Raw genomic sequence first — 72,089 nt, forward strand, 5'->3', positions numbered from 1 at the left:
CGAACAACGGCAAGTTTCTTTGCAAGAGTCTACTTATCACTCAGCTTATGAGTACCGTACAGACAACTCCTATGAAAAAGTTCGTGAAACGCAAACCACACCTGGTTGAGTGTAAGAGAAGGCCTTACGGCCTTAACTCTGCCAGGTTAAATAAAGCCATTATTATTATTATTATTATTATTATTATTATTATTATGCCACATGTCCCGCCATCATCTGTCACACTTGTCGCTTTGTGAAATAGAGACCTGTTATTGCATCAATAATTATAGGTGGCTTTGTATCAATAATACAAAGAAATATTCTTAATATTACTACTGCAGATATTTAGAGGTGATGAACCACAAAGTCTCTGGCACCCCACCTTAGCCTATTGTAAGAGACATAAATGTGTAATAAGAGAAGAATGTGGAAGTTGATGACGAATAGCTGAAGGGATGGAAAGTAAAATAACACACACTTTCACTGACTTAACTTTTTTTTTTAATCTGTAACATCGTTCATATATAGTATTTTTTACAGTTTCATTTATATATTGTATTAATGTCGGTCATATAAAGAATCTATTTTGTTTCACTGCATTTACATTGTTTTATGCACTTGTAACCATTGATCACACATTCTGTGCATTATAAATCACTGCACAACAAAGTTATTACAAGTAGGATTTATAATCCTCGTTTTGAATTTCCTAAACTAAACATGAATCAATTATAATTAATTTTACTTAAAAAATTTGTAATTCTAAAAAGAAAAGCGATCTGTTATTAACATAGTACTCATCCTTTACATCAGCATGTGTGGAATGGAATAAAGAATTGACATCTGTTTCCTTCGAATCAAGAAGTCTGCACTGGATCACTCCAGATTTTAATGGAATTCCAAATTATGTTGTCTTTTAACAAATGTCTCACATAATATTCCACAAATTATTTACATTACTGATATTAAAAAAAAAACTCTATTTGAAGATGTGAGAAACTATCTTCATTGTAATGTGAATGACTGCAATTAAAAAGTAACAAGTTGAGCTTCCTGGAAAATGTTCACCTAGTAAAAAGCAAATGAATTTATCGCGTATTTTAAACAAGTTCATGTTTCATTTGTGATGAAAGTTGCATAAACCGAAGTATATATTATGTCTGTGATAGTTTTTATTTCGGCTGAGTACTCTTTTCATTATGATAGTTCATGAAGTTAAAATACAAAACACTGTTGGAAATATCCAAATATACACGGAAAAAACGTATATAGCAGAGAATTTGAAAGATTTAGTGCTTAACATCTTGATAAAATTTTCACTGAAGAATGTATAAATTTAAATAATCATTGGTCCTCACAGTATTGCGGAAAAAGAAACAAATGAAAGTTTCCAGATATTAATGTAAGTTACTGTATCTAGTGACACAAGAAATTCCTATGTATTATCTGACCATTCTGTTTGTACTACAAAGTGTGCCGCTGTTATGTCACCTGTGCAGTACGATCACTCTCTTATTCTAGTCACCGAGTATGTAATTTTCTCTCACACAGAGTAACAACAGAAGATCTGCAGCGCCACTGTTTAAGTTCCACATACAAAATGGTCACCTAGCTACAAAGCTTGGAATATCAACATAATGTCAAGGACAAGTTTATTTCAAGTTTAGGGGAAGAATTCTTAATCACGGGCAACATTTATGACTATGTGTCACCTTCTAATTTACTGATATGATGTTATGTATATCAGTTTGTGGGAATAATTTATAAACTGTTCCAAATTCAGTTTTACATAATGGATTCAATGTATTTACAGATAAAAGGATATTTCAGAAAATCTGTGCATTGTTATCATCATTCAATTATATTATAGTTGCAATGTAAGTTTTTAATTACCAATAACATACTTTGGACTAATTGAAAAGGGAAAGCTTCATAAAAATAAACTCCAAGGATATGCTATAAAATTACGCAAGGAACAAGAGACCTTGTTCGAAATTCATAGAAAAAAAACTTGACAAGAGAAAGCAAAGGAATGAGATTATGAACTTGTGTATTAAAATAGAAAATCATATAAGCCACAGTTTGGCGTAGGTAATATGATTTTTTTTACAAGTGTTATTTTCTCCGTTACTTTTGGAAAATGTTTTATATGCAGTCCTGTCTTCTGAGAAACTCTTTAACTATTAAAAATAAAAAAATTAAAAATAAATAAAATCTGACACATTTCCATTTTCTCCCAGATATTTGGATATTTGCTCTCTTGTTTGCCTGGCAGTGTTTCACAATCATCACTTGCATCTACCACTTTCCTCCTTTCTTTTTCTTCTTCTGTTGAACTTTACGTTGTTGTTGCCTTGGGCCAGTAGTTTCTGGTTGAATTGGGCTGTTAAGATTAGGAGAGGCTTTTGACTGTTGGCTCGGCATCTTCGTAATATCACTGGAATTGTAAATGTCATAATGTCACATCTTTAAATTAACTTCAAGAAGGCAATAATTGAAGTTTGGCTCAAAAATTTTTTTATTAAAAGATATCTCCCCATATATACTCCATGAAGGCATTTGAGGGGTATAGAGGTATATCTCTAAGCTTTCTTGACCTCCTTGGCATTAGAATGAGGTGAGTGGTCGGCACTACACTCGACCACCTTTTATCTCCAAGAAAGATCTGGTAATGAATATTATATAGGAGACTGAGTGAACCTTGAGGCTGGTCTGGAAGTTTTGGCAACGAAAAAGTTTCATCAGCACTTGGGATTGAACCTGGAACCTTCCAGTCCACAGCCAACTGGGCTACCCAGCTGCTTTCTTATTAAAAACGACTTTAAAGTAACCATAATTAGTTCCTAAAGAATCATTACTGCAGTGTAACTTGATATTTCCTAATGAAAGCTGAAAATTCCACCTTCCTCGTGTGTGTGTGTGTGTGTGTATAGACTGATTTACTAATTATAATACTAGTTTCTTGGGAATACCAAATTCAATAAGAATATCATATAAAACTTCTCTCTTAACTGAGTCATACGCCTTTTTGAAATCTATGAATAACTGATGTACTGTACCCTTATACTCCCATTTTTTCTCCAATATCTGTCAAATACAACAAATCTGATCAATAGTCGATTACGCCTAAAACCACACTGATGATCCCCAATAATTTCATCTACATATGGAGTTAATCTTCTCAAAAGGATATTCGACAAAATTTTGTACGACATCAACAAAAGTGATATTCCTCGAAAGTTACTACAGTTAGTCTTGTCCCCTTCTTAAAAATAGGTACGATTATGGACGTCTTCCATTGTTCTGGTACAATTTCCTTTTCCCAAATTGCCAGTACAAGTTTATAAATTATTATTATTATTATTATTATTATTATTATTATTATTATTATTTCAGTACGTAGAATTGTTATTTTACCCTCTTTGGTGATATCTGGTATTAGTTGGCAACACTGAAGAGACAGCCAAATTAGTCTTTTAGGAACTACTCTTACGTGATCCTCTCTAGATAGTCTGGAAAATTATGTGATGTTCGAACATCAATGTTTCGATTTTAATACAGTTTAAGATTTATTCTTACAATCATTAATGAACAAACACTTACTATTGGTCACTAGCACCAGTGGCAGCTCCCTGAGTGCCCTTGCCAATATCCTTGTTACGACGATCCTTTTTCTTACGATAGCCTGTCCGCTCATGTCTTGGAAGCCAGCGTTCTGGATCAGGTGTTGCATTGGGATCGTAATTCTTAGGTAACTTTCCCTTTCGCTTACGTTTCGCCTTCTTTTTCTGGAGTAATTCATCTCCTGGAGTTCTGCAAAAATATCATGTGCCAAAAATGGTAATACTTAAAAGCAATTTATCTGTGCTTTGTTGCAGCATCTGCACCACTGAAAATATCTTTCTTTATTACATCACATTTATTCATATAACTTGTTCTTTTATCTGAATTCAGAGTTCTTTCACTAAACACTACTATATCAATACAGAACATTATGTAGATTGTAAATACATAAATTCTAATTTAAAGTGCGATAAATTGAATCCCTCATAAATATCTCACCCAGGCTTTGAGCCAGGAGAAGGCTCCACCTTGGCTGCTGTCTTCTTGATAACTTTCGTCCCCATCATCCAGTTTGAAGTTTCTAAAGCATCCACATCTGTACTATGAGTGAAGTCTAATTGTGGCAGCTGTTTACTAAGAGCCTGAGCTTTCGTTGGCTCAAACTAAGGAAATGAAAAGAAATATATGATTACAATCATACCATATACTATGAGTAAAATAAGTCTTTGAACTTTCATAAATTTCAGTTCTCTCACGCCCCTTCCTTCATCATTCACCACTACTGTGAATTCATTAAAAGTAGTTTCATATTAATGAAATGTCATTTGCAGTACAGAAATATAAATCATCTTCCTCTTCTGCCACCATCAAGATCACAATGTCTTTCTTTCTTTTGAAACTTGATAATTATCTTACAACTGAGTCTCAAAGTGATCGTCAGTGTGAACCTCTCTTAAGAGCTATAAACTAACAATATAGTGAGCTAAATTAACATTCATCTTGGTTTTCTGAATTCTGATCTAAAATTAAAACATATATGTATACAATATTTTTAACATTTTCAGTTACGTTACCTAGGGATATTGACTGCAAATGTTCTAACTTTTCATCTATATTTAAAATTACTGGCGAAACTAATAATAATAAAAAAAATCGAGTAAGAAAATAACTGATTCTTTTTAGTGTATTTTTGGCCGAAATTTTCTAATATAAATTATTCTAAAGTTTTCTGCTGCTGTGAAAGTCTTGCTGACCTGAGCATATGCTACGACTAACTGTGCCAAAGTCTTTTTGTCACCAGGATTGATTCTCAGCAATTCCTCTAAGCTCTTGGCAGCGACAGCTGGTTCACCTCCTCGCAGATGGAAGTCTGCTGCTTGGCGCCACAGTGTGCTCAAGTCTCCTGTGCTCTCCTGTCAATATAATAATTTATTTCCAAAATTACACTTTTGTTGGAAGATGAATCTTTTGATGAGAAGTTCTGCATTTCTTTCCAACATCTGTGTCACATACTAAATAACAATTTGCATTATACAGTTTCAGCCACTTGAGTGGTGATACCCTTACAATTCATATCAATTTACCCAATTAAATAGTGATACAATCAGCAACTGAAACAAAACGAAATGGAGGGACAGAGAACATATATAGTGTTTTTTTTTTACTATCTCATTATATGAAGCACAAAGAGAAATTATTAGGCCTATGTAAAGTAAAAGTAAGGGTAGCACTATATATGCTATAAAGGTGCTTAGGGGCCATGGAGGTAAAGCTCCATGTTTTTTTTTATCTCTGCACCACATGTGATGCTGTTAAAAATTGCTTTTGAGATTTTCACAGAAATATGTTCTCCCCCAGCATGCTTGTACAGCAATTCCAGGACCTGTGTATATAAGGGGACATCATCCTATTGTCCATACATTTGTAACAAAAAGGAATGAAAATTGATTTATGTACCTTGTTCTTGCGATACCAATCAACAGCATCTTTAAGAACTTTTGAGGCACCATCTCGGCTTCCATCAGCTAAGTAAAGGGTTACTAAAGCACTGACAATTCCAGGTTTGAATGTTGCTTCACCCAAATTTTGCAAAATTCGACATGATTCTTTCCTGTCACCCTGCAAATAGAACATTAATTAAAATATTGAATTGTTACATTTAAATAAGTACGAATGGATTCATATTTAACTTATTGTTTATTTTTGTACATTACAAAAAAGAACCTATTAGACAAGTTACTATATAAATCGTGACTTAGAAATTGTCGAGACTTCATACTATAAATGCAATAACTTCTATGATCACTGGCAACATGACAACCCAAGCTTATTTGTAACATTTTCTGATGCGAAACATAACATTTTTTTTTTTTTATTGTTTAGAATTCTATCTGACATCAAGTAAAATGCATACCTCAGCTAAGAGAAGTTGCACAGCTGCAAGTTTCATTGCCAGTTTTTTATCCTGATCATGCTTTGACTCTTTATCCAAGATTATAGCTGCCTCTTTAGCTTTTCCATCCTTAGCTAGCTGAATAGCTCTGATGAGAGCAGCTTCGGCTGCCATATCTGGATATGTAGACACCAATTTCTCACACATCTGTTGACACTGTTCTCCCTGGTTGGTGTACAGTGCAAGCAGGCAATGATTTAAGGCAATGTTTTTGCGCTGTCGTGATGTCAGTTTATGTTCCAGTCCTTCCAGGGTGGCACTTTTCATCTTCTTCTTGGAATCAAACACATTTTGATCCTTGTTAATTGCAACCATGTTATTGCTTGCTATGGCTACCAGACCAATGTCATCAGGTTTCTGTTTCAGAGCTGCAGTATAAATTGATTGTGCTTCTTTCTCTCGACCTTGCATTTGTAGGCAATATGCTAACTGGACTCTGTGAGACAAAATACGTAATTTATACTCATTATATTTTACAAGACACATTATTATACATATTTTAAAGACAACTGTTGTTTAGTCAACTGTCCGAAGACAGGTCTGGATCTCACAAGTGACATCAACAAGGCATCACTCATGAGGCAACTAGGCCAAGAGATAATGGGGTAGGGTGGCCAGTTCCTTTCCCCTCCATTGCATACATCACTGACTAGTTACATATTACACTAATCAGACTTCAGATATATACAAACACTATTATTCTTCCTCTGACACATATTGTCAAGTGAGCTGTACTGCCTGATGATAGATGTACATGTCAGCCAGAATCTCAACCAGAGATATTTAAAGTCAATATAGTCAGGCAATGATTGCGTTATTTTTCTCACAGGTGTGGAATACCAAGAAAACGAAACTTACAGATTAATGGAATAGAGTATGCACAGTGAATTTAACATAAAAAATTATCTTCGTACACAATCCACTCTATATTGACATTAATTTGGAGTGATTTATTAAAGGATGCAGTCAAGACTAATTTAGAAAAATGTTAAACGAATTATCCTTGCACCAAAAAAATGGATGTTCTCTGAACCAAATGATCCTATTTTAATTATTTGCATGTAATAACAATTAAGAAACATGTTAAAGGAATTATCCTTGCAGGCAATGAGTGCTCTCTGGACCAAAATGATCGCATTTTAATTATTTAAATACAATTTCAATTAAGTAACATATTAAATGATTTATCCTTCTATCAAACACGGATGTTCCCGGGACCAAATGTCCTATTTTAATTATGTAATTGCTTTATACTTATTTCTAACAAGTGCAGCGAAGCACATATCTTTCAAAATATTGTTGTTCATGTCCGAATGTGCAGTAGTATGTATGTTATACCTACTGGAAATAACAATCTGTTAATATTTTAAATAAGCTTCTCTCAAAATATTATTCTTAAAGTCCAAAAATGACTTATTGCGAGATTATACTGTATTCTGTACATAAAACAAAAATGACATAATTAATATACATACAACATTATTTTAGATATATTATTTTATTTTAACCTGACATAAAGGAATTTTACTACATAAATAATATATCCGTAGTATTTTGTTTATGCTGTCTCAAATAAAGTTACCATACAATTATACTGAAATATGTTGTTCTTTTCTAATGCCAGGCGTTTGACAATAAAGTCATTTGACCTCTTGCACTCCAATATTTTTCAAAGATATTATCATGGCCAGCCACTGAAGCACAGATTTTGAGGTGTTCCGAATCCATTTCTTGGTTTGAGTTGCACAATGGGCAGTTAGGGGACTGATATATTCCAATTCTATGCAGGTGTTTGGCCAAACAATCATGGCCTGTTGCCAATCTAAATGCAGCTACAGACGATTTTCGTGGTAAATCGGGAATTAACTGTGGATTTTGATGCAGAGAGTTCCATTTTTCCCCTTGGGATTGTGTTATCAAATTTAAACAAAATTTGATAACACAATCCCAAGGGGAAAAATGGAACTCTCTGCATCAAAATCCACAGTTAATTCCCGATTTACCACGAAAATCGTCTGTAGCTGCATTTAGATTGGCAACAGGCCATGATTGTTTGGCCAAACACCTGCATAGAATTGGAATATATCAGTCCCCTAACTGCCCATTGTGCAACTCACACCAAGAAATGGATTCGGAACACCTCAAAATCTGTGCTTCAGTGGCTAGTCATGATACTATCTTTGAAAAATATTGGAGTGCAAGAGGTCAAATGACTTTATTGTCAAACGCCTGGCATTAGAAAACAACAACATCAACAACAACAGAGTAATACGTAGATTTAGTAACAGGTCTGTAAGTAGCAGTGCTGCCCTTCTTTGTTAAAGCATCCACATTCTCGTTTCCCAGGATTCCACAATGGGATGGTATCCATTGGAATACAATTATTTTATTGAGTGATATTAATTGAGAGAGCATTTTAGTTATTTCTGCTGTTTGAGATGAAAGTGTGTGTTTAGAGACTATTGATAGAATAGCTGCTTTGGAGTCTGACAATATAACTGCATTTTTAAATTTATTGATGTGGCATAGAAGATTCCTGAGACATTCACTTATTGCAATGATTTCTCCATCAAAACTTGTTGTTCCATACCCAAGAGATCTATAAAGTGAGAAGGGACAGCACGTAACACCTGCACCGGCACCTTGTTCTCTGGAGATCAAGGATCCGTCAGTGTATAAATGAAGCCAGTTTTGTGGAGGGTACCTAATATTAATTGTCTCTAAAGACAATTGTTTTAGTATTAAATAAAATAACATTAAATTAAAATTACGTAAATGAGGGATGATCTCTTGATTGAATGTGTCATATGGCATGAATATACAATATAATATGGCATAAAACACATTTTTGTTTAATATTTAAGAATTCAAAATCAAACATAATAGGCAGCAAACATGAAAGCATTCATAACACGTAAATTCAAATTTACTACATAGCTCTCTGTAGTGTAGTGGTAAGGTGAAAGACTTTGGTGTAGAGGAACCCAGGTTCGAACTGGAGATCAACTCATTTTTTTTTTTTATTTTTATAATTTGTTTACATTATTTTAGATACGTTGTTTTATTGTAACCCGACATAAAGTGGGTTTTTACTACATAAATAATATATCCGTAGTATTTTATTTATGCTGTCTCAAACAAAGTTACCATACAATTATGTGAATATACGTACGTAAGCTCACTGACAATAACAGTGTATTCATTCTAAAATATATGTCTTTCAAAATATAGTTGTTCATGTCCGAATATGTGTTATTGCTAAATTATATTTGTATTATCAGTAGTATGTATGTTAAGCCTACTGGAAATAACAATCTTTTAATTTTTAAAATAAACTTTTCTCAAATATTATTCTTCAAGTCCAAAAATGTTTTAATTCCGAGATTATACTGTATTCTGTACATAAAATAAAAATGACATACTGGTAATTAATATATAGTATTATGTACGAGTATTTGTACGTCATTTTTCAAGTCACATTTAAGAAACCGGTATGACATAAGCAGGCGTAAAGTGGACAAGGGGTACAAAATTCTCCAATTCTATTATATATTTTTTTTATTTACATATTGATTCTTTGATACGACCGATAAGAGGTAAATTTTAACTCACCATGATATCCCAAGGGGTTCAGACTGGGAACAAGAGAATTCCCTATTTATCGTAAACTGTCTTTAAACGTCAAGCAAAAGCACACACAGACAGGCAATTATATTAAATTTGTGTCAGCACAGCTTTAGATCAATGTAGAACATTGAGTCTATGCTAAATAGATGTAAAGGGACCGAGAGGATGTTTTTATTTAGCAAAACTACAAGACAAAGTTAATTAAAAACAAAAACAGTAAGGTACATGATGACATCTTTTCTTTTCGGTGCTTGATCTTCAGCTGTTTTAAATTGTGTTAATTTTGGCAGGTGTTTTGGCTAAGAAGGTTTTCATGTAAGTGACTCGATGTAAAGATTCATCTTTAGGGACAAGGAAAGCTTAGTAAAGACAGTAATCCGTTTTGTTTTTCTATAGTTGAGTTACTGAGATCTCTTTAAGTCTGAAGCAAAAAAGGAAAACCCAGGCAACGCCGTGTGTTTTTAGCTAGTTATTTATCTAATGATAGCAGTTGGATCTACGGTCACATAGATGCTTGCTATGATGTGCATGTGTGGAGAATATGAAATGCTTTATACTATACACTTCTAAATTCAATGCCTATAACATAATTTAACGTCTGTATCATTTTTATACATATTTATTTAAGTTACATAGTATTTGACAAGCAATACTGAAATATTACTACTGAAATAATATTAAAACAAAAGAATAGGATGCAAAAACTATTAAATATATTAAACAATATTGAAGAAGTTAAATATTGAAACATGAAATTAAGCTAAATTAATTAACCTCCATATGAGCTATGCTCATGTTCAGGGGTTCAATATTGCATTATAAATAGGCAGAAGGAAGAAAAAAATAAGCAATACATTTAAATAACAAAAAGAAAATAGTACTGATACTTTTGGCTTACTTTTTCTACCAGTTATATATTTAAAGTTAGAATGCAGAGAGAGAGAAGAGAGAGAGAGAACAAATTCCACTCAGACATTCGTCCAGTATCCAAAATGTGATGAAAAACATACTTAATTATTCCCAATTCATCTTCAATTTCTTCCTCTCCTGTGCCATCTTCTTCTAACGATTCTCGGCAGAGTTTTTCACTGACTTTCAACTTCCTTTCAGCTTCTGAGTATTGGTTACGTCCTATTAGTTTGCACGAACTATTATAAGATAGTTCGTATGTGTGTTCCCTCAACTGTGGAATGTCTCGATTCTATAACATAATATGCAATACAGTATACAGTGTAATTATCAGTTTAAACTGCATCATAACAATTAATATATAAGTTTAGAAACACTGAAGTAAAAAAATAGAGAGATAAAAATAATTCTACAGAAATTGTCACACACTTGCTTTACCAAATTTCAACTGTAAAGGAAAAATTGTCTGGACTAAAAGAGAAATGAGAAAATAAGCAATAAATTAAAAAGCACACTCTATACATACAGATCCTTCTAGACAGAGATTTGCAACAACAGCAGCCAGATTTGTTTCTCTTTCATCCTCATAGTCATCAGTGCTGTTCTTTATAATATCTCGATATACATCAAAACATTCTTCATACCTGAAATAAATAAAAGTAATTTTAATTTATGCACTAGACTGAATAGAATTCATATGTATGGACTGCAAAGACTTAAATATAAATTACGTTGATATTGCTAAGCAGTGCATAGGTGCACTGTGTAAAAGTATTAAATAATATGAGAGAAACATTACCTCTCCAGTCGATACAGAATTTGAGCTTTCAGTTCTTTCAGCTTCAATGACAAAGATGTAGTAGAATTCAATGTCTTAAGAGCTTCTTGTGGTTGATTTAATCTATATTGGCAATACGCCTTTTCGAAAATCAATTCACTGTAAAATATAGTCAAATTATTAGTAACAGCAATATTAATTGACAATATATCAACTAAATAGAGAGTTCTAATTTTCAGATTTTCAGGTCAAATTCTTTCACCAAATCATAAATGAATTATTGTTGTACAGACACACACTATTATTTAATTTATATGACCAGGGCTAGAAAGAAGCACTCGTCTGCTGGTCTGTGATGAGTGAAAATTTTTGCTTGACAAGTGAAAAAAGTCTGCTCTTTTTTTTTATGGTGCTTCTGCAATTCGACCATGCTGATTAGTGAAATTTTTGCCTGACTGGTGAGCTACCATAAAAATTTTAAAGTTCTGCATCTGGCTATATTTTGCATCATGCTTGTGAGAATTTATTATTCAAATCGTAAATGTGACAAAAATGTTGATCCTTTATCAAGATTTTAATATGATGCCAGTGTTTTCTGCTTAGTGCACCTTTTCTTTACCTCCAGAACATAAAGGCAATGACGTCAGCAGAGCGTTTAGAATAGAAAGTGTGGTAACTCGGCAAGGGTCTAATGGGACTTTTAAACCCCCTAGTGTCGCCACGGCAATTGAGCGAAACATTGGCGTGGTGATCATTCTAAGATTGCAGTTTTCCTCTTAATACTATGGACAGAGGAGGTAGAACTCGTTCTGCTATGGAATTAAGAAGATATTTCTTGTGGTGTTGGGGTGATTTTTATTGTGCCGTTTATGTGAGCGAGTAGTAATAAGCCTAATTGTTTTGTTCCTGACGTAAATCCAATTATACTGTATAATCTGTAAGGAAGAGACGTTTCTTTTATCCAGCCATAGACTAGACTATTTTTCAGAAATGGTGTAGAGCAATTCCACGAACACAGAAAACTGTATGCTCGTTCTTATATCTGTAATATCCATTTTTCTGCGGTTTTGATTGCGATTTTTTTTTAAATCATGATTTATTTAACAACGCTCGCAACTGCAGAGGTTATATCAGCTTCGCCGGTGTGTCGGAAATTTGTCCCACAGGAGTTTTTTTATATGCCAGTTAATCTACTGACATGAGCCTGTCGCATTTAAACACACTTAAATGCCATCGATCTCGGCCGGGATCGAACTCGCAACCTCGAGCATAGAAAGCCAGCGTTATACCAACTGTGCTACCGAGGGCGACTTTTGATTGTAAGAGCTGATAAATTTATTATTGCCAGTAAAGATGTAGGACTTCCACGCAAGAACTGGCGACCAAAACCATATGCCATAACACATATTTTCCCAAATTTGCCTCGATATCTTAAAAAAAGAAAAGAAGAGAAAATATCCAACAAAGAGGACATCAATCCTTTCTCATAACAATGTACCCTTACCAAATACCATCTGGCTATGACCAATTCCGTTGATGATAAATAAGCCAGCAGTTGATACAGCATCGTTAAATATCCAAGTAAAAAATAATTGGACGTGACACGTGAAAATCAGAAGAAGACCTTAGCTAATCATGCGATTGTATGCATTTATGTGCCATTACTCACATCTGAATGCCCAAAATTATGTCTAGTTACATTGACCGTAATTCCTTCCAGTGAATGAACTCCAGACCAGCATTTCAGCTTTTTAGTGTGAGTATTTCAAAATCGATACCGGTACATTTTTTAGAGTCATAAACTATGGTGGGTTCGAGGAAAGTGAAAATACAAAAGAATTCAAAGGTGAATGAACGACCTTGCAGATAAGCTGAACTCAAAGACTCCCTTGTCTGCCCTGTACAAAGGATTCTAGTATTACACGATTTTAGAAAATATATGACACGTAATTGACAATATTATTTAGAGTGACAATTCAGAGCACTAGCGAAATATATTAATTCTTGTGGGATAGCAGATTTAAATATATTCTGACAGAAAAAAATTAACTAGTATCCTCTAGAGCGACATTTTGGAATTAGAAAATGATTATCTTGTGATGATTACCATAGACTTTCTACATCTGAACATTTTTCAATCTATGTGCCGGTTAAAAAATGTGTTATATTAAAGTGCTAATTGTGAACTCCTAATTGAATCCAAGCACCTAGCTTCTACTTCATTAAATATGCATGTTTAATTATTAATTATTTTATTTTTAATAATAGCACTTTAGTCGTAATTAACGTAAAAGTTATTTCGGCAACAAAAGTACAGTACAGGCCTATAATTCTACTTTGCATCTAGGCTTGAACTTAATCTGGTTTACAATTTTATTACATTTGTTTATTACGTTTCCACATCATAAGAGATTTCTAATCGAGCATATGAGAAAGTAATAGATCTCATGGAAAAGTCGTTAATTTAATATTCTCAAATAAGTAGCATACAACTACTTAATACAGTGCTACCAAATTGTTTTAATTTTACAAAACACAAAATAACCTAGGTATTTCAAAAGATCAAAACTTACATTAGCATACAATATATAATATCGAAGCTTAATTTATGAGTCTTATTGCACGTAATAAACCAGATACAACTGCAACTAATGACTAAATAGTAGATAAAAACTATTGGTGAAAATAAAGTGTCTCCTTTATTATATTACATTCTTCCTTGTGTATAAAAACTATAATTTCATGTCAATGCGTACTTTATAATGCCATAAAAGATGTTAAGTTTTGCGATGCTGTACTTTTTCTTGCATATTTCTGGCTGAAGCCGGCACAATGTTCCATTTTTAGGTTAATTATTATAATTACTATTCAGGGTTGTGTTATATAACTCACAATTTGTTAATGTAGTAATATTACATTTTTAAAGAGGTAAAATATTGTAACTAAGTACTCTACAATACATTCTTATCTAATTGGTTATTTTTAAAAACCTTTTGCATTCACTTGAATAGTGATCCTGAAACTGGGCACGGAAAACAGGGCTAGCGCCACTCGGCGACGAACAACTGAACTAGAGGAAGTAACGTCACTTTCTCTTCTACCCGCTCTGACGTCAGTATGAATTGGTTCCTGGGTACCTATAGGTAAATGAAGGAGCTTTAGGTGGAGGAGGGGTGGAGGTAGAGTTCCATGCTTTCTTTACCTTGGCACTAGAATTAGGTAATGTGGTTAACACCATGCTCAGAGAGCCTTTTACTCCTGGGAAAGAGCTAATACTCAGTTTTATAGGAGGCTGAGTGTTCTGGAAATTTAACAACGAGAAAAATTCCGTCACCATCTGGTATTGAACCCAGGACCTTCCAGTTCATAGCCAGTTACTCTACCAACTGATCTACCCAGCCATATTATATTAATTCTGTGAACTTGATTCAAATTTTTGTTGTGTATTTTACTGCTTTTGGAAACGTGCAACAAAGACGCATGTACATTATCATGGTACTGATACTGTATTCTGGAGGTGTTCTCATTTCATCTCACTAAAACATGAGGGTTAAATTCACATAAATTGTAAGAACAGTACCGTCATTTCGTAGCACTTATACTTAAACTGTTTTGCCACAAATTTCGTCTATGGTAAAATACTAATTTTTACTCTATTTAGCCTATATTGTATTTTTTGGTCCAGAGAAAACACTCGTCTAAAAAAAATCAATCAATCTTCTTAATGTATCCAGCTGTTTGCTGACAACATAAAGTCCACTATAGTTCACTGTAGTATATTCAATTTTTGTTTTTCATGAGAACTGAGGGGTATTTTGGTGTTCATTATAGATGCCTGTTGCTAGTAGCCAGAGTTGGAGTGTAGTCAATATATACTGCAGGGCTGTGTCTTCTGCAACTGGTACTGACAGAGCCTTCTTTAGTTACAAGCCGGGGCATGGGTAGATTTGGCAACGCAGCGTGGAGGCGGGAGATTTTAGAGTGATATTGTGTTTGCTCATTGCTTTCATTATACGTAACGCGTATTTTTTCAATATTACTTCATTCACAAAGGTAAGATCAAGATTCAGAGTAGTGATGTAAATTATTACGGGTTCGGAAATAGTGTTTTATTGCAATCAATTAGCTATACTTCAGAATACGGCGTAAGTAGGCTACTTACATACAAAGGCTGCCACTTAAAATAATTACAAAAAAAAAAAAAAAAAAACATGTTTTTATTGATAGTACGAAGGTAAATAAATAAATAAATAAAAAAGATATTCCTTGCACCGAAAATAATAAAATCAATAATGCAATAAAGACGTAAGTTCCTACGCAGTATTCTTAAGTTCCATTCAGTTAACAAATTTGTGGCTAGCAAATTGACAATGTTTTGCGACTTAATGGTGTTTCATCTGTGAAAGGTTTAGGATATATTTTTAATATTATCTTATGCGATTATCTATCATGTTTTTCTACAAATATTTCAGATGCCTAGAAAGTGCTGTGTGCCTATGTGTCGTAGCAACTACAATACCAAAATTGATGGTTATGTCACTACATTTAGATTTCCTGTTGATCCTGAACAAAGGCAGAAGTGGGTTAGAAATATAAAGAGAGGCAATTGGGAACCCCAGAAAGATTCTGTAGTATGCATAAAACATTTTTCAAATGACAGTTTTTCTAAAGGTGATACATTGTGTGATTCCAAAGGAAATGTTCTTTTTGTACCTCCTAAGCCCAATGAGCTTCATTCGGATGCCTGCCCTACAATATTTCCAGGATTTCCTAAGTATTTAACAAAAAATATTTGTCGGAGAAAAGATCCAGAAGAAAGGAAACTGCTTTCTGATTGTAGAGAAAAAAGGAAAAAGATTAAATTGGAGGAATTGACTCATGAAAAGGATCAAATACGTAGTTTTTGAAGATTTAAAAACCGACATAGATAACAGGATTGACACTTCTCTTTGGCAGATAAGTAAGAACTTAAACTGTGTTTGTATATTTAAATTGGATTTTCAAAACTTACCACATGTCAGTCATCTTGTGAAAATTGACAATGCACTACATGTGACTACTTATGCAATGGGGAACAAAATACCTTCTTCCCAAAATAATTTTGTTCCAAAAGATGGAGTTTTAAGTAAATGGTCTCAACTGACTCAGTCTTTACAGAATTTCTCAGAAAAAAATGTGAATGATATAAATATTGAAACTATTCAACACAATGTCCTTGAAGCAATTGACAGAGTCATCAGATATTATGAGTCGAGTGATTGTGTTTCCAAACTTGTGTTTCTTAAGGAACAGTTTGAGTTGACCACAAGGCAAAAAAGTACGTATTCTAACACCACTTTAATCTTGGCATTCATGCTGAACTGTCAGTCAGCAGCAGCATACAATTCCTTAAGAGAGAGTGAAACATTGACTCTGCCTCATCCTAGGCACCTTCAAAAACTTGCTTCTAACTTACATATATCACCAAATTCAGAAAAAGAAAATCAAAATTTCCTTAAGGTGATGACAAAAAAACTTAGAGATACTGAGAAATATGTAATTCTAACTCTTGATGAGATATATATAAACCCATCTCTTGAATACAAAAATGGAAAGTTAGTTGGACAAGCAACAAATGATGCAACAGACGAAGCACGAACGATACAAGCTTTCATGGTTCATTCAGCCTTCGGGTCATTCAAAGAAGTTATATCTTTAACACCTGTAAAATCACTTACAGGTGATTATTTAACGAACTTAACATTAAAGGTCTTGCATCTGGTACAAAATGCAGGGTTAATAGTTATCTGCATTATATGTGATAACAACAGAGTCAACAAGAACATGTTCAAATCTCTTTGCAATAAACTGAATGCTGAGAATTCTTATTCTATCCCTAATCCAAAGTATGAATACTTAAAAATATTTCTCATGTTTGATCCTGTCCATACTTTCAAAAATATAAGGAACAACTGGTTGATTCAGGTAGACAGTGAGAAAACTTTCTTCTGCCCAGATTTTTTGGACAGTGATGTTATTATGAAAGCATGCTTTAGTGACATAAGAGCCCTTTATGCCAATCACAGTCTTGCAAGCAATTTGCTTTGCACAGCATTTAAATTAAATTATAAATCAGTCTATCCTAACAACTTGGACAGACAAAAAGAGGCACTTGTTGAGAATGTGTTTCATGACACTACCATAGCAGCTTTAAAAACAAGTGCACTGGACAGTAATGACACCACTACTTTCTTAGAGATAATTACTAAATGGTGGCACATTGTAAATGTTAAAAGTAAAACCAAAGGCTCATGCAAGCGTGACAAAGATCAAATGCCCTTCACTGATTTAGATGATGAACGAATTCACTTCTTACAACTCTTTTGTTACTGGCTAAGAAAGTGGGAAAATTTAAATCTCTCCTATGGTTTTCTAACACGTGATACTTCACAGCCACTCTTACAGACAACAACTGTCTTAGTATATGTTATAGAATTTGTATTAGAAAATGTGAAACCAGACTACTTGTTACTAGGCAAGTTCCAAACCGACAACTTAGAAAGAAGATTTGGTCATTACCGACAGCTCAGTGGTTGTAGTTACAATGTTTCTGCACTTCAGGTGCTAGAAAATGAGAAAAAAATTAGGATAAAAAGTGTTTTGAACATACATTCATCTAGACATGGAAAAGTTGAACTTGACTGTAGCATTCTCAATGAAAATGACTCAGATTCTATACAATCTGATAACATTTCTGATACTGAAGCCCTTAAATTTGAATCACTGTTGTCAATGAACATATATGAAGGTTCTTTTGATATGTCAGCTGTGATATACATTTCTGGCTACACAATTAGAAAATTATCAAGTAAAATATCATGTGAAATATGTCTGAATTTCTTAAAGAGCAGTGTTTCAAATGATCCATATTTTGAAGATCTTCAGCGAGGAGGATTAGTTATACCTTCAGAAACTGTTATGAATGTGTGTATAACAGTGACAGGTATATTTACTTTGTTGATATCAGAGCAATATAAAGAAGAGTTTTTGAAGTGTGCAAATCATAAAGCAATTATTATATATTTAACTAAAGTTGCCATGGAAAGAGATGAAAATCAACAGTTTTGGTTTGAACCTGGCCACTGTCACCATAACGTTAATGTTCTGAATTATTTGTTGTCAACTTTTTCTAATATAATCTTAAATAACTACAGGAAACAAGTTAAAAATGTAAACTATGCAAAAAAAACAACAAAAAATTACAAACAAAGGAAACTATCGACATATAACAAGATATAAGGATGCAAATACAGTTAGGCCAATGAGTATAGGCCTAAAGGTCTACGAAAAAGTGCAGAAACATATCTTTAATATATGTAACATAACACATTATTATCTACTAAATATGTGCCAATTAGCCTAAACTGAGGGAACTTTAATCTTGTAAATGCGAAGTGAAAAGAAAACACTTTTATAACTAATTACAAAGAAAAATAAACAAGATTTGGAAATCAACACAGTTATATACATCTACAAACTACAAATGGTTGTGACAAACAGCAGGTATTGTGAGTCTTCAACAGAACTACTGAACTTCTGGTGGGAACAGAAAATAGGTATTTGCAGCTGAGCGACTTCATTGATACACAGCAGGCGAGATCCTACAACTCTCCCTTGAACAACATTTCTGCCGGACTACAAACCACAAGTAAGACTATAAAAATGCAGTTTATAGAATATTTAATGTCTACAAGAATGGTCAATCACTTTCTGTCATTATTAATAACAGTAAAAATTGTCAAAGACTGCAGCCATATTATTTTCATTTACTGTCTTGTTTTTATCGCCAGCCACTTATAATTAAAAAAAAAAATAAAAACATACTTGTTTTTTTATTGATGGTACAAGGGAAAATAAATAAATACTTAAAGAAATGTTACTTGTACCAAATTAAATAAAATAATGACGTACTTTCGTAATACCCTATTCCAATCAACCATTATGTGGCTAGTAAATTGACAATGTTTTGCCGCTTAATGTTGTTTCACCTCTGACATGAAAGGTGTAGGATATCATATGCATTTTAATTTCATGTGATTATGTCGTGCTTTTCTTAAATATTTCAGATGTCCAGGAAGCCAGTTTTAGTTTGAACCTGGCTAGTCACCATAACAATACTGTTATCTTAAATTATTTGTTATATACTTTTTAAAATATAATTTTAAATAAATATAACTACAGAAAACAAGCTAAGAATGTGAATTATGCAAATAGGCCTAAAATAAAATGTAAACAGAAGAAACTATTGACATTCCTATTATAATAAAAGTATGAGGATGTAAATACAGGGTGAATGTAGAGTATCCAATGCCCACTGAATGAATATTTCACTTTTATCACTGCCAATGTTGCGCTATAATCATATATGCAAGGTAGGCTATAACAAAAACCTAAACTAACCAAACCTAACCTGTCAAATAAGCAACAAGTTATACTAAATATGTGTAAAATTGGCCTATGTCTCTATAGTGGGCGGGACATAAGTAACATTGACCAAACCAACAAAGTGATTATATGCATCTACAAATTATAGATAGTTCTGACATATAGCAGGCATTCCGAATCTTCAACAAAACTGCAACATGTATGGGATCACAAAACAGCTGTTTACAATGACTTTGAAAACCAACGGCGTAACTTTATTGATATAGCAGGCGAGACCCAACAATTTGACTAGAATTCTGATACACACAAACCACAAATAAGAATATAAAAATGTGGTTATACAATATTAATAGAATAGTCAATTACTTTGTCATCCATAACCGTAAAAATTCCCAAAGACTGCAACCATTTTATTTTCATTTATTGTCTTGTTTTTTATCACAAACACGCATTTAGTTTATAATAGGGTACATCAACAATTAACGTTTGGTATGACCGTAAACATAATTCCATCGACACACACACTTATATTGTAACATTAATTTACAATGAAAATCGGCATTAGCACAAACACGTGTACTGTACGGACAGCCTCTGGGTGACAGTTAATTATAGTGTTGCCGACGTATGGCCCTGGCTTGTAACTAAAGAAGGCTCTGGTACTGATGATTTTAATTTACTTCTTTTGTGGTTTATGGATGGACAGTATAGAAGAATGTGTTCCAGATCTTCATCATGATTATTACACCACAGACAAGTAGGAGTATCAGAAAAGTGAAATCGGTGTCCTGTTCTGGCTCTTGTTAAAAATGTTTGAACATGTCTGGGCAAGTTTTTGTACATTTCCAGGTCATTTGGTTTCTTTTATACAGACTGTAAAATTTTTCCTTTGTCAGAAGAGACCCAATTGTTGATCCATAGGTTTCAATCAATCTTCTTAATGTATCCAGCTGTTTTCTGACAACATAAAGTCCACTATAGTCCACTGTAGTCTATTCAGTTGTTGTTTTTCACGAGAAATGAGGGGTATTTTGATCGGTGTTCATTATAGATGCCTGTTGCTAGTAGCCAGAGTTGGGGTGTAGTCAATATATACTGCAGGGCTGTGTCTTCTGCAACCGGTATTGATGAGTTTAATTTACTTCTTTTGTGGTTTATGGATGGACAATATAGAAGAATGTGTTCCAGATCTTCATCATGATTATTACACCACAGACAAGTAGAATTATCAGAAATGTGAAATCGGTGTAGGTACAATTGAGTGACAATGTGACCTGTTCTGGCTCTTGTTAAAAATGTTTGAACATGTCTGGGCAAGTTTTTGTACATTTTCAGAATGAAGTGAGACTTTACTGAAGCAAAGGCACTGGATAGAGATATCACTTGAAGAGGTCTTGGTTGCAAATATGTTGCCTGTTTTGCAATATTATCGACTTTCTCACTTCCAGGTATACTACAATGACTAGGTATCCAATGAAATATTATTTCCTTTTGGAGTGTTTTTAGTTTACTTAGTTGTTTCTGAATTGAATAATTCTATGTACATATAGGTTTGGTACATATTTGATTATATTAAATATAGCCCCCTTGGAGTTGGTAAGTATACAAATAGATTTTTCAGAAATTTGAGTAACACAATAGTTAGCAATTCAGTGTCAAGACTGGAGGAGGATGAACATGTTATGAAGTACTTTCTTGATATTTTGGAATACAATACCCTGCTCCTGATGTCCCATCATTAGGGTTTAGAGATCCATCTGTATAAATTTGAAGGTGATCCTTATATGTGCTGCAGAGTAGTTCCATAGCATCTAACTTAAGAATGTATGGAGGATCATTTTGAAATGATTTCCTGGAATTTGTATGCTATGTTCTGGAATAACCCATTTCCATGGAGGAATTTCGTTCACAACTGGAGTTTTAGCAATGAATGTGTCTGTGATATAGATTGGTATTTCTTCTTTGTTTATTTTGTAAAAATTACACAGGATATTATCTGACAGTTTCAAGAACAACTGAGATCTGGATGATGCTTGCAATTTTAAATGTATTTTTAGATCCTTTTGTAATGCATAGTGTCTGGTTGAATATTACATTCAATTTCTAGGGCAGCAGTTGATGTGGTTTTTGGTACTCCTAGGCATAATCTTAAGGCTGAGTTTTGAAAAACAGAAATTTTTTGTAGACGAGTTGTTGATGCTCCTCCCTATATTCCACATACATAGGTCAATTTTGATCTATATAAGTATTATAAAACAGATATAACTCTTAATGATTCATTTGGATCGTTGTTCATAGCCCATATTGTAACATCATCTGCATAGATATTTTTTTTTTACCTCAGGTGGCACATCGTCAGATTAAGTAATGTAACATTATATTAAATAAATTTGGGCTTAAAACAGAACCTTGGATAAAGATAAATGATTATTTACTGAAGTCTGAATTGTTCTTTCATTAAGAAAAGAATGTAGAAATCTTAACATTCTGCCTTTGATACCAAGTTTTATAGATTGTAATAAAATGGATCTGTGAGGAGTATTATCAAAAGCGACTTCAAAGTCTATCATTACAGCTAATGTGGTCTTCTTTTCTGCGAAACCTTTATAAATTTCTTGAGCAAAATATAATAGAGCTTCAGTTGTGCCACGTGATGGTCTAAAGCCAAACTGATATGGGCTTAAAAGATTGAAAGTTTCAAGTCTCCAGATTAATCTTCTGTGAACAATGCGTTCCAGTAATTTAGAAATGCAGGATGTTAAAGATATCGGTCTATATTATTTTTGGGTCCAATGGTTTGAGAATAGAATTATAATTGCATCTTTCCAAATTTTAGGATAAAAGCCTGTTTTCCAAATATTATTGAAGAGATGGAGAATTTCTTGCCTAATTTTATCAGAGGAATTTAATAACATGTTGTTATGGATTTCATCTTCTCCTGTAGCAGAATTGTGTAGCTCTGATATTGCTAAGTTTATTTCTTCAGTGGTGAAAGCATTGTCTGTTATATCATTATGATGAAAAATGAGTTGAAAATTACTTGTAAGATATTGTTCTTCTTTGTTCATATATTTAGGCCATGCTGAATTATTAGTCAGCCTTTGGGGATAGTGTGAATTTAAGAGTTCTGCCTTTTTAGCATTTTCTATTATTATTGTTTGATTGCTATCTTTAAAAGGTGCCTTTTATGGCTTTAAATCTTTTCCATACAGTTGTAGGCAGTATTTGGGTTTAAGGGGCAAACAAATTGCTGCCAGCGTGTTCTTTTGGCTTCAAGAATCCTTCTTCTGAGATTTGTTCTTGCTTTATTTTATTTTATTTTGTCATCAACTGCCTTCGCTTTCATCCATTGTCACTGAGCAGATTGCTGTTGTTTTCTCATGTAAGTTAATCATTATTCCACCAGATGTTCATAGGTCTACAAGATTGTTCAAGCAAATCAAGCTTTCAGGTATAACTCCCTGTAAAGTTGATTTGAATAATTTCGGAGAAAAATTGTTCCAGGGTCGGGTATCGAACCTGGGACCTTTGGTTAAATGTACCAACGCTCTACCAACTGAGCTACCCGAGAACTCTACCAGACACCAATCCAACTTTTCCCTCTATATCCACAGACCTCAAAGTGGGCTGACAACCGTCAAGCAACCAATATTGAGTGCACACTAACGCTGTGTGACTTAAATTGTGGTTTTCTGTTAACGAACAGTGACGTGTATTATGCAAATCAAGCTTTCAGGTATAACTCCCTTTAAAGTTGATTTGAATAATTTCGAGAAAAAAAATTGTTCCGGGACTGGGTATCGAACCCGGGACCTTTGGTTAAACGTACCAACACTCTACCAACTGAGCTACCTGGGAACTCTACCAGACACCGATCCAATATTTCCCTCTATATCCACAGATATCAAAGTGGGCTGACAACCGTCAAGCAACCAACATTGAGTGCACACTAACTTTGTGACTTAAAGTGGTTTTCTGTTAACGAACAGTGACGTGTATTATGCAAATCATGCCGACGCAAATTTCATACCCAAAATAAGGGTCGAAAGTTGTGTGAAAGTAGGGATTGGTGGAGAGATGCGGGTATCAGGAATCACTCTGTTGATGCGGAAGGGGTTTTGAGACAATGTTGTTTCATCATTAAAATTGTTAAATCTTGTAGTTTCATTATTGAACTTACACCAGTTTGCGGACTTTATTTTCCATTTTGTTTTAGGTAGCATGTTATCTGGCGAGTTATTTGTAGAGAATGAAAATGTAATATAAACAGGGAGATGATCACTTGACAGATCTTCACTAACAATTCAGTTTTTGAATAATCACATATGTTAGATGAGCAGAAAGAGAGATCTAGAGTACTTGTAGACCCTGTACTTGCACACTGATATGTTGCTGTTTTGTTATCATTAAGTAAAATGATGTCATTATTCAGTAACCATTTGTAGATTATGTTTCCATATTGATTTGAAGGTCCATTATTCCATATGTGATGTTTACTGTTAAAGTCACCAACTATGATGAACTTGTGATCAGATGGGATCAATTGTTCTATATTATCCATTACTAGGTTTAGGCCTGGAGATATATATACATTGACAAGTGAAAATGAAATATTTTTAAGTAATAATTTTGTCCTAATGTATTCAATTTGGCCTTTAAATTGTTGTTTAAATTCAATTACATGAATGGAAACAGACTAAAAATTTTGTACTCAGCAAATTTGTAAAATTTTAAAATATTTCAATCTGAAAAGATTCTTGTATCCATATTACAGAAGGCTTTTCGTCTTGAACTTCTTGCTTTAATAAATCCATTTTGTTTCTTAAAGACCTAGAATTCCATTGTAAAATTTTTTAGAGTGTCTATCTTTTTCGTTAATGTTGCCTTTTCGTTTTAATTCTTTAAATGTACTACCCAATGAGACATGCAATTTATTCTTTTTAGTCTCATTTTTTATATTGCAGAGAATGGATTTTGCTTCTGCATTGAACTGACACCATACTTCAATCCTTCCGGTATTATATTTGCCTCTTTGTCTCGTTATATGGTTCTTTTCAATATTAAACTTGGCTCTGATTGACTGGACGGTGTGACTTTTGGTGTTTCAAATAAGTAGGCTTACTTTAGTACGATTCTTGGCATTTCTCAGTGCAGTTCCTACCAGGGGATCCGATTGAGAGACTATTTTACCTCCGGAGAATTTTACACTGAGGGACTCCATATATCATGAGCTTTAGATAGTGAAAAATATAGTGGGACTGCATTGGTGTTAATGCAGCTTCTGTACGTACCTCTTTGTTACTTGTTAGCTTAAACAGTAAGTTTAAGCCCCCTCATCACTACAAGGTGAGTACCCATGAGGGGGACTTGTCTTAAAAAAGAAAAGTGTATATTTCTTTACTACAGCGTTACCACATTAAGGTACAAATGTATTACATTTTTGGGTCCTAGACGAGTCATAGACATATTAAAGAAAAAAAAATTGTATGCCGACGCAAATTTCATACCCAAAATAAGGGTCGAAAGTTGTGTGAAAGTAGGGGTTGGTGGAGAGATGCGGGTATCAGGAATCACTCTGTCGATGCGGAAGGGGTAGGTGGTGGTGATGGAAAGCACATACGCTACATCTCATTTCCTTACTGATCACAGAAAAAAGCGAGTTTTTGTGAGGTCGAATCAGTGACAGGATAGGTTAGATTTTTTTCTATGCCTTACATATACTCACTATTGTATAAGATTGTGCCTCTTCTTCCAAGGCATTCCAAAAGCCTAAACTAACCTAATCTAACACGGATCAGACCTTACGAAAACTAGCTTTTTCTCTGTGAATCAGTAAGGAAATGCACGGAAATAAGACGCATATGCTTCCCTTCCCTGCCCCCTACCCCTTCTATCTCGCTCGAGCAGCTCATCTGCCCATACCTATCCATCAGCCAGCACTTTCAGAGCAACTTTCCACCCTTATTTTCGGTGTGAAATTGACATCGGCACTCAATGTTTTGGTGAAACGAACGTTGAGGGGCTTCCGCCGATTGTAGCAAGACTTCTGGCTTCTGTTGCATTCAAATAATTATAAAATACGATAATTTGGTCCAGGGAGCATCCGTTTTTGGTGCAAAGATAATTCGTTTGGCGTGTTTCTTAATTGAAATTAACCTAAGTGGGTCGGTGTCTATTCCAAAATCGGCGGAAGTCCCTCAACGCTCGTATATGATACGTATGGCTCGACTACAACCCAAGAATGTAAATACATTTGTACCTTAACGTGGTAACAATATAGTAAAGAACTACCTGAAAGTGTTTTCGTAAAAGACGAGTATTTTCCCTGGACCAAAAATACAACACAAATGATGGTACTGTACTTATCATTTACCCGAGCACATATTAGTGGTAGCGTGTGATCGTGTTGCATTATATTTTACCTTCTTCCGGCGTTTATTTCCACAAATATTGCGAGTTAAAGGTTAAGTTAGATAAGAGGATAGCTAAGAGACAGGAGGTCAAGAATTGTGACAATATTAGTGTGCGTTAGATTAGGGGATAGCTAAATGGCAGAGGCAGAGGGTTGTGACATAAATACCGCTATTGTCTCGGCACATCTAGCTACAGTTGGTGCCGCTACAAACAAACATCTAGCTATGTTATTACTTACGAAGATAATTTTGGTTGGTTTAAAATTGACTTCAACCCGTCGTGGAATCTTGACAGTTGTATAAAACAAACCACTTTACAGTGGAATGCCTTTTCTTCATCAGGAAACTGCTGAAGAACTGGAAAATAAAGTTATTTGTTTATCATTCATTCATACTTTTATGCCCAAAGGCAGATCTTCCACTGCAAACCCAACATTCTCCAATTTTCTCTATTTTTCTACTTTCCTTTTAGTCTCCGCATACGATCCATATATCTCAATGTTCTATATCATCTGATATCTTCTGCTCCCATATCATTAACACGTAGCCAAAGTAGCATGCACGATCATTCTGAACATATGGCACATTCTAAATAATCATACTTTACTTCATATTTATATTATTATTCTGCATATAATATTATAGATAACTTACTTTTATTTGCTGTTTTTAAAGCTCTTTCATATTCTCCATTCTGGCCAAAACGATTTAATTCAACATACAAAGCGCTCAAATTACTCTCCCTTGTGGCAGCCATCTTAGCTTCAATGCCATCTGGTGCTATTTTTAAACAAATCTGAAATTGTGATTGAATCCAGCAAATTGAGATCAGTGTCGCCAATCCAGCGATTTATCTGCTAGATCTGGTGCTTCTCACTGTTAAATTAGCGAGTAAAATTTATGAAATGTGTATTGCTGATAATGAATTTTAACACTCACAGCAGTAAAATAATGTAATTACACATTGACAATTTAGGGACTTCTGCACTTTCACATGAGAATGCGGATGCTTTAGCAAAGAAGGGCAGCACTGCTACTTACAGACCTGTTACTAAATCTACGTATTACTCTGTGAAAAGATTTATTAAATCTACATACTTAGACTTCAACAAACAAAATTTGATAACACAATCCCAAGGGAAAAAATGGAACTCTCTGCATCAAAATCCACAGTTAATTCCCGATTTACCACGAAAATCGTCTGTAGCTGCATTTAGATTGGCAACAGGCCACGATTGTTTAGCCAAACACCTGCATAGAATTGGAATATATCCATTGTGCAACTCAAACCAAGAAATGAATTCGGAACATCTCAAAATCTGTGCTTCAGTGGCTGGTCATGATAATATCTTTGAAAAATATTGGAGTGCAAGAGGTCAAATGACTTTATTGTCACATGCCTGGCATTAGAAAACAACTTTCACAGCGGATTTTTAAGAATCGAGTTGGCGACACTGGAAAGGTATGATATGATTGGTTGTTACTCAATAACAGACGACATCCGCGATTTTCGATACTTGAAATATGTGCGTTAACTGAGAGATTTGTGCTTGCAGTTTGGTATTTGTTGCCTTTGGTTGAGTGTTGAGATCGTTTAAAAATGCAGGAATCAATCTTCGATGTATTTGGAAGAGGAAGACAACATCAATCTCAATTATCGACCGTTAAGCCGTCCTCTACAGGACGTCTTAAGATTCATAAAGGTATTTTAGCCGTTTAAATTAATTGTATTTATTTTGATTTTGCTACATTATTTCATTTTGGTTAATATATAATAAGATATTGAGGCAAGGATCATGTTAATGTTTTATGTCATGGCAAGTTTATTATATTAATACGAGTAGTTTCATTCACAAAAATATCTATAGCTGTATGAAACATGATCAAGAAAAAGTGGACTCTTTAGATTGGAAATTTTTACAAGATAGGCCTACTCGTTTCAAATTCCGTATACAAATCGCCTACAGTAGATGCTTTGCAAAGGATTCGAAACTGGAAAATGTTAAAACCCTGCATTCTTCTTCCATGCAACTGAAGTTCTTTAAATCATTTTTTTTTTTTCGTTGTTATTTATATTCGCTTTAACATCTTTGGTCATATCGCGAGTTAATCTTCCGAAGGCCTGTGTACTATTATTAAGACTGGTTCTATTGTTGTGAACTAGATGGCGACTGTATATGTATTACTAATTTGTTATGAATATGATTTCGGTGATGAATGAGACTGGTGATATGCAGGGATGTTGTAGCCCGAATTTCCTGGAATTTGCCTTACGGTTGAGGGAAAACCCTGAAAAACCTCAACCAGGAAATTCAACCCGACCGGAAATCGAACCCGGGCCCTCTGCGTAAGAGACCAGCATGCTGACCCCTACACCACAGAGGGGGATCTAAGTCATCTTCCTCAGCTAAGTTGCAAACATAATCCATGTTTTGAAATTCTTTATCACGCTTGTAACTACAATCAGGGATTCGTTTTTTCCTTGTAAGCTTGTTCAGTTTTTCGGTGATAACACAAAGAAATGAGAGCTTCAGTAACAATTGCTGGTCTCCTAACTCGCCATAAATTCTCTCCTGGATTTTAAAACCTAAGAATTTCCTTAAAAATACAACGCGGCTTAATCACCGTACATATTTGGGAAAGTATGACTTGAGACTTTCCCGGCGTTTGATGTAGAATAACTCTTCTCGGGTTCTCAGCCAGGTGAGGTGGAGATTTGCTTCCAAGCTTTCGACGACTAGCTCTGCCAACTTCTTCAGGGAATGAAGTGATCTCCATCTCACTTGGCTGAGAACCCGAGAAGAGTTATTCTATATTTGGGAAAGTCAATGAAAGAATTAGTGTTGGTGGAGGTCAGGGAAAGTCTCAAAAAGTCATGGAAAGTCGCGGAAATGAGAAAGGTTCCCAATGATGAGAATCTGAGGGGTATTCCAGCTTGTCGTAACACAAGTTGTCTTAGGATTTTCTTACAGGATTTATAGGGTGACATTCTATATAATATGATTACAGTACGGTCTCAATAATTATAGAAGAATACTTTTTATTATATCTCTTGAACCAGTTTTCCTGATTATAATATATATTTTTTTGCTCCGTAGTTTTAATAATCTATGTTAGATAAATAATAAAATAAAATAAGACTGTTGTTATCTGAGTAACACTATGTATAAATAGTTATCTTAAAGGAACACACATACGAGGGCGTGCTGAAAAGTAATACCTCCTAATTTTTTTATGTGAACAGTTTTATAGTTATTTGAGTGAAGCAAAACTGGTAACTTGCTACAACCTTACTGTTCATACCTGTAGTTTTATTTTTCCACATTATCGTCCTGGCGATGAATACACTTCTCCCAACGGTGACCAGTTTCTTGATACCGGTCGGCCTAGATGGCACAGTTGATATAGGCCTAGCGGTGGCCTTCTATGCCCGAGGTTGAGGGTTCGATCCCAGGCCAGGTCGATGGCATTTAAGTGTGCTTCAATGCGACAGGCTCATGTCAGTAGATTTACTAGCATGTTAAAGAACTCCTGCAGGACAAAATTCTGGCACACTGGCGACGCTGATATAACCTCGACAGTTGTGAGTGTCATTAAAATAAAACATAACATTTCTTGATACCGTCACTGTAGAATGTTTCATTGATGATGAAACTACAGCCTCACTTCTGTCTGCACTGCATCATTAGAATCAAAGAGATGTCCTATCAGGTGTTCTTTAAGTTTTGGGAACAGATGAAAATTTGATGGCGCCAGGTTGGGACTATATGGAGGATGATCAACAATAGCAAAACTAAGATGCTGAATATGTTCTGTTGTCATTTGTCACTGGACGAGCGTTGTCATGCTGTAGGAGAGGCTGCTCCATATCTGGACGAACCCTTTGAATTCGTGCTTTCAATTTTTTTTTAGGGTTTCACAATACCTTACAGAATTAATGGTAATGCCTTTAGGTATGAATTTCATATGCACCACACCTTGAATATCCCAAAAGACTGTAAGCATGAGTTTGCCTGGTGATAGCACCGTTTTGTACTTTTTGGGTGCAGGTGATCCTTTGTGGCGGAACAGCATTGATGACTTCTTGTTTTCGGGATCGAAGTGGTGTACCCAGCTTTCGTCACCTTGATAATGTTCTTTAAGAATTCATCGCCTTTTTGTTTGTAGCGCAGAAGCAATCGTTGGCAAGTGTCCAATCTCTTCTGTTTCTTGTGAGGAAGGAGCATTCGAGGTACCAATCATGTGCAAATTTTCTGGAATCCCAGTTCTGCAGTTATCGCCTGCACACACTCCCTTGATATGCCACACTGGATTGGCAGGTGTTCATGCGTTATGCGATGATTCACTGTAATGAGTTCATTGACATGATTCCGATGAGTGTCATCAGTTGCAATACGTGGTCTTTCACTGCGTCCTTTGTCATACAAGTTGAGAGTTGCACCAGGTTCGTTACGAGCACGAGCAGACCAACGTCGCACAGTACTGATGTCGACACATTGATCATGATAAATAGCCTTCAATCTCCGATGAATGTCTATCGGGGGCACATTTTCTGCTGTTAGAAACTCGATCACAGCACGCTGTTTCAGATGCACTGACAAAGTGCTGGTACACGCTGCCATATTTCAGGCTATAACTCAGAGCTCTCTACTGGCAGAGATAAGAAACTTGCATCACTGAAAGCAGGAAGTTCACTGAATACAATGTACTCTCACGAATATTTTTAACTATATTCACAGGAGAAAAAGAAAAGCAGGTATTACTTTTCAGTATACCCTCATAGATATATTAAATTATGCGCCATGGTGAGCGTATTGTAGCTGTCAAAATCGAGCTCCTTACGACATCTTCTCAAGATAAGTTGACTTTAGTAGCAATGGGTGGAGATAGTGATGTTATTGGTGGCTTGCCTGCTGTGTGACAATGCTAGTCTTGGCTGGTGTGTGTTTGGTTGCTGTAAAAACTCCATCAGTGGTAAGAGTATATCCTTCCATAAATTTCCTAATAGAGAGAAATGTCTATTTCGATTCAAGCAGTGAGAAAAAAAATTAACTGTGTATAATTTGTTCGACAATTATCGACTCCTATCTTCGATTGTAACAGACAAATTCTTGGAAGATATGAAGGACATTAATAATTATTTTGATACGAGGGAAACTAAAATTATTTCATAGCCTTGCACTCAAATAAAAACCTAAAAAAAAGTGATTTTGCTTATGATTGGATGGTCACAAGTACCATTTTATCTATTTTGAATTTCAACAATAACATACAGAGAGAAGAAAATGACAAAAAGTTAAAGCTATCTAAACCTTTAAAAAATAGGTAGGAGTGCATATTTACAGTGACAAAACTCATAAATGGCAAGGGAAATTCTCAGAAGTATTAAGCTTGAACTTGCGAGGGAGTGCTGAGTGCATTATTAGCCACATAAACGTCAATAGTGTAATTTAAAATTTAGACACTCTAAATATGGCTAGACACACACAGATGGTGCAAGAGAAACTACTCAAAGATCTTATGACTCGTGTGAAACCTGGGTTTTTGAAGTCCTGAATGGACCAAATTTATTGTTAGTTGTTGTAAAAATAGTTGGAAAACCTGATTTTGATCAAAGAAGTAGACATAGGATTTGGAACAAAGTGTTTGCTTGCTCGAATGGGAAACGCCATAAATGAGTGACAAAAAGTGGAGGTTCTTAATGAGTGCTGCTGTGTGTTAACTGATTATGATTAAAAAACTCAAAGATGTCCTTCAAAATACAAGCTGTGAGAGGTTTCTCTTCTTTGGATCCATACATCATTCAGCATTCATCTCAATTTGGACAGACAAGACATTTGTTTCATTTTAGAGGACCTTCACAGTGCCAACTTCATAAACGATGTTGTGCAGAATGTGCTAAGAAGGCGTAGGTTGTATATCTTTTTGCAATCTTAAGAAGACTCAGCTTCAAGATTCTGAATTTGTGAGCAGTGTAGTGAAACAGGTTTTGACTTAGTCTTTGACAATTTCCTGATCAGATATGCCAACTTTAACCATCTTTGAGAAGTAATAAAGATTTCCTTTGTGCTGTCCCACAGCAATGCAACTGTTGAAGGGGGCTTTTCAGTCAACAAATCATTATTGATTGCAAACTTGCATGAAAAAACAGTAATTGCGCAGTGGCAAATCCTTGTTGAAATTCAAGAGTCAGGTGGAATGGAAAAATGAACATTAATAAGATGATGATGGATTATGTGAGAGGTGTGCGAAAACATTACAAAGACTACTTGGACAAGGAAAAAAAAGGGAGAAAAGTGAAGAGATGAGTAAGCAGGCAAAGCAGAGAAAGTTAGATTTTGAAGTGAAACAACTAGAAAAGCAAAGGGGGATCTTAATGACAAAGAGTGAAGAAAAGGAATTAATTGACAAAAGTTAATAGAACTGAAAAAGAGGAAAGACTCGCTTTTATAAAATAACTGAACTGTTGTGGCTTACTTGTATGTTATTAATTTTTATAGTATTATTAATGCTGTATCAATTTTTAATCACTATATTACATATTATTTATTTTTATATGAGTACCCTTATATCTTTTTCAACATTAACTGTGATCATAAATAGTTGATAGATTGTAGTGTATCTATTAGCTATGTAGTATTATTAATTTAGCTTGTTTTAACATGTATTTTGCTTATAATTATCGATTTTGAAATAAAAAATAAAGAAATATGGTAAATTCACAGGAGGACAACACAAGAAAGTAGACGGTTGTTTCAAGTTAATTCACATTTTTTGTAGTTTCTGGGGAAATTGCATAGTTAGGAAGTAAATGGTCGGTTTTGCTTGGGATTATTAATACAAGTTTACTTTATTTTCCTTAAAATTTGGGCTAAGGTCTGCCTAAGTGGAGGAGGCCGAAAACCTGTAATATTACTGCACAGTTTAAATGAAATTTTTGTCAGGGAACTTCATGAACTGTCTGAATTTAGTAGGCCTTCAAGTAGTAATTAATCATTTCTACACAAATGCGTCTTCCAGTACAGGTAACTTTTCTAATGATGAACACTGATATGAATACTCTACCTGTTTTTGAACAGCTTCGAGGTCTTTCTAAATGCATTTCACATAGTTTCACAAAATGCATCACTTCAAATAGGCTCACGATTGAAATACTGCTAATCATATTTAGTTTCCCATCATTTTTGATACTTGATTTCGTTTCCAACTATTATATTTATTGACTTGCCATAACAACACTAGAAGAAGATGGGTAAGGTCCTTTTCACACTGGGACTCCAATGACTATCACCGGTGATTGCAGTGAACATTCGTGGGTGACAGCTATTAATGCAAACTGATTAGTTAGTAGCTTCTAATAAAACAATTTGTGATTAGTTAGTGAAATGGATTCGAGCAAGGACCTTTTGTTGTTACTGCTATTGAACAGGAAGAGAATGAAGAAAAAACGTTCATTACCCAGACTAGAGATGGGAACGACATATCTGTTTTTACGAAATCCCGATATTTTTGTTTCGATACAGTAATATCGATATTGAAATTTTGATTCAATATGTCGTAGAATGCATAGGTTTTTCTCATAAATTTATCGTTTTTATTCTCATTATCAACAACAAAATACACACTAGACAACTCTGATAATTCCCTGAGAGATAATGCTAATGAAGGTGGACAGTTGCATAACGGTGCAACCTTGAAATATCCAATCCAGTCAATGCCTTACTCTGATTGGCTGGACTGGAATTGGAATTCAGACTGTTTAATGTACAGTACCAAATTCAAAATCCAATGTGTGCGAACGTGAGATTGAAATGGGATGTTTATGTACTAGTTGTTCTCCAAGGCAGGAGCAACAGCCACTCTGAAAAAGAACAGTCTGACCTCAAAACAGCTTTCAAAACTTTTATTTTTATTTCTAAAATGGAAAGAGAAACAAGGATTTAATACCTTTTTGACATTTGTTTATGGCTAGGATTTCTATGCACAACCTAGTACTGACATTGTTTTTTTATTATATCTTTTAGTGCATAAAAATTCTATCCCTATCATAATCACCATTGATGTTTGGAATATTGGAATGTAACAATAACTTGCAATGGAACAAACTATAGAAGAATTGTATCAAATCAACTGTGAAGTTTGTTAAAACTTGTAATATTGTAAATACTGTTTACTTATAGTATTTAAAAATGATTACATTTTACGTAGAAAAGAGCATGATATCGTATTTGTATCCTGGACTGAATCCTATATAAAATTAGAATAATTAAATCATGTTCCGCTATCAAATATGACCCATATAGAGTTCACTTAACTCTTTTCCATTGTATCATTTAAGCTCACCTTATCTACATCATAATTTTAATTTAGTTTAGGAACTATGTAATATGGTATTGAAAATGTATTGTTTACCATTACACTTTTACATTTGACTGATATGATGTTAATTTCAATAAAATATTAAAATTTAAGTAAGCTTATTGTAATAAATGTAAACCTGAAAATATAAATGCGTTGTACCTATTAATTTGCTTACGGAATAGTGATATATTGATAATCGTTTCGATATATTTTCTGCAATATATATCGATTATCGAAATTAGGGTTGAAATATATTGCAATATCAATATATCGGTATTTAAATTATTTCCTCCATCCCTAACCCAGACATTCATTGCCACATGATCGGTTTGAGAAATGTTGTGTTTTATTTAACGACGCTTGCAACTGCTGAGGTTATATCAGCATCGCTGGTGTACCGGAATTTTGTTCCACAGGAGTTCTTTTACATGCCAGTAGATTTACTGACATGAGTCTGTCACATTTAAGCACACTTAAATACCATCGACCTGGCCCAGGATCGAACTCGCAACCTGGGCATAGAAGGCCAGCACTGTAGGCTACCAACTGCGCCAATCAGGCTGCCTGATTGGCTGGAGAAAGGCTTGTTTTACACTCAGTATGGCGACTAGAGACAAGATGACAGGAAATTTTTTTCAGTACTTCCGAATGTCAAAAACTTCATTTGATGAACTACTAGAAAAATGTGAAAGGGGAAATCACAGGAATGAACACTATACTAAGGAAAGCTATCCCATCAGATGAAAAACTTTCTCTTACTTTAAGATACTGTAATATTATTTTCTTTTATTTTGAGGATATTTGACAGATTTTAACTGGTAGTAGTATATTATATAATTTAAAATATTATAAAAATGTCACTAATAAGTTCGTTGTTTTTCATGTGCTGTTGGAAAATATAACAAAGATTACTAGAAATGTTATGTGAACATTCGTGGTTCCTACATGTCAATATTTCATTTAAGTTTCTTTATCTATCATTATATTTGTGATGTGTATACTCATAGTTCAATGATAATGTTATGTATTGTTAAATGTAACTTTCCATTGTAAATTAGTATGGTAAGAATTACAAACCATATTGCCACATATCGTTACTTAGCATCAAATGAAATGGAATTTAGAATTCTTTACAGTGGAAAAGAAAATATGCAACTGAGGTACCAATTTTGTTTCTTTCATCTATCCTTTTCTCATTGAAATCAAGCACAAACTTAGGCCTAGCTATAATTTCTTGCCAAGCATTCGTTTTCATCACTTTATTGCTATAGTCATCGCTTTTCACGTCCCAAATAGTAGGTCGACTTTCTACTTCACTTATAAAATCTTCTGTGTTAATCAAATCTAAACTCATGGCTGGATTATGACTAGTTTCACTGTGCTCGAGCACTGAGTGAGTGTTTTGTTGGCAATCTGCAAGCTTGTCTTGTGATCGGTGTCCCAGTGTGAACACTCCAATTCAAAGAAATGTATGTCGAGCAATGACTGGTCTGGACACAGTGACCTTATCCGTCACATGTGAAGAGGGTCACTGTTGCGTCACTGTGACTGGGTCAGACACTGCAGTGTCCTGGTATGAATGCTCCAATTGAAACGAATGTATCTCTGTAGTGACAGTCACTGGTGTCCTAATGTGAAAAGGCTCCAACACATATGAAATTACTGGTTCATAGATTTCACTTTCACTTAAAGCCAATTAAGAATTACCTTCATTAACTTAACTTTCCGTTGACTACTCAATACATCTTGTTTGTTTTTTTTTTTTTTTTAATAAAAGTAAATGATGTCTACTGTTTTGCCATCGTACATTGAAATATTTATATTTCCTGTATACATACTATAACTATTTCAATAAACAAAATTATTATATTTGCTAAACAAAACTAACACTGGAAACTACGCCAATAAAAATACAGCATGTATGATTTCTTAACTGTAATGAAAATTGAAGTAGTTAAAATTTCAACTGATCAAGATCGGCCAGTAGACCACCAATGTTTAAGGAAACAATTACTTGAAAATTAACATAACAGAATTTATTTTAGTTAGTCGTATCAAATTGAAATATAATATTGTATAAATTCTTTGGTTCAAATTTCAACGAATCAAGATTGGCTGGCAGGCCAACAACCATCAATGAAAGAACTTCCTGATTATCTATGTAATAGAATTTATTTTAGTTACTGAAAGATCATATCAGATAGAAATATATTGTATAGATTATATTTTTAGTTTAAAAATGTCTGAAATCTCTGGGGCAGAGGAGAAATTCTTTGTAACCTATCCTACCCATTCATCTTGTCATATGAGCTGTTTTCGTGTGCTGTTCATTTCAATCTTACTGTAAGGTGGAATTTACATTATATTTCTGTACATGAAACTCTACTCATACACAAATTGCCATTAATTGTTGTTTGCTATTAATTTAGATAATTAATGCTTTACAATCCACACTTCACGCAATTAAACGTTTCTCACTGATTTCCTGTTTATTGCTTGTTTTATGTGAACTCATGTTTGATATAACAGAGTTCCTGATTGTAAGCTATGAAGATGATGTTTATTTAATGGATTTTCGTTTTAGTCTTAATTTGTATCTGAGAAATCAGTTCTATCTCTTACATGCCTATCTTTCACCAATTGAATTCTCTCTTTATTTTTAAGATTTTGACAAAACCTGTTAGCATTTTTGTGTATTTTTTTCCCATTCTAGTTTATTGATATTGAAATAAAGCTTCTATAATATGATTGGAATTATCAGTGGTTAGATTAATTTAGTCGTAAAGAATTTACTGATAAAGTTTATTATACACAATCTTGTTAACCATAATTCTATATGTCTGTTGATATTGTTTACAACATTTGTAATGAACTGTTACATTATGTTATAGTAGCTGTGAGCAAACAGATTCTAATATATGCATTCATTTGTTTGTTTGCAGATAATGTGCAACTGAAAACCTCAAATTTGCAGGAATTAAAATCCACCATAAAACCTCTAAGAGATGTTGGAAATAAAATACATTCAACAGCAAAAATGCAGGAGTCGAGGAAATTTGAATCTATTCTTGATCAAGAAAATCTGAAAACCCCATTAATTAAAACTCAAGAAAATCTAAAACCCTCATTAACTAAAACTCCCTTTCAGAGTGTAAAGAAACGAATTTATTCATCACCGATACAAACTCCAGACATAAAGCAAACTATCAGGTCACCATTGTCTGATATAAAAGTGAAACCTCAGGTGTTAAAACAGCCGATACCTGAATTACACATATCACCCTCACATGTAACAGAAAATTATTCCCTGTCTTCTTTAATTTATAAAGGTGAGAATTACATTGATGGCACTGAAATAAATTCACCTTGGCTGGAACCAGATAAACTTGTTTGCTCTGAAAATGATGGTAAGTATTTTGATACATCATTAATGATTTGTTGTTGTTAGTCAACTGTTCGAAGACAGGTCTGAACCTCATAAGTGACACAAATAAGGTATCACTCATGAGGCAACTAGGCCAGGAGATAAGGGGTAGGGTGGCTACTCTCTTTCCTCTCCATTGCATAGATCGCTGACTAGTTACATATTACACTAATCAGACTTAATGATTTATATTTTTGTTTAGTCAACTGTTGGAAGACAGGTCTGAACCTCACAAGTGATACCAAGAAGGCACCACTTACGGGGCAACTAGCCAGGAGATAATGGAGTAGGGTGGCCAGTTTCTTTCCCCCTCCATTGCATACATATTACACTAGTCAGACTTCAGATATATACAAACAATTGTTCTTTCTCTGACACATATCGTCAAGTGAGATGTACTGCCTGATAATAGATTATTATATTATAGATATTTACTGTATATGTTTTGCATAATATTGCCAATATATTATTTTGTTACTGTCACGAAAATTAGGGAAAATATTATTGTCACAGGGAAAGATTCACTTCTGATATTTCTAGTAAAGCTCTTGGAAATTAAGGAGGAAGTGCGATAATGCCACTAACAGCATTCTCCCCTTACCCCAATAGCAGTCAGTCAGCTGGTGGGTGGATGGACTGGCAGAGTTTTTGTGCTTGTAGTGATAATCACGGAAGGAAAGTTAGGGAATATATGTAAACATTGGTAAATTTCTTTAATATCAAGATAGACATGGGCAAGATTTCAGTTTTTGCTTGAGAGGAGGAAAGATTTTTTTAGGGAAGACTTTGTAGGGTATATTGGTGATCCACTCCCTGAAATTTACTATCTTCCATACTACCGTAAACTGAGTTAAACTTGACCATTAAAAAAAGGGATTTAATATGAATGTCATTGTTTCTAAGCTACATGAAATTTGTTTCTTGTAGTTGGCTATGCTGTTAAATTGTAAAAATTAGTCCATCTAAGTTTTCAGATTTCATTTTCCTAATTCTATTGCAGGCTGAGTCTAAATATTTCCTTTTCCACGGGTGAGTCCATGTAGGAACATTTTAATTAAAACAAATTGGAAATTAGTGCAGAAAACTACAAGTAAAATCCACTTCTAATTCTAATTGAGCACATTTTATTTGATTTCTGCGTGTCTTTTTAGGAGTTTATAGTAGTAGCTCGAACATATTGTGACTTTTAATTCAAACAACAATGTGGTTTTTATTTCTATCTTTAATCACACCCGTCAACATTGGGTCTTCCACTGAACACTGCAACACAGTAGTCGTTATTGCACTCCACAGAACGACAATGACTATTCACGTTTATTATTGAGAAGAACAACAATATACTCCTAATTTCAGCTAATGTTCACAAAGCACAATTTACAAAATGAAACTGTCAGTTCTCAATTCACAGTTCGTTCGCCATGGCTAGTTCTTCTAGCTCTCTCACTCAAGTTCACGGTATGTCGAACCAAGACTTCCAGATAACAGTCCACTGCGCTTCGAACTCGCGACTTCCAGACGTGTTGCCCTCACCTGGACGTTGCCACAGTTGCGATCCTCCTCACGTCGAACCCTGGTCTCAAGGCTGGCTTCCTTCCTCACTCACTGATTGACTGGCTGTTCTAAAACTGGCTAGACCGACTCAAAGGCTGCTCGCTTTTATTTGTTAGATTACACTTTCTCGAATGTGCTACTTCACATAGCTTCTACAGCAATCGGCTCGCATGGCTCTGCGAAACTTCTAGGGTCCTCCCTTGCTTTGCGCCACACCGCACCTTCCCTTGCACTAGATGCGTGCTCAACTTCCTTCGCTGTGCCCAGCGCCTGCCGAGCTCGCCCTCCTTCTGCCAGACACGCACTCGACTCCCGACACGGCCAGGTCTTCCAACATGGCGCCACAATATTGTCTCCAAACAAAAAAAATTTTCAGTTCCCATCTAGGATGATATGCCATTGTCACAAACAATTTTCTGAATTAGTTCCAACAAATCTCGTCTTTTATTTCTGAAGCATTTTTAAAATGGAATATTTTAATATTGAAGGTACAGTTCTCACATTTTTGCTTTCAGTAGTATTACTCAATTACTATTGTTTTTTTTAAATCTTGAAGTCTGGGGCTAGACTATTGGCGTATGTTATCCATCTTTCCTAAATTACGTTTCTGAATAGATACAATGAAACAGGAAACAAGATTCAGATTCGTGTTCCTCTTTCTTCTTCCTCAACTCTTTTCCAATTTTGATAACAGTGGACCAATTTATTTTTAAGGCTGCTACTGTTCTATCTACAACCTTGTTCACATTCTCAAGAGGACCTTTATTTTATTTTTCCTGCTCGAAATATTCTCGTACTGAATGCACATTTCACATGCTTGTCCCCGAATTGGGTCATCCCTCCCCAGACATTGTTATGGTAAGAATATGTAGGCCTATACATTAGAACTAGCTAGAATGAAACTTAGTAATTTATGAAATTTAAACCGCAACTAAACCGAAACCATACAAAATTGACTCAAATTATACACTTAACGTACTCTGACAATATGATGAGGGCTGAGAGTAGGATCCATATGGCAGTGCCATGTAGGCCTATTCTTGTGTGGCACAAGAAAAAAGTGACATATCAAGTTCCCATTGGCTGAAGGATTCAGAGTGGATGATACTTAACAAATACACGTTATGGAGCTGTCAGTAGTTGCTTCTTGGCTTGCGGCCACAATAGTTTATGTAGCAGTAAATTCATTAGATAAAATCTGCAGAACACTTATGGAATGAGTTCATCAGTGGCATATTTAAAATTTCTTTCGAAAATAAGTTTGAAGTACAGTAAGCCTATATGTTTCTTATTCTATCTAGGTAATTTGCAGTGTAAGTTTATTTTATTCTCTTTCAACAGTAGTGACATAATGAGATTTATTTATTGATACATGCAACATTCAAGTAAATTGCATAAAATAATTTAATAGTTTCGTAATTACTTATTAATAAATTATTACTTTGCAAGTTATAATTTATTGCACTATGTCATTCTTTTGACCCACGCTGTGGTGTCATCGTCTAAGGCATCCTGCCTAGGACTCACGTTACGGAATGTGCGCTGGTTCGAGTCCTCGTGGGAGAAGAAATTTTCTCATTAAATTTCAGCTAGTATATGGGACTGGTGCCCACCCAGCATCGTGAAGCACTTGGGGAGCTATGATAGGTAGCGAAATCCAGCTGCGAATGCCAGCTATAATGGCTGGGGGGATCATCATGCTAACCACATGATATCTCCATTCTGGTTGGATGATCGTCCACCTGTGGGCGTGAGGCCAGCAGCCGGCTGGTCGGTCTAGGCCCTTCATGGGCTGTAGCGCCACGGATTATTTATTATTATATTATGTCATTCTTTTATACGTATATCAATGTAGACATGAAGCAAAATAGATACATTAATACTTTGAGTGCAATGACAGTATTAGCATTTTTAAATTGGTATTTGAGTAAAACTCCATAAATGGAAACAAACCGCCTTTTCTGTTCCCAAAACAGCCATTGTAATTATCTACAGGAGTAGATACTGGTAGCAAAGACGAATGTTTCTAATATTAGGAATTAGTGCCAATGTACTTTTAGATTGCAAAAATAAACTGACAAACTATGGGAGATTGTATGGGACATCAAAAAAACTGTTATTTTTAATGTCATATTCTTGTGAGGCTTTATGGAGTGATAGACTTGGAGTGAGCTAACTGACATAATTGGTACATACTACATAGCAAACCACAACAGCCGAACAGTACAGAGTGTTTATCAACAACAATATCCCAGTTGACGTACACTGTATCATTCGACGTTTGCTGCTGTGTATTAATGTCTGTGTGAGACCAGGTCATTTAACTGATTACCTGGACAGGGGCGAAGTCGCACAGTGGAACTCTGTACTTTGAAGAAAGTGTCCTGCGACATTTGGAGCGAAATCCCTCCATTAGCACTCATGCAATTGTGAGTAACATGGGAACAAGTCACGAATGTTAGGAATGTCCTTTGTGAGTAGCTGTTGCATCCATTTAACAGGCAGCACGTGCACAACCTGAAACTGGATGATAATCCACTCAGAGAGCACAAATTTCGAAGTGGTATCTGGAGCAGTGTCAAATACATCTTACATTTTTATCCTCTGTGCTGTTTACATGAAGCATCGTTCAGGTGTGATGGAGTCAACATACACAATTCACATGTTCGGAATGAATTTAGTCATGCCACGCTCACGCACGCACATTAAGATCGATTCTAATTGTATGTGTGGGCAGGTGTAGTTGATGAATGTCTCATTGGGCGTATTTCCTATCTAGCCAGTTAAATGGTGACCATAACTACAATTTTCTCGTGACAGCATTCCCAAAACTGTTGGAAGATGTACCACTCGCTTCAAGACAACACATGTGGTTCCAGCATGATAGGGCACCGGTACATTTTACTCAGTGTGCATGAGTACTTGAATCAACAATTTTCTGGAAAGTGGATTGACAGAGGTGGTCCAGTACCATGGCCTCCCCAGTCTTCTGATTTGATTCCTCTCTGGAGAGAGATGTGTGATCTTGTTTATGCAACCACAGTTGAATCAGAAGAAGATCTGTTGCCCAGATAATTGCAACAGCAGGAAACACGAAAATTCTGCAGTCTTTCACTGCATTAGACAGTCTGTCCTGTCGACATAACCTTTGTGTGCAGATCGATGGTTGCATTTTTGAACCTCTTTTGAAGTGATTGTGGTGTGCAAATGTTTTGTAAGACTCGAGAAAATGAAGGATGATAAATGGTTTGCCTTACATTAATATCTGGTGTTCTCGCAAAACAGTGCCTCAAAGAAAAATATGATATTAGAAAAAAATTGTTTATTTTGGTGTCCCGTGCAACTTCCCATAGTTTGTTGGTTAAACTTTTTTCATCCTGCACACACACACACACACACACACACACACACACACACACACACACACACACACACACACACACACACACACACACACACACACACACACACACACTCGCACGCACGCACACACACACACACATATATATATATATATATATATAAGCATATAAGAAATTAATATTGACTAGCATAGAATTAATTTTCCATTTTCATGAAAGAATATTCAACTGATTGAAACGGAGATTTAGAAAAGATTTTAGAAGTTAAAACGTGGGTGTTGTTAGTTTATACATACCAGTGAGAGACATTGTGAAGTAATTACAAAGAAAAGTTGTGAACTGAATATGCTAACTGAACAATTAAGTAATGAGTGAATTTTATTGAGCTGATAGTATACTATATGTAATAGCACTTCCATGATTGGTGGGAAAGGGCAAATGGGTGGGAACGGTTCAGCTTTGGATGGACCCTAGTCTATATAAACAGTGTTTCTCAGTTCTGTTTTTCCTCGTAATTATAGTAGTCCCGTTTTCATTATGGACAAGCGACATTCGTTTGTGAGTTGCCAATCTTTAGTTGTATTATTGACTTGTAAAAATAATAACTACTGTAGCCACCTGACCCCACTTAAAACTTGCGCGGCATTGTCACATCTAGTTTTTCTGCATGGTGTCTAAATCTTGAAATATTCTAATTATTATTGCTACCATTAACTAATATCTGGCAACAACGAGGCACTCCAGGTAAGGTGGCAAAGAGTTAAATGGCAGTTAAGACGTGGCACGGTTCTGATTTCAAAGACTTGAACAACAATAGTAACACGATAACGAAAATCTTTTACATGCTGCTTGTCCATAATGAAAACGAGACTACTATACAAGACTTTGGAAAAGGACACCCGATAATTTGCACTTTTACTTTTGTAATTATTGTCTATATATAAAATGACTTGCTTCACAAAATTCAATTTGCAAACAGAATAGCCTTTTTTCTTCAATGTTGTATGAATGTTACTATAATATTTGACTAATAAATATTTACGAAATTAGACATTAGCATTAAATTATAAATTTGTGCACCATATCATTTGTGACTTTCCATTTTTTTATAGATGATTATGAAGATATTTTACCTACGAAGCTTCGGCCAACAAATGATGATATAAACAGAATGGTTTCTTTCTGGACATTGTGTAAGAATCCAGCAGACAATAAATTTAGTTCAGATCTGCCGCTTGAGATTGTAGAAGAACCAGGTAGAGTTTTGTGGTTTATATGAAGAACACTACATTTAGGTTCTTAGTTTTTGGTCCCTGACTGTCAGGACAGAGTAAAAAAGGTAGCATGTGAAACAAGTGGAATTGGTTAGAGAGAAAAAGCGTAGTAACTTGGCTGTAAAATGATCAACATTTAGTTTTTTTAAATCTGTCTGATTCCTCTGATGAATTAATTGATAAAATTATTAGTTCAATTTTCATGTCGTCATTATTACAATTGGTATATACTATTGTGTTGATCATGATGTATGTGTATTTCTCTGTAATATCATTACTCCAACTTCATAACTTGATTCCTTGGCACATTCTTTTTATCTCAGTCAAAGCTATTTGCTTTCTGACATGATGTGTAATTCTCCATTTCTCCTTGTAAACGTAAACACCTGTCGTCAGTTACAAGAATTGGGAATCAAACTGTTCATGGATTACAGTTACGTAATCTTGAGTGTTTTTAGTACTTAATTAAATTGATTACCAGTAGTGTACAGTCCTGAAATCAGAAAATTATTATTATTCATTACAGTAATAATGTACTTACTTATGGCTTTTAAGGAACCCAGAGGTTCATTGCCACCCTCACATAAGCCCGCCATCTGTCCCTATCCTGAGCAAGATTAATTCAGTCCCTACCATTATATTCCATCTCCCTCAAATCCATTTTAATATTATCCTCCCATCTAAGTCTCGGCCTCCCCAAAGATCCTTTTCCCTCCAGTCTCCCAACTAACACTCTGTATTCATTTCTGGATTCGCCCATACATGCTACATGCCCTGCCCATCTCAAACGTCGGGATTTAATGTTCATAATTACGTCAGGTGAAGAACACGATGCGTGTAGTTCTGCTTTGTGTAACTTTCTCCACTTTCCTGTAACTTCATCTCTCTTAGCCCCAAATATTTTCCTAAGAACCTTATTCTCAAATATTCTTAATCTCTGTTCCTCTCTCAAAGTGAGAGTTCAAGTTTCACAACCATACAGAACAACCGGTAATATAACTGTTTTATAAATTCTAACTTTCAGATTTTTTAACAGCAGACTAGATGACAAAAGCTTCTCATCCGAATAATAACAGGCATTTCCAATATTTTATTTTGTGTTTAATTTCCTCCCGAGTGTCATTTATATTTGTTACTATTGTTCCAAGATATTTGAATTTTTTTACCTCTTCAAAGAATAAATCTCCATTTCGTACTATGTTCTGGTCATGAGATATAATCATATACTTTGTCTTTTCGGGATTTACTTCCAAACCTATCCCTTTACTTACATCAAGTAAAATTCCCGTGTTTGTGAATTTTCTGCTAACATATTCACGGCATCCGCACAGACAAGCAGCTGATGTAACCTGTTCAATTCCAAATCCTCTCTGTTATCCTGGACTTTCCTAATGGCATATTTTAGAGCTAAGTTAAAAAGTAAAGGTGATAGTGCATCTCCTTCGTTTAGCCCACAGTGAATTGGAAAAGCATCTGACAGAAACATTTTTCCCCATTCTAGTTTATTGAAATTAGAATAAAGCTTCTATAACATGGCTGGAATTATCTGTGCTTAGATAAACTTAGTCATAAAGAATTTACTGCCAAACAACCTTATTAACAATAATAAGCCACTGGCGTGATCAGTCGGTTAAGGCACTTGCCTGCCGGTCTGAAGTTGCTCTCGGGTGTGGGTTCGATTCCCGCTTGGGCTGATTACCTGGTTGAGTTTTTTCCGAGTTTTTCCCCAACCGTAAGGTAAATTCCAGGTAATCTATGGCGAATCCTTGCCTCATCTTGCCAAATACCATCTTGCTATCATCAATCTCATAGACAGTAAATAACCTAGTAGTTGATACAGTGTCGTTAAATAACCAACTTAAAAAAAAAACAATATTGTGTGGATATTAATATTGTTTACAGTATGTGAAATGAAGTGTTACATTATAAAAAAATACAACATTATGATATAGCTTTGAGAAAACTGCATCTAATATATGCATTTATTTGTTTGTGTTTGCAGATAATGTGCAACTGAAAACGTTAAATTTGCAGGAATCAAAATCTTCAGTAAAACCTCTAAGAGATGTTGGAAATAAAATACATTCAACAGCAAAAGTGCAGGAGTCGAGGAAATTTGAATCTGTTCTTGATCAAGAAAATCTGAAAACCCCATTCACTAAAATTTCATCTCAGAGTGCAAAGAAAGAAATTTGTATATCACCAATACAAACTCCAGATATAGAGCACACTGCCAGGTCATCATTGTCTGATATAAAAATGAAACCTCAGGTGTTAAAACAACCAATTCCTGAATTATGCATATCACTCTCATATGCAATAGAAAATTATTCCCTGTCTTCTTTAGTTCATAAGGGCGAGAATTATATTGATGGCACTGAAATAAATTCACCTTGGCTGGAACCAGACAAGTTTGTTTGCTCTGAAGACGATGGTTTGTATAAATTATTGATATGCAATTAATGATTCATATTGTTATAAATATTTACTTATTTTGCACATTTTTGCCGATGTATTTGTTGCTCATTGTTTCTTGTTCACGTTAACACTTGTTTAAAACTTGAAACTATATTAGTTGAACCGTTAAAAGTAGGCTGACCAGATTTTTTATGGTCCAGTAGGAGACATTGGCAATTTCGAGAAAAACCACAAACACTTACCTGGTCACTCTCTGTTGAAAAGTGGAAGAAAATATATGTAACAGTAGATACAATGATAGAACTTTGACACTAAATTTGTAGAGTATCTTAACATTTTGAATTAATTGCATAAACATACATAACTCCAATATAGAGATAATTATAGCCACTAATAATTAAATTTCATTACTGACGCATCCATGGAAGTCTTTCATATAATATTGTACACAGTGAACTCTATCACGCACATTTTACAAGTACTTGTCTGAAGAAGGTATCTTTTTAAGGATCTGTTCATTCCCATACAGCTTCACACTAAGTTCTTCAAATGAGAAATGAAAGTTTGTTTTCATTTGTAGGTCTAACAAAGCTTTAACTGTTTCAACTTTCTTTCTTCACTTTTCATGAGTCCAGATTGAGCTCGCTGTGAGGAAAGTCTTTCAACTGATGAATTACTGACTGGACGACACATGATTAATGACACTATTTTGAGAAGATTTTCAAACAGAATGAAAATTTTTTTGAAATGTTGAAAAACATCATACCACTTTTCACCTGTTGGTTTGTCACAAATTTTCTCAATTTTTGAACTACCGGTACTTAAAAATGGATGCTGCAGCAGTTCTAATGCTTCTGCGCAACGCGAATGCTAAGATGACCAGAGATAAAGATCCTATGTTCTTCTCGTAGAATGCAGAATATCTCATACTTTGCTTGCTGGTTCTTCTATCGGATACTGAGAAGCATTCAGAAATGTGCATGAATCGCAGCAGTTCCATTATGATCCTTAAATATATTTACGTTTAAAATTTTATTGAAACAAAATCAAAGCTTCTGGGGATAAAATTAATTTCCGGGGACACCTGGTCCCTGGGGACAGCAACTCAAAACTGAAGACTATCCCCGAAAATTGGGACACCTGGTCAGCCTAGTTAAAAGTATTATAATTTATTAATAAGTATTTATTACTAATGAAAAGTAGATAAAATATTATGGTCGCAGGGAAAGATTCGACTTCTGACATTTCTGGTAAAACACTTGGACTCCATAGGGAGTGAATGTGCTGTAGCCACTAACACTATTCCCCCCTTACTCCAATAGCAGACAGTCAGTCAGCTGGGAGGCAGAAGTGCAGATGCGCAGGCAGAGTTTTTGTGCTGATTAGTGATAAGCACAGAAGGAAAGTTAGGGCATATACATAAATTTCAGTGAATTTCTTGAATATTATGATAATCACAGGTGACATTTCAATTTTTGCTCGAGCACTCTATAGGGTATATCGCATGAAGTACTACCTTTCTATTTTCTCTGAAATAAACTGTTTTCCATACTACGAGGCGTGTTCTTAAAGTAAGTTCCATTTTCAATTATAGCTGTCACATCGCTGCAATCGTTATTTTGCGCATACGTGTTTTCTTCTTCAGTCCTCAGGCAGGCTGTGCATGCAGTTTCAGAGCTTCAGTCCGTGTGTGTGGTTAGTTGTGATCAGTTGAAATGTTTAAAGTGATCGAGCACCCCACCGACTGTGAGATGCGGTCTGTTATCCGTTTTTTGAATGCGAGAAACATCAAACCAGCTGATATTCATCATCAACTTTGTGAGGTGTATGGTGATGATGCCATTAGTGATGGAATGGTCAGGAGATGGGTTAGAAAGTTCAACGAGGGTCGCATCTCTGTGCATGACGAGCAGCATACCGGTTGGCCATCTTTGATCAATGACGATTTGGTGCGTGCTGTCGATGAAAAAATTCATGAGGACAGGAGGTTCACAATTTCTTCGCTTTCCTTGAATTTTCCACAAATGTTGCGGAGTGGTTCGCAGGCGTGTGAATTCTACAATGAGGGGATAGAAAGACTTGTGCCACGACTCGATAAATGCCTCAATAATGGTGGAGATTATGGTGAGAAGTAATTGAAGTGTGGGGAATACATTGCTACAAAAATGGTTTGTAAATATTTTTCTGTTTACTTTCTACACCCTTTTGGAACTTACTTTAAGAACACGCCTCGTATAAATTAGCTTAAACTTGACCATTAAAAAAAGTTTTAATGTGAGTGACATTGTTTCTAGGAGATGTAAAATGTGTTTCTTGTGGTTGGCTATGCAGTTAAATTGTAAAAATTAGGCTATCTAAAATATCCGATGTTATTTTCCAAATTCTGTTGGAGGCAGAGCTTAAATATTCCCTTTTCCATGGGTGACACAATGCAGTGACATTTTAATGTTACAAATTTCGAAAATAATGCAGAAATACTGCTAGTAAAATTCACTCCTAAGTATAACTCGGTGCATTTTACTCCACTTGTGTGTGTTTTTTATATATAAAGGATTTACAATAGTAGCTCAGAGATACTTCCTCCATAATCTTTAAACAGGTCATCGGTTATTAAGAAAGCTAGAACTTATAAAGTTGATGACACTGTCTAGCTGAACACATACCCTCTTATCTGTAAGCAGTATAGTAATGAAACCATGAATTCCTAAAGACATGGGTTTGGTTGCACATACAGTCTACTCCAAATAATAGTAAAAAAAAAAAATAATAATAAATAAAAAAAAATTCTCAGTTCCCGTCTGGGATGATATGCTATTACCACAAACAACTTTCTGAATTAGTCCCAACAAATCTAGTTTTTTATTTCTTAAGTATTTTTAAAAGTGGAATATTTTAATATTAAAGGCACAATTATTATTCTTATTTTTTTTAATCTTTTAAGTCTGTTGTGGGCTATTGTCTTACGTTACCTACCTTCCCTAAATGATTCCTCTGAATAGACACAATGAAACAGAAAACCAGACTCAGATTCATGTTTCTCTTTCTTCTTCCTCAGCTCTTTTCCAATTTTGATAACAGCGCACCAATTTATTTTTAAGGCTGCTACTGTTCTATTTACAACTTTGTTCGCATCCTCAAGAGGACCTTTATTTTATCTTTCTTGCTCGAAATATTCTCATACTGAACGCACATTTCACGTGCTTGTCCCAAAATTGTGGCATCCCGTCCCATTTTTGTTACTTTCTTCTGTATTCACTCTTGTTTCTCTTATAATTTTTTCCAAATTGCGGCATTGTTACGGTAAGAATATGTAGACCTAGAAATTAAAACTAAGTAGAATTAATATTACTAATTTATCAAAGTTAAACTACAACTAAACTGAAACTATACAAAATTGAAACAAATCATACACTTAATGTTCTCTGACAATGCGATGAGGGCTGAGAGTAGGATCCATATGGCAATGCCATGTACAGTATTCTTTTTGTGTGGCACAAGAAATAAAAATGACATAAAATTCTCATTGGCTGAGGGATTCAAAGAACAAATAGAAGTTAAAAAATATACGTTATAGATCTGTTGAAAGTTGCTTTTGTACTAGTAAATTGATTAGATAAAATCCATAGAATACTTATGAAATGAGTTCATCAATGACATATTTAAAATTTATTTCGGAGATGAGTGTTGAAGTAGAGTACAGTAATGTTTCAGATTCTATCTAGTTACTCTACAGTTTAATTTTATCTTAATCCTTTCTTTACAATAATGACATGAAATTTATTTATTGATCCATTCAATATTAAAGTAAAATGTAAAAGAATTTAATAATTTGGTAATTATTTATTGTTAAATTATTAATTTATAAGCTGTAATTGTTTGCACTGTTTCATTCTCCCTAAAGTAGAGAATTAGGTACAGCAGCTTTCATCGGTGCCATTACAATGATAACTAATTGGAACTAAGTACACGATGTCACCAACATTTGGGGACAACATGTATCTGTGGCGTTGTTACCAGGAGAAATTTGTTTTTTTTTTTTTTTATCTCTCCCTCTGTCGTTCTTAACATTACTGAGAGATAGTAGTGCTACTGTCTGCAGCAGGGTTAGGTAGGGTTTAATGTGGAGAAATATTAGTGTCAATGAGACGCACTGTTAGTGATAAGGTTAGATAAGTTTGATGGTGAGATAGATTAGTGACAAGTGGGCCCGCTGTCAGTGACAAGGTTAGATAGCGTTTGGTAAGAGATATTATTAGTGACAAGTGCTTTGCGAAATCAATCGATTTCAACGATATTCCCAGGACCACATCATATTTCTCCTTCATTTTTCTGTGTTAATGTGTGTTTATATCTTCAAAAACATGCATTTTCTTTCAGTGTATTAAATATCTGTTGTTATGCTCCATAAATATTGACCTTAACTATTGCACTGAATTCTTAAAGAATATAGTCACCAATTTTACTAGCAACATTTCGGTTCTCTTTTGTTTGGTATGGCCTGGTGACTAATGGTGAGCATAGTTATACTGTTTTCGCTGTAAGAAAAATCCTAATGTAAACATAAGCACGTTGCTGTCATACTCGTGATTGGCTCTCAGTCGAAACACTTACATGACGCAGGAAAATATAGTTCGTATTTGGAAACCATAATCTTGTATTATTTGGAAATAAAAAATTGAATTCTAGTTGTTAAATACGATGAAACATTTAACTTCACTCATGTGTAAAACGCTATGTAAAAGAAAAGCTACTTTTATATTTTGTTATGTGCTATGAACGCGGATGAATACCAACAGTAATACCGAGGTAGTCTGTTCTTGTGACAAGCTGGCGTCACTTGAGCTCGTACATGTTCACGTAAGCACGTAGTACCGAAGTATGCATTCTGTATCTTCAACTGTCCATTGTGAAGACATAAGACTTGAAAATAATTTAATTGTAGTAATTATAAAGTAAATGTTTCCTCAGCAAACGAATGCATAGTAGTGAGGTTAGGCCTACTTGATGAGTAACGGGAAATGTTTAACATGAAACAGAATGTACAGCAGTAGGCGGGAACACGTACTGAGAATCTTTGGCGCCAAACGGTGGCCAATGAAGCCTCACTTCAGTCATGTGCTATTGTTTACATTAGGATTTTTCTTACAGCGAAAAGATTATAGTGCTGCTGTACTGTCAGAATTGTCCACTTGTTTCACACACACATACACACGCACAAACACACAGATATATTTACTTGACTAATGAATCTTTACTAAATTAGACATTGGCATTAAATTCTAATGTTAGTACACCATGTCATTTGTGTTTCCATTTTTTTTTTTTTTTTTCAGATAATTATGAAGATATTTTACCTATGAAGCTTCGTCCAACAGAAGATGATATAAACAGAATGGTTTCTTTCTGGACCTTGTGCAAAACTCCAGCAGACAGTAAATTCAGTTCAGATCTGCTGCTTGAACTTGTAGAAGAACCAGGTAGAGTTTTGTGTGTTTATATGAAGATTCTCAGTTTTTGGTCCCTGACTGTCAGAACGGAGCACAGTAAAGAAGGTAGCATGCGGAACAAGTGGAATTGATTAGAGAGGAAGAATGTAGTAACTTGGCTGTCAGTTGATCAAAATTTACTTTTTTTTTAATCTGTCTGATTTCTTTTATGGATTGATAAAATTATTACTTTAATTTTGATGCAGTCATTATTGAAATTGGTATAAACTATTGTGTTGACCATGATGTATGGAACCACATTGTATATTCTTCTGTAATATCATTTCTCCAGCTTCACAACTTCATTCCTTGGCACATCCTTTTTATCATAAGCAGAGAGAGCTATTTCCTTCCTGGCATGACATGTAGTTTTTCATTTCGCCTTGACAGTGTAGACTCCTGTCGACAGTTACAAGAACTGGGAATTAAACTGTTCATGCATTACAGTTACATAATCTTCAGTGCTTTTAGTACTTAATTAAATTGATTAAGAGTAATGTAAGACGTGAATATGTTGGGAGAAAATCCACAAAGGATTGGGGAAAGCACAGAAATTTTACTTGAAGCAAGTAAAGAGATAGAGGTTTGGAAGAAGTAAATCCCGAAAAGAGAAAGTATATGATTATGTCTCGTGACCATAATATTGTACGAAATGGAAATATAAAAATTGGAAATTTATCCTTTGAAAAGGTGGAAAAATTCAAATATCTTGGAACAACCGTAACAAATATAAATGACACTTGGGAGCAAATTAAACACAGAATAATTATGGAAAATGCCTGTTATTATTCGGGTGAGAAGCTTTTGTCATCCAGTCTGCTGTCAGAAAAGCTGAATTAATGAAACAGTTATATTACCGGTTGCTCTGTATGATTGTGAAACTTGGACAATCACTTTGAGAGAGGACAGAGATTAAGGATGTTTGAGAATAAGTTGCTTAGGAAAATATTTGGGGCTAAGAGGGATGAAGTTACAGTAGAATGGAGAAAGTTACACAAAGCAGAACTGCACACATTGTATTCTTCACCTGACATAATTAGGAACATTAAATCCAGACGTTTGAGATGGGAAGGACATGTATGGACGAATCCAGAAATGCATATACTGTAGAGTGTTAGTTGGGAGGCCTGAGGGAAAAAGACCTTTGGGGAGGCCGAGACGTAGATGGGAGGATATTAAAATGGATTTGAGGGGTGAGATATGATTGTAGAGACTGGATTAATCTTACTCAGGATAGGGACAGATGGCGGGCTTATGTGAGGGTGGCAATGAACCTCCGGGTTCCTTAAAAGCCATTTGTAATTAAGTAAGTAATATCATTGTTAGTCTTCAATTTTTCTTCATCATTGTTGTTATTTTTGCATCTGTTAACATTATACATTTAATTTCACCAACTTAATATATAAATTTAGTTTCGTATACATCAGCTTGTATATAATTTGTCATTATAATCATTGTAATTTTAGCTATCACTGTGGTCTAGTGGCTAGAGCGCTAGACTTAACATTTACATTTCTTTTTTCAAAATACAATTCACTGTGCAGTGATGAAGCGTTTCCCACATAACTCAGAAACTATCCAACATTCTGTGATGAAATTTTTTGTGTGTATTTATGCATGTCATATCTACAATATGATGCAAGATCACTTCTCTACCTTTGATAGATTGTCTGATAAAAAATAAATTCAATTAAAAAATGGTCAAGTATCAGTACTTTCTTCAAACACAAAATAAAAATAATATTATTTATTAAGAAATGTAGTTGAAAGAGCATAATATTATAAACATGAGTTCCAGTAATAAAATAAAAGAGAGAGAACATGAAAAAGTTAACAAGTTTATGAATTAAGAGGGAAATGCTTCATCACTGCACAGTGAACTGCCACCATTTTGAAGTTGTAAAATATATTTTTTTAAATCGTAAAAAATATTTTGTTTATATATCAGAAGGACAATGTTTTACACATAACAATTTTCATTATTGTATAACATACAGTAATGGAGGAAAAAAAAGTTGAATATTTCCAAAAATTTTACTGCTGTAAGCTATAACTAACCCCTTAAGCACACTTAAATGCCATCAACCTACCCTGGGATCGAACCCGCAACCTCGGGCATAGAAGGCCAGCGCTATACCAACTGCACCAACCAGGCCAACCCCTTGTATCGTAAATATACTATTTCCATGTCAGGGATGCTGAAAAAGTGTATTTCCGTAATATAGCTTCTAATAAAGGTATTTATTTACGGTATTGGCTTTATACTCATTCAGAATTCCGAGATTGGTTCCTTCAGTCAAATTGTGCTGAAACAAATAGTGTTGGCCAAATATGATACATTACTTTGCTTCTAATGAGCCAGCAACATAGTATCTTTAGTTATTATTATTGTTGTTGTTGTTATTGTTATTATTATTATTATTATTATTATTATTATTATTATTATTATTATTATTATTAATCATTTTTGCTTCCAGATTTAATACAAGAGCCACTGATGATGACAGAGGTGGATTTTGATGAAGGTTTACTTGTTCCTGTCCCAGTTGTTGCAGTAGAATAAGGTGTTTTATTTTGGGAGTGATGTTTCTTATATTCCTGGAATAGCACAGATCTGTTTTTGTTTTCAAGACATGTAGCAACTTTCATTCTCTGAATTCTGTCGATATTTAAGTAGTATTTATAATTTCTGTTTATGCTGATGCATTAATTTCTGTTGTTAACATTAGTTCTTATTTGTTAGATTTACATATTAATGGTTGCAATGGAAATTTGTCATATTTAAGAAATATGTTTAATCTCTTTTTCACATCGGGAAATATAATACTAAATTCTAATGTTTTTTGTCAAGCTTCGTTCTTATTAGGCTACTGTATGTTCGTTTCTGGACGTATTATGTTACTGTAATTAAGTTCATTATTTAACGCATACCATTTTTGGATACTAATGATTAATGTATTTTAGAACTAGATCTTATACTCGTATGTGTGTCGATAATTGTAGTTAAAATTTCATATTCGTGAATATTGTGTTCTTGTATTTTAATTTTAATAAACTGATATTTTCAATAATAATTTATTATTATGTTGTTAACTAATGCTCGGTTCTTGGCAATAAATCCATTAACTCTCTTACTGTCCAATATAGGAGAATGATGTGTAGCAAAAGTATAAGGGTGCTATTCATAGATATTTCGCAGCATGCGCTACGAGCGTACTAAGCTAGCCCCAGCTATCCACTGGTTACTTGTACAGAATTCAAATCATATCATATCGCTAACACTGGTTTATGAATACGACAAACTCTGATCATCACCAGAAGCCCGAGCTAAAAATGTCTATGAATACGGCCCTAACTCTTTTAATGTAGGCACCATATTTCTATGTTATGACGTTTATATCACCTACATACAATCCAAAACTGTTTGGAGAACCACACTGTTGTATGGTAGCAGGTCCATATGATCTAGCCAGGAGGATTGTCAGTAGGGTTGCCAACTTTTTTTTTTTTAAGAAAATACGGGAGATTAAGGAATCGACAAAATTTCACATAGAAAATTTACAAATTATTTTGTTCAGTTACTAAACAACTTTATTCTACACTTCGCCAGCTAGGCTTAAATGAAGAGTATTTTGAGACAGATTTTGTCTCACGTAATAGTTGAAGTCAATTGTAGTTTGCAGCTCTGATTTGATTAGATGTGTTGTGCTCCTGTTTCGAACATCTGTCCAATTATTGTTCATGAGATGAAACATCTTTGTATGAGCATTACTACTTGGTATGCTTAGAACAAAACTAGTCAGTTTTTCTAAATTTATAATATTAATATTGTTTGATTTTAAACAAGTGAATGTTAAAACCCATTCTAGCAAGCATAACTTTCTAAAAAGGCTGCACATTTCAGTGAATCTCTTGAACAACAAAATTCATCATATAAACAATCGTCATTCACGCCAAAATCAAATGTTTATAATAATGGTTTTTACATTATGCAAAAATAAGGGAGAAAAATGCCTGAAGAGAAGAAAAATATGGAAGCCAGGAGACTTAAAAATTAGGTGCAAATACAGGAGATCCCGGGAAATATGGAAAGGTTGACAACCCTAATGGTCAGACAGCTCCACCTACCATATCCCCTCTTTACCAATTAGGGGACACGCATGCATGCCACGGCAGGTCATTATGCTGAAATGGCATTTCCTCCATTTTTGATGGAACAGTTATATTGCTGTGACTCGGCCCCCAGAGCCTTGTTTGTTAAAAACAGGTTACACTATTGGGAAGGTGAGGATGAGATTTGAATAGGAGAGGTTATGGGATGCTCTTCACTATTCCTTGCAATTCAGTTCATTATTTTAGATTATATTTCACATTCCCATGCCGTTAATTCCTTGTCAGTGATGATGATGATGATTATGATGATGATGATGATGATGATGATGATAATGATAAAACCACCGAATTCTACGAATTCTTGTTCAACATTTCATTAATTACAAATTTTAAAACTGCAGTAGTTGCTATCCCAAATAGAAAAATTTTCATACCTGATGTTTGGCATATAGTGAAAAGCTTCCTTAATAAAATAATACATACTGGTAGTGTATTTTGTATATGGATTTTATTGCTGCTAATATGTTGGTTGTCATGGAGAGAGTGACCCAAATTGGTACACACCTACTGTCCTATATTGGCGAATTGGAATATATCAGTCCCCTAACTGTCCATTGTGCAACTCAAACCAAGAAATGGATTCAGAACACCTCAAAATCTGTGCTTCAGTGGCTGGTCATGATAATATCTTTGAAAAATATTGGAGCGCAAGAGGTCAAATGACTTTATTGTCAATGATAATATCTTTGAAAAATATTGGAGTGCAAGAGGTCAAATGACTTTATTGTCAAACGCCTGGCATTAGAAAACAACAACATATTGGCGATCCTAGATGTATCAATTTCCTTCATCAACGGATTGGAATTGCGGTTCAGCAAGGGAATGCTACCTCCATCCTGGGATCATTTCCTAACTCTATTTCGATGGATGAGATCTTTCTCATTTAATGTAAATTATGAAAAGTGTTAATTAAAAAAATAAAAACTAAGATACATACCTAAAAAAAAATATTTTGAGCAACGTAATAGATATGGCCCTGGTGTTGATTAATTTATGTAAAATTGTATACAGTTCCTGCATATTAACCCCATGTAATTTTTTTGGTAGTATATTGTTATTTGATATACATATATTCATACTATTGTACATGTTACTAGCCATTTGTAATTAGTAAAATGTGAAGTTAATCACAGCTTAGTTTAATAGCATGTGAAACAAAAGTCACTTGTCAAATGGAATGCATTATCTATTTGGAAATGACTAGTATCTTCTGTTTTGTGATTTAATCGTGAAGTAGACCATGGTAAATAACAGTTCTACAGTTAGTGTTTTATTTCGTTTATTATTTGGAATTATTGAGAGCTGAAGGAAAGATCATCATTATTTTGAGTTATATTATTGATATTGATTGAGAGTTGAAGAGATCATGTTGACCCCTGAACAGCGAGTGGAGCTAATACTGCTTTGTGGTGATAGTTATATAACAACAAGGGATGCTGCAGAAGAGTTTCATCGTCGTCATCATCTAGACATCCCAGAATAATCACACCAATGTATAGGCATTTCATTACATAATCTTTAGTCAGACCTGTGCAGGCTTTGCTTGTACGATCGTACTCTTGCTCCTGACAAAGCAAGAGCTGTAAAGGTCGGCCGCGCAATGAATGGCTGGATGCAGCATCAGTGGCATATAGGCTGCCACTGCAGTAATCAGACACATTGTGAACTGTGTTATGCAAACATTCTATTCTCAAACATGAATAATGTAGCCTATTATTTTTAAACTATTTTAGTGTTAGCTATCTACATAGAAATTCAGTATCTCAGCCTCAGTGCTGTATCATTGGTAATCAAATTCTGATCCTCAATCCAAAAATAAAATGAAATTAAATATATATCAGCAAGGAAGGTCAGTCTAAGAAGCAAAAGAGAATTGGAAAATAGGTTTCCATATTTCTATTTCTCATCTTGTAGGTAGCAGTACAATAGAAGTTTGGCGGTATCTAATGGTTTTGAGTAAAATTATCGTTTTCTTATAGCACATATTGAATTGAGATTTTAGCCACTTACTGCTAATCGATACTAAAACACGCCCTGCCAAAATTATTAATATATCTGCAATATTACCATGTATTATGGGTCCCTATCACCACGGCATGGTGCGTCCTCAGGTTGCAGATAGAGGAGACGGCCTCCAGATATGGAGGGTAGCTGCGAATATATTGAATAAGCAGTCGTGGACAGCTGATAAGGGGTGGTCCTCCAGCTTGGGGGTTGGGCTAACAACCCATCACCGTAAAAAAACAGCTTGTTACGAAACCTTACAATAAGATGGATTTGAGGGAGGTGGGATATGATGATAGAGACTGGATTAATCTTGCACAGGATAGGGACCAATTTTGGGCTTATGTGAGGGCAGCAATGAACCTGTGGGTTCCTTAAAAGCCATTTGTAAGTAAGTAAGTATATCTGCAATATTATGGGCATAGGGCTTTTACCAATCTCCACCATTTTCGATTTTACTGGGATTTACATTTTTCGAACATTTTGAACCAGTTAGAACGATTCAATCTTAAAAGACATACGTTGTAGCACAGTAAGGACAATGCTGAAATGAGAGGTGAAGAACGTGCTGTACAATTAGATCAACTCAAGGTAGCACTGACAACACAGAACGTATGAATAATCTATTTGAACTTAATGTACATTTCTGTTAGATGTAATTTTATTAAAGTATTATCCATATTGTTGTGATCCTCTACTTAATGTGACAATTTTATTTATTTACTTATTTAGGTATTTGGTTATTTATTTATTTTGACAGAGTTAAAGCCATGAGATTTTCCCTTCCACACTGTCAGAAGTGACATATGCATACAAGTAATAATAACAGTAGTAATCAGTTACGTAATATTTACTTAGTGCATTTTAAACCGTGAAAAATTTGTTTTGATTACATAGCGCATTTATGAAAAAAAGTGTCTTGTCTATGACTGCAATCAAAACAAAAGCGAGAAATATCCTTAAAAATTGAAAATGTCATTGTATGTGTATCGAACACACAGTTCAGATTTTAGACGCTACATTTGAAAAAAAAAAAAAAAAACAGGCACATTTATAGGGTTAATTATTTTTCACTTTATAAGCTCTGGAACATTTTTTTTTAAATTTTGTGTTTATGTTTCTAAATACAATATAAATGAACATATGAACCCAGTTATATCGTTGAAATTGACATGGTTCATAAAATTGATGACATTTTGTTTTGCATTACCAAGTAGATGTCTGTGCAAGTTTCATACAGTCTACTACAAGAAATTGGATCACTAATTGTTGTTTAATCGCATGTTGTCTTTTGACGTGAATTCGTCTTTAAAATTAGACTGAGATATAGGGTACGGTCCACACCTGTGGAGTAATGGTCAGCACATCTGGCCGGGAAACCAGGTGGCCCGGGTTCGAATCCTGGTCGGGGCAAGTTACCTGGTTGAGGTTTTTTCCGGGGTTTTCCCTCAACCCAATACGAGCAAATGCTGGGTAACGTTCGGTGCTGGACCCCGGACTCATTTCACGGCATTATCACCTTCATTTCATTCAGATGCTAAATAACCTGAGATGTTGGTACAGCGTCGTAAAATAACCCAATAAAATAAAAAAAATGTAGGGTACGAGGACGGAAACAGCATTTTTTTTAGTTAACAAATTGTTTATATTATTATAATGTACCGGAGTACATAAGATATTTCCATGCAGATATTCTGCATCATCATACGATGAAAGAGTAATGGAACAGAGAAAAATTCTCTCCGGCGCCGGGATTTGAACCCGGGTTTTCAGCCCTACGTGCTGATGCTTTATCCACTAAGCCACACCGGATTCTACCCTGGCATCGGAAGAATCGTCTCAGTTTTAAGTTCCAACTCTTGGGTTCCCTCTGGTGGCCGTCCTCTGCACTATGTCATAGATATCTATGAACCTAAGACCGAAGTCCACAGAGGGAACCCAAGAGTTGGAACTTAAAACTGAGACGATTCTTCCGACGCCAGGGTAGAATCTGGTGTGGCTTAGTGGGTAAAGTGTCAGCACGTAGAGCTGAAAACCCGGGTTCAAATCCCGGTGCCGGAGAGAATTTTTCTCCGTTCCATTACTCTTTCATCGTATGATGACGCAGAATATTTGCATGGAAATATCATATGTACTCCGGTACATTATAATAATATATATGATATGCGTAAATCACTTCGTGATTTAAGACGGCGCTTATTCTGTCGGATCCCGGCTAACTAGTCACTCATAACGAGTGCACCTCAGCACATGTGTGGACTTCGGTCTTAGGTTCATAGATAATGACGTAGTGCAGAGGGCGGCCACAAGAGGGAACCCAAGAGTTGGAACTTAAAACTGAGACGATTCTTCTGACGCCGGGGTAGAATCCAGTGTGGCTTAGTGGATAAAGTGTCAGCACGTAGAGCTGAAAACCCGGGTTCAAATCCCGGCGCCAGAGAGAATTTTTCTCCGTTCCATTACTCTTCCATCGTAACAAATTGTTGTTTAAAATTCTGCAAATTTAATTGCATGTCCGCAAAAAGAAACAGTACTTGCTGTAGCATACAGCACATAGCTAAATTTCCATCAATTCTTTAACACACTGCACAGTGGGCCAGAATCGTTTCAAAATGGGACAAAATTATTTTATGTCTCTATTGTTTTCTTGGATGCATAAATCAATAGTTATTCAATAGTTTTCACTTTTTCTTTAAGTTAAACGCACTTTCACAACATAATAGTTTTTTTATTCAATATCTGATTCCTCATCATTACATTTTCATTACTGACTTTTCTTCATGAATGGCACTTTCTTCTTCTTCCTCACTAGAGTCTTTCAATAGCTGTAACCCTTCCTTCCACAAGGGAGTTTTGTGGTTTTTATGTGACTTTCTGATATTTGAAATGAGAGGATCGGAAGATATGAGAAGGTTGTTGACTAAATCTGTCATTGTATTTTTACGAGAACTTTTCCTTGTGTGGGGCTCTCGATATATCTTAATATCTTTATTATGAGCCTCCTGAGCCTCCTCAGATAACTGTGAAATTGAAAGCAGAGCTGAGTTAATAATCTGAGACTCATGGATGAGAATTTTGTGTATGCTAGCTGGGAGGTTAAACTAGGGATATTTCTGAATGAACAATTTTGCATTTTCTAGCGCATGTTGATTGAAAGAATCAATTTTAATGTCTCTTCCACTAGAAATTACTCGAAGAACAAGTGCAAAACGTATAATTAAGTCTTTATCTATTCCGATTATGGATATGTTAATTCGGGATTTGAGAAGAATCTTCTAGCAGTATTCCCGTTGTTTGAGGTTCCACTCTCTCCTGGTTTAGATTTGTCCACAAGAAGTCCCATCTCATTTGGAAACCGACTCTGAATTTCTTCCTTTCTCCTTTTTATAAATTCGTCTGGCCGTATGATCTAACAGACTTTGTAACTTCACTTCTGCACTTATTTCTGTCACAGTAATATCACATGGATAGCAATGCAGCTTTGCTTCTCGAACTTCATTGTATGCTGGATATAAATCTACATTTCTACATTTTGCTTGTAGTCTCAATAGAGTGTACTGGTACTTAGATAATTTCGTATCCATTATCAGGGCTAAAACGTCATCACCACTATATTTTGCAACATTTTTGCAGGAACCACTATGCTCGTTATATGCAGTTGGAATTTTTGCTGCACGGGTTGGTGTACTTACAGCATTTTCCATTAGTTTAGCTGTTTCTCTTTACCAGAAGCCTTCAGACTTATCTGAGTAGCAAGAGCAAGCACAGTAGGATCAGCAGCTTCTCAGAGATGTTCAGTTTTCCTCCTCTTGGTCTTCTGAGATGAATCAGAGAACAATTTTCTTGGATGACCAGAATGACTATACAACTATGAACATCCAGCCACATGTTCAACATGAAATTTATTACATGGGAGCAGCTTAAATTCTTGATCCAATGAACTGCCATATTTTTCTTCCTATTTATTTTTCATTCTGTAGCAATTCTGCTATCTTTTATTCAAATTACTGCAGAATGAACTATTTTTTTCTTTAGTTCTGAAGAAAAATTTTGACAATTTTCACGTAATCCTAATTATGAAATAACAAACTCATGAACAGCTGTCTTATCATTATTATTTTGTAGCAAGACTTCCATGATTTCACGGTGTAAAAAACAGTGGTCATCTGGAATAGTAATGAATAATACTATACGTAGGTATCTGAATTTTCGCACATTAAACAGAAAAGTGCAAGTAGCTGCAGCTGAATACGACTTTTCTGCAATCTATAGGGTCTGTTTAAACCATCGACACAAACGTTTTCATAACATCGAGTGACATGCACTTTATAACCCTCTTTAAATATTGAAAACTAAAATATATTAGCTTAAATTGCATTCCTCCGAGTTATCACATATATTTACACTCTATATAAACCAATTAAAAATTATATGTATTCCTAATAAAACCTACCCTTTGTTCTAACATTCTCAGCTATTGTTATTTCTTTATTCACGAATATGACCACGTAACACACACCACTGTCCCGAGCGCACGGCCTAGGACTGACTGGTGCGCTATTGCCTGGTTACAATAGCTCTCTTTCAAGGCTGTAGCCACGTTGTTAAAACATGTTATCTATGATGCATCATGAGTTTAGTGCTCACCAGGATCCCTACTATGAGTATACACTGTCAATAGTATTGTAAAAAAAAGTTCATTTTTTTCAATTTTGTCCCATTTTTTACTCAGTCTGGCCCACTGTGCACTGGAATGAATCAAATTTCTATTTGTCAAGTGATGTTGATTGGAAATCAAGTTTCCTTAAATATCCGCCGATTTTATCTCTGGCTATTATGTTAATATCTTGGCCTTTCAAACTGTTGTTCAAAGTATTTCATAGTGAAAAAGGTAAATCATTATACTCATTATCAAGATCGTCAAGGAGAGTCTTATGAAACACTAAACATTTTGCAAGACCATCCACTTCTATGAATTAGAAATCTTCCCATTCCTCTTTGAATGACAAATAGAAGACCTCTGTTTAGTACTGCTTGTACTTTACTAGACATCATTGTACAGACCGATTATTTAGTCCTGACAGCTCAGCGACGCGAAAGAGGGGAAGTAATAGGAGTAGTGGGGAGAGTCTGGAGTAGAGATAAGGGCGAGTGGTCGGCAAAGGAATGCAGTACAGCTTAATTGTACTGGAAACATATCTCTCTACTGCACACATGACATCCAATCGCTTTGAAGACAAGCGAGTAACTAACCCATACACCCCTTGATGTAAATAAATGGACTCGCCTGACCCAGACGCATATCTCCGGCGACTGTCAGGACTAAATAATCGTACTGTAAGTATACTGATGTTATGTTCCAAGACTTCCAAGTTCACTAATGACTATGTATGAACCCGCAAGCAAGCGGCATGACATCATAATTGTCTGCCAGTGGGAAGCGCTCACTGCCAATAAACACGATTCTGGACGGGATTGGTTTAGTGTGTCAGACATGAAACGAAGAAGTCGTCCTAAATCATCAAACAACATTCTAATGGATGAGATTTCATAGATGTCAGTGTGCTATATGTCTCAAGAGAGTGGTATTAGGAGGTCTTTTTAGAATATTGAAATCAGCACTTTTCCACCCCTGCATGCAGGAGATATGGCCGATGTCATTTGTGGCTGTCATTCCCCACATTCACACCACACGGTCACTTTTGGACTGCATCTTCTCAACCGCCATACCGGGATCTTGTGCCATCCAATAATGACAATTGTGCTGATTAACGAAATCTCCCACATGAAATAAGGCCTCGACACTCCAGAGGATGTTTTGAAACAGTTGATGGCAATCCTTGTGCCAATCCTGCGTCGACTCCCCATACTTCATCCTGCGATCGCAGTATTCTGGTGTCAGCTGCTGCATGTAATGGAGTTTCCATGGGCGGTAATTCAATTCTTTCTGCAACATCTGACATACCGCATAACTTGTACGTCCGCTTTCGCAAGTTGCCTGACATCTTGATTTGCTGGGCTACGATTGATCATTTCCCGCGTTCGATTCCCGGTCGGGGCAAGTTACTTGGTTGAGGTTTTTTCCGGCGTTTTCCCTCAACCCAATATGAGTAAATGCTGGGTGACTTTCGGTGCTGGACCCCGGACTCATTTCACCGGCATTATCACCTTCATCTCATTCAGACGCTAAATAACCGAAGATGTTGATAAAGCGTCGTAAAATAACCTACTAAAAAAACATTTTTCTCAGACCGAGACGTGGACGGACGGCCAGTTCTCCCTGCATCCTTAACCGAACTTATCTTTCTATGACAATTCTTTATTATCACTGGACGAATTGTGGCATTCCTTCCCTTCACCATACGCCACCATCTCTGTACAAGAACAACGGAATTCCACACTTCATAGCGTGCAGCAATCTGCGCTCGCGAACAGACAGGCGATCGGCATCTTTGCTATTGTTGCGCGTACTTTCTCTCACAGTCGTCTGTACTACCGACGCGCGAAAGTTTAAATCCTATTTAACGACCTATATGTACAGTATTTTCGTTATGATTCCATAGATATTAAAAAAATTCTATTTAATAATGCGTATGGTCTATCCCAGGAATCTGCCGAGTGACCTGGCGAATATGAGAGCGGAGTCTATCTGTGCCGGAGTGTATTGCGGGCAACATCAGCTCAAGGCCGCTAAGAGGTAAGATGCTCGTGGTAGAGAGTTCAGATAGAAATGATCCCTTCCCTGCAAGCGATTGGTAGCTTCGTTCAACCAATACCTTCCCGCAGAGCGGTCATTGGCCCTAGCCCTCCCACATACCACTTGCGCAGAAGTCTTATTTCGTCTTTCTACTCCACAGAGTCCTAGGACGGACCATAGTTACTTACCACCCACACTGTATGTATATGCATACCCACATACACTTTATACATATTAAAATAATAATAATAATAATAATAATAATAATAATGATAATAATAATAATTAATCATTATCATCAAACATTCCAATTATCGTGATGAAAGCAGATGGCTCGCCAAAACAACTTTTTCAATCTTAGAGATTTGAGAAAATACCTTTTACAGTATTACTGTAATTTCTTAAAATTAATTTCGTTTATTTAAAAAAATCAACATAAAAATAGCGGGAAATTAAAAAAAAAATATGGTAAGCAACAGACCTTTCACCGTGTAGATTTTTTAGAACTGAATATGTGCAGTTGCTATAATATTACCAATTTATATGTTTTTACTGTTCACGTCTTTATGTATAATTAACGTCCTTGTAGACGTTGTGATACAATACTTTAATTCTAAGCAAGACTCTCTAACTAAAGAAATGTGAAAGTGAGACATTTACGCTCTCGTTTGAGCTGTGAAGCAGTTTAAGAGATTCGCCATAGTTTTGTGAAATTGCATCTCATTTGGTACACGAAATTCAAATTGAAAAAAAAACGCAGACTTCTTGAAATGAAGCTAAGATTAAAATAAATAAACATTTTTAAGCTCTCGTTTTATGTAGGCCTACTTTATGTATTCTCTTTATTTCAAATTTCTTCTTAATGTTCGTTTGTACGAGGATGGATTACCGAGGAGACTCTTTTAATAAACATGGACCTCCCTTCCACCACCATCTCCTTTATCGCCAGCACTTTTCAGTTTACGCTGTAGATTTATTCAATGAATAAATGTATAAATTGGGATCTGCGGCGTGAAACAGCACCCGAAGAAGAGACCGTTTACATCAGATTGTCTTGCCTATACATTTTAAACGTTTGGCTAGAACATTGGAGCCACTGAAGTAAGTTATTTGAAAATTCTTTACATTTGTTTTACTGTCGCATAAGCCTGCATGTTATGAATCATATGTTCGTTATATTGGAAGACCTCAGCTGTGTGAGATAAGAGTTTTTTTTCCCTTCGTTATTACAGTAACCACACTGTGAAAAAACCTATGTAACTTTTCGTGATATGTACGAGTACTAATCATAGGCGACGATTTAAATTTTTTTTTAATGGGTGCTCACACTCCGGCACTGATATAAATCAATACAAATAAATTAACTTCGCATATTTTAAATTGCGGATATTTTGACAGATCCAGTAGGCTATGTTATATTAAATTAAAGTCTGAAGGGGGAATTTCTGTATCATAATTTTACCTATATTGCAGATTCTACATATTCCCTGCAAGGCAGAATATCGTAAGCACCATTTTGCTAACTTTACAGGAGAGGCAGTTACGATACTTATACAACATGGTGGTGGATACGATAGTCAAAATGTAAACCAGCTTATCAGAGACAGTCACCCCGAAACATGTCTAATTAAAGAAGCCTTGGTAATAAAAATGTGTTTACACAACTGTTTTAACTATTTTATTGTATTTTAAGAGTTTATATAACTTAAATACATTTCACTAATGAATCCGAAGCAAGAAAACGCATGTATACATACTACAGAATCGTCTGCAGCATACCGAAGTCTCATGACTTAAGCTCCCAATGTTGGTTCCCTACGCTTAGTAACAGTTTGCCATGCGCGGTTGGGTTGAGTAGATGTGCGTTGTGGCGGTTGTGTGATGTTTTTATGTAGACCTACCATTGTAATAGTGTGTTTTGTTGTGTATTATCCTGTTACGAAAGAGTTTGGAGTTCCTGTACTATGAATCTATCAGAAGATAGGCTAATTGGAGACACTTTCGAAAGGTATTGTCATTATCAGCTTCCTAAAGCTAAACATGGCTTTCTGTAATCAGTAGTTCTTTTACATGGATTGCTGTTGTACATAGCACAGTATTTATGCACTTTCTTCGGTGATGATTCCAGAATTTAGAGAACGCATTTTCCTTTAATTTAATACACTCCTGCACAATATTTAGTACATATCAACCGGACAACATTTTCGTTTCGTCACGTGCATCTCACTCATCTAGATACTCCGTATTTTGTATCGCTAACTATGCAATTGCAACGAATTTATTTTCCCACTAGTCACGAATCGAATATTTGTTTTCTTACTATCCACGTATCGAGGTTTTACTGTAATCAGGTTTTGGGCAATTTTACCCTGACAACAAAAGGATACAATGGGACTGCCTTGGCATGCTGCCTTATTATACGTCAGTGATATCAAAGCAAACGCATTTTTCTGACCTTGACGTAGTGCGCGGGCATCAAACACTACTTATGGACGGAGGAATAAGCAGCCTGTTTGGATTAAGAAAACAGTGGTGCACAAACTTCAAACGGAACGTGAAATTTTATGTCGTTACTTTTATATGGCTTCTTTCTATTTGATATTATCTATATTGTCTGTAAAATAAAAGTATTTACACCAATTTCTTAATATTGCAGTTTTGTTTTAAACGTTAATAATATAATAAAGAGTTAAGAAGGAATATTCACTTAAATTCCATAGTAGTACAACTATACTGTGCTAAGTGAATGAAACGCATCATTCATAAAGAAAGTGATATCCCAAAAAAGAGATTGAGTATGCCATGATAAGTTGGAATTGATCTTGGTGGTATCTTTAGCCTTATAAAACTAATCAATGAACTAATCAAAACAATATTATAGTACAAAGCAAAGTTACCTAGGTACTGTATATGTTTTAAGTGTAACTAATATTCCATAACAAAACTCTTATCGCATTATGCTTTTAAGGTGATATTGGTGAGCAACTTCCTATCATCAGAATATTAAATTATTTTCTCGAAATCTGCTGAAGCTATAGAGCACATATCTTTTGCTTATGATGGAACAGTAGTTGCTTTGTTAATTCATTTCCTTACAAATATTAATTTTCCATGCGAATATTTTCAAAATTTGTAATACACTATTTTCATTTTTAATACGTATTTACGTTGTATTAGATTTACGACAACATTGTTTCAGTACCTGTAAGGCTACTAAATAAATAGGCCTATATCTGAAAATTTCACTTTTCTATAAAAAATGAAAAAAAAAAACATTCCTTTTGAATAAAAAAAAACAAGCTTGTGAAAAATGAGCATTAAAATTAAAACTTACATTCTTATAATGCACTTATACTCTCAGACAAATCTAAAAATTAACATGGATACATACAGTTTTGATAAGTTTTCTTCCCTTTATCCATTGAATCATTACTGGCCATCCCTGTATATACTCGACCAAGCGGCATGTACTACTTTACTCGTCTGTCTCTCTCCTTTCCGTTGTAAAGCGCTCGGGCTCTCCTGAGCTCTAAAGCGCGCGCTTGCGCCTATGGGCATCAATTGACATGACTGTGATATGTAAATAAGTCAATAGGAGATTTCACACGGACATCGGAGGAATGTCTTAGCCAAGACAGATCTCAACACCGCCAACGCATCTTCATAGTTCTCACTGTATTTGAAGTAGAATATGATATATTTTCTATGACCTACAATATTCATAATGTTTTCTGACCGACGTGAAAGAATGGGGCCATTGGAACCGTTTTCATAACATACTCAAATGTGTAGTGCCCCTTAATGGGAATAGGCTTCCATTCGTGTTACTCTTGCACAGAACCATTTACGCATACTTACCAGTAGCGGCTCGCCGTAAAAAAAATAGGTGAAGTGCTGTTCATATAAACAAATGCATGAACAGTTTTACCAATATAATGAGTGGGCCTACTATTCGTAAACTACGTACAATATTAATAGTTCTAGAACACATGCAAACAGGAAAATTAATTTTTTCAGGACTCGCCCAATTTCTTGCATACCAAGTCAATCCTCCTACATTTTAAAGCAGCAAACCTGTCGATGATGTCTTCATAAAATGTCTGAGTTTAACTGAGAGTAGACAGTATATCTCTGTGCAAAGCTATGGGGCTAATAATGAAAGTCTCTCCTGTGATGCAGTATTGCGAGTGAAATTTTCAATCTTTTCAAACAGAAAAGCTTCTTTCACTGGAAGAATTTTTTAAAGTTATTTTATACAACTTTTGTACTTTCTTAGCACTTTTTAAAACAAATAACAAATGGAACTGTACGTCGTCCAGAATTTAAAACATCTTTTTTATCCTCATATTTAAGTCTACAAAACGACATTTCTAATAAATTACAAATCGTGTCATTTTCGGGATACATATTTCGCACTCATTAATCAACATTTTCTATGTACTGGTACCTAAGTATTTGTATAATAGCACTATGATGTAGGATTAATACACTATGTACACCTGTTACTAATATATTCTAAATATATTAAATAATAAGTTAATATATACGTACACAATATTAAACTGCATGCGTATATTTAAACTTTAAAATACAAGAGTTGGAACAAAACTGGCAAGATCATGAGCTCATGAGAAAAAATAATACACGCGGCGGAAAACAACTTTGAAACTTTGCGAATGTATGTAGGGTGTATTCCTGATAAAATAACATAATAATTTACCATGGCAGGGGTGGATGCTTGGAAACAAGAAATGAGGGTACTATTCTCGAGTCAGGTAGTACATACTGTAAAATTTTACAGCCCTTAAACAATAGCCCCAGGCCTTGGAGACTAGCCGCAACCCTTCTCTATTACAGTATTAGTACCGTTAGATCTGCAAACTGGTTACTCCACCTACAGTACAAGTCTGACAGTTCTCCGTAACTGACTCAGAAACGCACTTCACTCATACAATCTTTCTTTAGTGCGTGACGTCACGTTACCATGGAAACCAAGTGCTGTATGAGAATGGGAGCCCAAATAATTTCACCTGTACAGAATTGTAAGTTCCAATAGTCACCGCTCGGCGCTCGTAACAGTTGGCATTATTCTATTCAGCGGGCGGTTAAAGGTAGTATTTATACAACTAAACACTGTTTATAACGACAGAAAAGAATAGCTTTTCTTATTTTAGAAATACGGCATCGATAATAACTGGAATTAATTGTTAATATGAGATAAAATTGTGTTTTACACGTAAATACGTGAAGTGACAATTCACCTACTTCACCTGAATAACCGCCCCTGATACTTACCTAACCCAAATTAGCAAAATTACAGCAGTATGTTTGCAGCAGGAATAATGCAAATTACACCAGTCAGTATGACGATGAACGTAATCATTTAAAAGATGAATGTTGTCGTACTTGTTCCATTTTGTAATAAATTATACGAGTTTTAGTTCATGACTACGAAAGTCTCTCACAAGCTAATGGAAATCTAAACGCTTTATCGATATCGGTAATATAAAACATAGGCTGGAAGTGAATTTTGCTATTGGACACAAGTTCCGCTCTAAAGATTTATTTAAAATGGATATACAGTATATTTTAAATAGCTATTATTAAACAGCGTCTGTGGCTCAGATCTAGCGAGCTCGTTTCCATGCAGGTGGCCCAGGTTCGAACCCCGGCCTGTCGTGATGAGAATTTATGTTGGACAAAGACGATAATATAGAGGGTTTTCTTCGGGATATTCCCGTTTCCCTCTTCCATTCCACCAACAATATCCACTTTCCCATTTCATCTTTCTATAATCTGCAGTAGTTAAAAATAGGTTGGGGTGAAGTCTTGGGAATTGAACGGGTTTCCGACTGATGTATATTTATGGGCTTGGAGTACTTGCCTAGGGGATGGGACCTGGTTTAAGGTACGGTCACACATCACTACTTTTGCTGCGCAACTTTTATACTGCAGCTGCAAAAGTTGCGTGTCGTGTTCACACGTAAGCCAAAAGTAGCGCGCTGTACGCTACTTTTCGTGCTGCAGGTTTCCATCTCCGTGTTGAATTTTCAATATACATTTTGCGAAAGCTTCCTTATCTATTATTTGCTTTTCTGTCGTATCTAGTATTCAGAAATTGACATTATTTTTACTATAAAGCTTTTAAAAACGCCTATATACTTAAATGATAACCAACAGCATATTCACGTAATCAATGTTGGCAACCCTCCTGTTTGAAACTATTTTACGGAAAATTAAAAAAAAAATGAATTATATCGTCAGCAATTATGCTCAGACTGTGTTGTGAGTTTAATAACTGTTACAAATAATTTATTTTCATCACATCTAACATTAAAATATATCCAAACAATAAAAGTATCATTGGCACATTTGGGTGGTAACACTGGTTGCAACCGCAGCAAAAGTTTCAACAAAACCGATATCAAATATGCTGCGGCTGCAACCCTGAGAACCCTGTTCACACGTCGTTACTTCTAAGCTGCGCGCAGTTGTTTATACCACCTAGGCTGCTCGTCGGACTTCTACAATAATGTATATGCTGTATACAGGGTGCAAAATGGGCCTTTAAGTACCTAAGTGAATAGAACCATCCCGGATTCGGCCTTCGAAATGCCAAGCCAACAGCTGTTATTTCCAATTCGACTTGTCTAAAAGTATGTAGTGGTGTTGCGGTAGGTACAGCTGCTTCGCTGGGTAATCGTGTTCACGTAATGTGACTGCTTCAGATTTGTGATAGACTGCATGAAATTGTTTTTTTTCTGTAAACGGCCCCACCGAAACTTACTTTCTGGACGGCCCTCGTAATTGCGCTCGAGTGGCCAAAATTTGTATAAGCACGTGTTTTGATATTATTAACATGGTGGAGGAAGAAAAATAAACATTTTTGTCTGCCCTCATGAGAATGTTTGCTTGTTAGTCTCCATCAAGTATTATTCTTAACATGTAAGTTTCGTCTTATTATTTTATTTCTTATTCTGTCTTCTCTCGTAGTTTTTCCTACAGATCTCAAGAATATTCTTTCTTCGTCTATAATCTACTTTCATCCCTATTTTTCATTATTTTTACTACCATATAGACATCGAATTGTCATTGTTTCATAAAATGTTACGATCGTATTTTTTCTTGTTTTATTTTTCGGTTTTCCTTTGAAGTTTCAGAAAATTATTGCAGTTTTCTATTTTATGTTC

General features: G+C 35.1%; 2 protein-coding genes across 2 annotated transcripts; one reads left to right on the top strand and one right to left on the bottom strand.

Moving 5' to 3' along the window:
* Nucleotides 1-460: 460 nt before the first annotated feature.
* Nucleotides 461-26,958, bottom strand: Srp72 (signal recognition particle 72). Its single transcript, XM_069823689.1, has 11 exons — nt 26,804-26,958; nt 26,389-26,506; nt 11,334-11,471; nt 11,061-11,178; nt 10,636-10,826; nt 5,960-6,434; nt 5,503-5,664; nt 4,800-4,958; nt 4,045-4,208; nt 3,586-3,795; nt 461-2,419 (listed from the first exon to the last, which is right to left on the bottom strand). The coding sequence occupies exons 1-11, from the start codon at nt 26,904-26,906 to the stop codon at nt 2,281-2,283; spliced, it is 1,977 nt and encodes a 658-aa protein (XP_069679790.1). The 5' UTR covers nt 26,907-26,958; the 3' UTR covers nt 461-2,280.
* A 688-nt stretch (nt 26,959-27,646) lies between these two features.
* On the top strand, nt 27,647-55,118 carry LOC138698014 (uncharacterized). The gene is made up of 6 exons (XM_069823690.1): nt 27,647-27,852; nt 37,453-37,917; nt 43,960-44,103; nt 46,124-46,555; nt 51,873-52,016; nt 54,503-55,118. Exons 1-6 carry the CDS (start codon nt 27,750-27,752, stop codon nt 54,586-54,588), a joined length of 1,374 nt encoding a protein of 457 aa, XP_069679791.1. The 5' UTR covers nt 27,647-27,749; the 3' UTR covers nt 54,589-55,118.
* The last annotated feature ends 16,971 nt before the right edge of the window (nt 55,119-72,089 follow it).

The sequence above is a fragment of the Periplaneta americana genome, chromosome 4, assembly GCF_040183065.1.
Source record: "Periplaneta americana isolate PAMFEO1 chromosome 4, P.americana_PAMFEO1_priV1, whole genome shotgun sequence".
NCBI classification, from domain to species: domain Eukaryota; kingdom Metazoa; phylum Arthropoda; class Insecta; order Blattodea; family Blattidae; genus Periplaneta; species Periplaneta americana.

Excerpts from the sequence above, each read along its gene's own strand:
- LOC138698014 (XM_069823690.1), top strand. The coding sequence starts at position 27,750 with ATGCAGGAATCAATCTTCGATGTATTTGGAAGAGGAAGACAACATCAA. Across the intron at positions 27,853-37,452 it reads ACGTCTTAAGATTCATAAAG|ATAATGTGCAACTGAAAACC; the intron begins GTATTTTAGCCG and ends GTTTGTTTGCAG. Across the intron at positions 52,017-54,502 it reads TGAACTTGTAGAAGAACCAG|ATTTAATACAAGAGCCACTG; the intron begins GTAGAGTTTTGT and ends TTTTGCTTCCAG.
- Srp72 (XM_069823689.1), bottom strand. The coding sequence starts at position 26,906 with ATGGCTGCCACAAGGGAGAGTAATTTGAGCGCTTTGTATGTTGAATTA. Across the intron at positions 26,507-26,803 it reads TTTAAAAACAGCAAATAAAA|TTCTTCAGCAGTTTCCTGAT; the intron begins GTAAGTTATCTA and ends TTTATTTTCCAG. Across the intron at positions 2,420-3,585 it reads ACTGGTGCTAGTGACCAATA|TGATATTACGAAGATGCCGA; the intron begins GTAAGTGTTTGT and ends TTACAATTCCAG.